The sequence below is a fragment of the Bacillus rossius genome, chromosome 3, assembly GCF_032445375.1.
Source record: "Bacillus rossius redtenbacheri isolate Brsri chromosome 3, Brsri_v3, whole genome shotgun sequence".
Taxonomy (NCBI): domain Eukaryota; kingdom Metazoa; phylum Arthropoda; class Insecta; order Phasmatodea; family Bacillidae; genus Bacillus; species Bacillus rossius.
The window spans coordinates 420,097-492,185 of NC_086332.1; the positions used below are offsets into that span (position 1 = coordinate 420,097).

Genomic DNA, 72,089 nt, shown 5'->3' on the forward strand with positions numbered 1-72,089 from the left:
AATGAATTCCCGTTTATTGTGAATTTCCGTCTCGGTCCCGGCAAAATGATGTGAGGTTATGTATTAATTTATTGGATATAGCGCACAACTTTTGTCAATGTTGATACGTTTTCCCCTGTACCACGAACAAATTTTGCTGACATAATGCACATTTATCTCAAATATTTTCATTTAATTACAAGTTTTTTTCACAAAACGTCTATTCTGGATCACATTGAAGTTTTTCTCCGCAATACGCTACTCGATTGTCCACTGTTCATAAAGTTTTCCCTTCATAGTTAAGGAATGGGCGAACGCGTGTACATTTAATATGTTATCAAAAGTAAACATAAATTACCGCCACACAAATACGTATGTACATTATAGCAGCAAATTCAATATTTTTACGTTTCATTTTTTTCGTTCACGTTTCAGACATTTTGATCGAGTAAGGTTCGTAAGACTACCACTTGATAGAACTCTGTGGACTAAATTTTTCCATAGAAAGTGAGAAAATTTTGTTCCAGCTTTAGCAACTGCAATACAAAATGATACGTAGTGATCTTTGATGCGCCCAACTCGTTACTTTTCGTTTATTTACTTTTGACGGTAAAAAGAATTCGTGTTATTAAGCTGCAAATGTGCTTCAATAAGAAATATGTACATAAAAAGGAATGAAAAACGCGGTAAAAAACATAAGGCATTATCTGTGCGAGATAAACTGGACATTATTGAAAAGATAGACTCCAACCCCACTGTCCCGCACGTGTTAATAGCAAAGGAACTGGGAATTGCAGCATCTACATTAAGTACAATATTAAACAAGCTGAACAATCTTCTTTCTCAAGCTGTGAATACGTCACAGAGTATTAAACGCCTGAAAAATGGAAAATACGCCGATGTCGAAGAACCATTAATATAAAGTTTGTACATGTGTAGTGCATTAAAAATATCTGCATTTGCTAATAAAACTGTTGCTTCGAGTATTTTCATTCGTTCTTTTCTTGGCTGAGGCCAATGTGTAGTTAAGATGTTGCTTTTGAGTATGTATTGTCAATATAAAAGTTTTCCCAGATATAAAGTTTCCCCTCTATAGTGAACATATAAACTACTCCCTTCAGATTCGTTATAACAGGGTTCTACTGTACTTTGAGCTTGCGGCTCAAGTACTGATCCTCAAACATTTCAACAATATAGGCACTGCTACTGTTGCCAAACTCACATTCTGAAAAGCTCACAAGTTGTTGTATATACTGAGCCAAGTATTCTACTGAAGTAAACCATGAATTCCACCTTGTTAGTACAGGTGCTGGAAACAAAATTGCAGGTAATGCAGGATTGTGGTGATCTAACTATGCAATATCTGCATGCTTTATTTTTCTTGAATGAAGAAAAGCCATTTTCATTTTTACAACCAGTGTATTAAGTTCCTGAAACTCTTTGAGGTAACAGTCACCAACCAGACTAATTTTATGTGCCCAGCACTGAAAGTGAATTAAGATTTTCACCAAGAATTGTCCTTAAAGCAGCAAAACAAGTTCCCATGTATCTGGCTGAATCAGATACAAGACTCACTACATTGTCTTAAGAAATGTACTTATTTAGTGTCTCCAGTATAGCCTGACTGTATGTTGTGCCGTTTGCTTTATTAAAAAATGAGCAACTGGCCAAATACACTTCTTGCACTGCTGTTGCAGACACTGTGCGAAAAAGCACTGCAAATACACATCTACCTAAACTGTCTGTAGTTTCATCCTCCACCACAACAACAACAACTTGTTTGTTTTGCAATGCTTGCTTTATTTCCTTTTGTATTGCTTCACCAACCACGGGGACATAATTTTTTCTCAGTGTTGATGCTTTGGGTATGTCCCCAGAACCAGGAATGTACTTGATGTATTCCCTTACAGCTGGATCATTGATTTTTCTAAGAGGGATATTAGCCTTGAGAAACATTTTCACAGTCTCTTCAATATATTCCTTTTTCTCAATTTTTGCTTTTTTTTGGTTATGCAGTGTGTTTGGTAACGTTGCTTGTCGTTTCCTGTCATCTTGCTCAGAAAATTGCTTGAGTCTGTCAATGTGACCCTATGTTTTAATATGTTTTTACAACGTATCCTTTTTCTCCCAGTTGATGCGAAGGTTGCACGGCTTGCACATAAAAATGATGGCCCTTATATTCCGATACGCACAAATGTACGGAAACGGACTTGGTCCGCCCCATATTATCATAAACATGTAAAAACAATTACTGTATGGTAAAATGTGAACACTTTATCAAAAATCCGCACAAACTACACTTTGTTGACAAACAGCGTAAAAACCAATGGTAAAAACAAAGCAAAGGTTTACTGCACCGTACGTGTACTGTAGCAAATGGCGCTATGGAAATACATTGAGAATCCTCAATCAAAATATCGAACCACGTAGTACCGTTACCCACGAGATTCAACGACACTACTCGTACGCAGTAACTTCGATAATTTCATAAAGAGAATATACAGTGGCCATATTTTATTTCTCTCTTATTGTTTGTAAAGTTGTTGACGATGCCGAAAAAAGTGTTGGCAGCAATACTTTGGCAACATGGTGGCGTGGTGTTTCTAGAGTAAATATTAGGGTTTGATTACATGTACGTGAAAAATTAACATTTAAAATGTCAAATTTTCCATGAAAAATTATTGTAAATTTTTTTTTAATGTTAGTTTTGTCCGGCAAAGTGTTTATCAGACGTTTTTAGTGTCAATTCGCAGAAATATGGGATTTTCGCATTTAATTGCAAGTCATTAGCGAATCACATTAATTCGCGGCTATATCATTTTTACGATTTTTCACCCACTCTAATGATGATACATCAAGGGTGATTTAAGTGAGACTCAAAGCTTCCAACATCTACAAGTTAGGTTATAATTTGGGCAAGTGTTAACAATATTAGCATTTGAAGTGTCTTGTTCCTGTGAAGTAATGTAATTTTGAAAACATTTCTTATTTTACCTTTGCATGTATCATCACTCATAAATGAGGGTGGCTGCAGGTATATAAAATCGTAAAACTGGGATAAGTTAGGGAACGTGAGAATGTTTTGGGAATATTCAGAGAAGGAAGGTAAATTACAAAAACAATTCTTGAGTTTTTTCTTGATAGCATAGGTAAAATTGAATTTACCTTTTTATCTGACAACTAGGTCCATTAGAGTCTTATATACATGTATAATATTCATTTGATTTTCCTTCTTTTCACAAATTTGCAGGTGTTTTACTGAAAGCAACATGAACAAACATATTCCCACAATTTGTCACTGCCCTTGTGTGATTAAAGAAAACTTTATATAAATTTTGTTATATTAGCCCTGGAAGCTGCTTTAAGTATACAACAGTATTCTCAGAGGTAATAAGGGAGGAGAAGGGCAAAAAAACTTCTCACAATAGGAAGTAGAAAGTGGATTGTATTTGAAATAAAAAAATTAATAGTTTTTATTAGGGATGGGACGAATCCACATTTTGGTCAAATGCTAATCCTTAGTGTTTGTCATCAAATCTCGAATTCCAGTCCCACACTAAACTTCACCACATGTTATTAAAAAAAAATCACACATTTTAAAAAATTACATAGGCCTATGTATTAAAAAAAATTACAGTGTATTTATAAAATTATAAAATAAGTGCATAGTGTATACACCTGATACAAAATAAAGACACATACCTAACCTCAAAAACCACACACGTAAGTTTGCATCTGTCTAATTCTCTGTTAAATTAATCCTTCCTGTGTTTTCAATAAAACCCGTTTGTATAACAGACACCATTTTAAAAAAGTTACGTTTTTTTCTGCGATGTTAAATTATTGAAGGTTGGAAATGATCGAGTAGTTATGCCAATTGACAAAATGCAGCGTAGTTTATATTATGTTTGTGCTATTTCCGTTACCTTTATAATATAGTTGGTATACAAGTTTCTGGAGCTGGATGAACCTCAGTTCTCTGGTTTCGAACCAAACCTAACTGAATCGAACCATAGCGAAAAAAAATTCATACCGAACCTCATACAGAAATAATTGTTTTGAATTAAAATGAACCAATGACCAGCATTTTGGTCTTTAACTGAGTGGTGAGAAAGAAAGGTTCTCCAGCCATATGTAAAATTAAAACATTATATAGCTTAGCTTATATATATATACCTCCCAACTTTTAATTCATGAAGAAGTTTCATCTAAATTTCAAAAAAAACTATCTTCCTTTTTCAGTGTACACTAACCTTCATTTTAAAAAAATATAACATTATAGAACATTCAGCATAAGGTCACATAACATATTTTTGTGATAGACATAACCTAACATTTTTAACAATTAAAACTTTTTAATAGGACATTAAAAAAAAGTCGAATGTGAATTAAGTTACCTATCTACATTACAAAACCTGCTGACTGCAGTTGCTGTTTACTTGGAAGAATGCTGCTCGTCAGAAGAAACTTTAGACATTTTTTGGGGTGGTTCTGGGACATCTGGGTCGTCATTATCTTTTCTCCATTTGGAAAACGACGTAAGCCTGCTCATCGCAAAATTACCTCAAGAACAATAATATTGTAAACGTAACGTAAGAAGTGTGGTTATAGAAATTTGTAGAGATGGGTCGAGTCTTGGTTTATCGAGTCGAGCCGAGCCGAGTTGGGTCAGATTGACTCGACTCGAAAACCGAATCACATATTTAATCAAGTTCGAGACTCGAAACACGTTTCGAGTTAAGTACCAGCATCGTGACATTATAGCACTTTATTATAGGTTGTCTTAACGTTTTCGCCAAGTCATTAATACAGGAAGAAATGATAATGACCTTTAAACAAAACAAATCCCGTGCTAACCCAACCTTGCCCGCTACCGTGCTACGGCGCTATAATAGGTACAAGTGCAACCAAACCTAGGCCTACCTTCATTTATGAACGTGACGTCGTAACGTGATTTTGTCGATAGTGGCGACAGTTTATAGGACAAAATTATGTCACATGACCATTTTATATAAAAAAAAAATGCTTGGAAAACAGCGTGCACTGTTTTCATTTTGTTTTTCATCCTGTGTTTACTTCAAATACGGTACCGCATTTGTTTACAAAATACGTCAAAGGATTTTCACTGAAGAAAAATTTGTTGCAAAACGCACATATATTAATAATCATCACGTTTATCGTGCCCCGTTTATAATAACTCGTATAAACAAGTAACCTAAAAATATAAACACAAAATAATTATATTATAATATTTAGTAAATAACACCAAGCGGTGAAACGTGAAAATGGCTGCGTGTTAGGCCAGCCAGCCTTGCATTTTGGAACTAAATTTAGCTGTGCTCCGCTACGCAGCGCTGAGTGTCAATAACGTTTAGGATAAAATTACTTTCTTTTTGTTTGAATAAAATATAATAATAACAACGCTCATGCATTTTATTAGGCAATCAGTTACTGATCGCCAAATCAAATGCATGAAATATTTATTTATAAACATATTGATATTCTTGTAGTTGTAACAAGTTCCGGGCGAATAATCTTGCCGCGGAAAGTGTATTTACATTGAGAATGTGACAATGTGACAAGGCCTATATCCCTTGAGCTGTTTGTTCATGTGGGGATCTGCCGGTGGATCGGAAAAAAAAAGTTACATAACTCGGGAAGCCTTCTTTTCACAGACGAAAGAGCCAAACTCCCGATCGTACATCTTCGTTTTTTTTTTTTGGTTCATTGTAAATAAATATGGCGGTGTTGATAAAAGCAAATACCATAAACAAGGCAACGGTATTTATTTGTACGCCGCCATATTTTTCATTTGCAGTGTGTCCGTGAATGTTTATTTTGGACAACTCATGATAACTATGGTCAATTAGGTTAGGTTAGCTACATTATAAATACTTTAAAACATTGTGGACGGTTGATATGGTTAGGATAGCTACATTAAAGATACTGTGAAATCATGTTGAAATAAATCTTAGTTTTTTATATTTAAATAACATAATGATTTGAATTAATCATTTAAAATATTTAAATAATGCAGATGCATCTTGGATACACAATTTTTATATCAATGGGCGTAGTAATATTTATTTATCATATTCGACGCAAACAATTATAAAATTATGAAACTCGAACTGACTAGACCTCTTCAAAAAATTTGTGACTCGAACTCGACTCGACTCGAAATATGAATTGCAAAACTCGGCTCGGCACGACTCGAAGCCAAAAAACCTCAACTCGTCCATCTCTAGAAATTTGTGTCGGAAAAAAGAAAACACGAGAAATAATGATGGCTGCTGCAACTACGCTAGTCAACTTAGTACCGTACTGTAAAATTTACTGGACCAGTACTTTTAATACACAAATTAAATTAATATTTTCAGTACCTGACTGTTATAACTAAAAAGGCCAAAGAAAATAAATACATCCCAGTAATTTAAAATACGTAATTTACATAATTATTTCCTACCGCATTTGTCTTGTGTTAACTTGATCACGTTAGTTTTGCCGAAATACGAGAGTTCTCGTACATGGGCTTTAGTTTAACGTATAGGGTACGCAATCTTTGGTGATTTTACAATACTTCTCGTACATGCACTATAGTTAAGGTATGATATACAATACCTTTGGCATTTGTACAATAGTTTATATTACTTAGTACGAGAAATGCATACAAAATTCTCTAAAGTAAACAAAAAACAAAGCGCGCCTGTATGAAAAAATGCTTTGCGAGTTATGCGACGATTAATAATTTTTTTTATTTTGTCTGCGCTTGAAACTGTTGAGGCGACGATTATGCAATAAAAGTCGGAATATTACAAGTAATGGAATTTTGTTGTGCTGTTTTGTGAATGGTCTCAAATGAGGGTTAGAAAATTAGAAAAACGTAATTTTTTTTAAACGAACGTTCAGTTTTTTGAATATATTTTAAGAGGTTTCGAACAGAACCGAACGTATGGTTCGGTTCAGTTCGAAATTTTCGAACTTCGCCCAGCACTGCAATTTTCAATTACTACCTAAAACTCTTAAAAACCCACCTCGAATCCCACCTCGGATCCTACGAATCCTCGAATCCATAGGATTCGGTATATTCGACGAATCCAAGATTCGAAAATTCCATCCCTAGTTTTTATAGTTAATTATGATTTCCATTATTTTCTTTTGTTTGATAATCTTAAGAAATTACGAAATTACAACGATCAGAATTAATGGGAGGGCCCCAGCCGTTAGGAATAATCAATTACAAATAGATTATAAATTTAACAATCATGTTTTCACGAAGAAAAAAATGAATTAATTTAATTCAGAACTTGAAACATTTGTTAGCCCCAAACAGTGTTCACTGGCGGTGACTAGAAGCGGGATGCATACTAGCAGCATTCATTCCAGGACAGGCATAAATTTATTAGACTTCAGGGAAAGGTGCAAGAGCACAGGGTTTTCTCTGGCTCAAGCCCATCTTGAATTAATTCTTGCACTAAATCTTGGGCCAAATCTTACATTAAATCTTGGACCCCCACTGGAACAAAAAAAAAGGGATCCAGTGGTCAAGAACAGAAAATAAATATCAAAGTATCAAAGCAACAAGAATCAAGGAGTGGCAACTATAGCCAAAACAGCATTGAATTTTCTACTTGCCAGCCTGGGGGATGAGTGAAGAGGCTGTAGCCCGGCGTGAGACATGGTACGAAACTGCTACCCGACTGAACTAATGGCAACTATCCAACTAGAAATTAAAAAAAAAAAAAAAAAAACTTGGGGAGCACATCCCTTAATTTAGTTGCGAATAAAGTCACAGGCAATGAGCTCCGGAGAGATGCGACCACGGTGACGACAGGACGAATCTCACCATCTGTAGGGCTGCATGTAATTAACTTGGACCAGAGGCCCGGAGGCTTAGGGATTAGAAGAAAAGGCCTCTGATTGGCTGGAAATAGCATGCAATGAAAAGAATAACGAAGGTGTCTGGTGGCATAACTTAAGGTGCATTGGAGGTTAATCGTGCTCTGAAAACACTGCAAATACATAAAAACTTGGTGAATATGTAACTAAACTTAGACACAACCAGACCAAAATAAGCAAAAAGAAAAAACCTTTAAATGGCTTTTTTAAAAATTATATACCCTCTTTTATCACGTAATCATCGCACCCATATTTAAGGGCGTCAAAATTTGGATTTAAAAAAAAAACCTCTCGCGTAAATGTCGCATGATGTTTTTGGTCCCACTATTAGGTTCCAAACGCTTTGTGTGGGTTTTTTTTTCTGTATAAAATGATGTATTTTAAAATATAAATCTAATATTTATTTGGACATTACCTCTTACTTATTTAATTAAAGGAAATACTAAGTTGTCTGACGTGTAAATTTTCTTTTAAAGACTTTTTAAACGTTATAACCTTCACCTGTTTGTCTCTGCATCACCACAGTGTACCACTTACAAAAATTTAGCCAGCGCTCATTGCAATCATTAATGTTTGGTTATGTTGCTTATCGTATAGAGCGCGCACATGTAGCAGAATATCGCTGTCTCGCCAAGTGCATGCAATGCACGCTCTCTGTTGAGTGCCTAGTTAACTACATCTGATGGCCTGCACTCTTTCGTGGTGAGTACTACGGCGGTAGTTACGCGTTCGTTCTGCTTGCACTTGGATCAGAGATTTTGTTTTTCTATTTAAAGTTAAAAGGTTTTTGTTGCATGACTTATTAATTTAAATTGTTTGGCGTGTTCTTTTATACTTCACTTTTTAAATAAACGTACTTTCCATGAATGGGTTTTGTTTTTATGAATAATTTTATCTAACAAACAAATTTTTTTCCACATAATCGTCGCACCCCTACTTTTCAAACTTGATTTTAGAATAAAATGTGCAACGATTTTGCGAGAAAATACGGTAAAAAACCCATCATTAATCATTAATACTTTATTATATTACCTAATGCAAAAATATTATTATTAATATGCATTACCATGAATATGAAGTGTTTCCAACTAAATAATCCTCTGGAACTTATGAAATCTCAAGAATACCTAAATAGTGGAAACAGTTCTTTCACATTATATAAAGGTGGTAGAGGTAATGCAATGTTTCAAGTGTTATGAGCAAAGATATTTTCCAAACAAACTGTGTATTAATTTATATCCACAGTCATGCATTTCACAATATGACTCACTCTCTCTCTCTTTGGTCAAAGAAAAAGCTTAACACACAAAATGTGCGACAAATAATGTGTAGAAAGTCAGGAGAGGCACAACTGTCAGGTTGAGAACTTCCGAATTCTAAGCTTGCTACTGATAGTCATAGAACAACGTCACAAAGTACACCTCAAACACACTCAATTCTTACCACTTATTGCTGTCACAGTCAGTCTACACATGAACAGTCAGACACTGAGGTGTCGCACGCACGTCAGCTGCTAGCCATGGCAAAGCTATGTCCGTAGCCGGAGCCAATGCACACGACATCCTTGAGACGGTCTGGAGACACAAGCCGCGGCCGCCACACGTCCACCGTGCCGGTGCCACAGTTGCCGTGCTCGTTCCAGCCCCAGCTCATGATCCTGCCTGACTCTGCGCAAACACAGCCCTCCAAGACAACTACGATACTTAACACACGGCTATCACACTCACAGCAAGAAGGACGATGCAACTATGTATGTTATTTATTCAGGGGAAGACATCACCTGAAATTTGAATTAAGTTCTTTTTTTTGTGTGATTCTACATTTTTAGTGCTTCATACATATATAGGTGTCAGAAATGTGTTTAAAAAATGTTTTAGGGAATATACATATTTTTATATTTTGTACTTCCCATTTATTTGAGAGGTAATCCATACTGCCCAAAACCTTAGAAGCATCCGTCCCTCCCAACACTCAACGCTGGGTCCACCATGTATTTACTACCTTATGAACGAACAATGTTTAACAACCAACAAAATTACAAAAATATATTTTTCTTCTATCAACTACACATTCAAACATATTGACACATGTTTAATGCTTTGAATAACTGGTTATAATATTTTTAGAGTTATTTTTTGAAGTCATCCACAATGGTCCAACTAATTCATGACCCCCACTGTTAGTTTTCATGATGAAACAACTGGAATATGAGGTTTACATGAGTAACAATAAAATTGAATAAATGACAAAATAAATAAATTTGACAAAAAAATTATTTTTAATTTTGTGCAGAGAAGTAATGGGATAAGGAAAATGAGTTTTAGATGTTAATACATTTATTATAAATTAAGTTTTGTAAGTTGAAATTGGTAAAAACATCTTAACTAATAATATAAATGTGAAAAGTATACAGTCAAACCTCTATCTATCGAACTCGCATGTATCGATTGTCCGTGTTTATCGTATACTTTCTACGGTCCCGCCAAAATTGCCATACAACTAAGGTTAAAAAAGTTTGCTTGTACCGATGTTCGAATTATCGTTTTGTCCGCATTGATCGTACAAAATATGTGGTCCCGTCACTATAAATTATAATAGATGATCGTTTAACCATAAAGATTTTGCAGAAATAACCATTTCTTAAAAAGAAACCGTCATAAAAACAGTAACGATAATATACAGTAGTAAAAATCAACTTAAATATGCAGCCAAGTAATGGAGCACGTAAATATGAAGAAAAGACAAATGAACAACTTACGAAGAAATTGGATGGTGTACCATAACTACAGTACAAACCCAATTGTTATCCTAAGATAATTACCATAAAAAGAACTAAAGATTCTTTGTCGATACCATAATTACTACAGAAGCACGATAGCTACCACATTTGCACTACAGTTACCGTAACAACCGAGATGTATATTTACCGTGACGGTAATGTATTTATTTATGACATATTAAAAATAAAGAACATTATTGAAAAATAGGATGTTAAATTTTTATATGTACGTTTGGCACATGTTGCGAAGAAATAATGCGATCTGAAAAAATGCAGTACTACTACGAAAAGCGAAAAGGGTAATCGTGGATTTTTAGGTTATGGCAGTCTCTCTTGTTTTTCAGTAATATCGGCCGAAAATTAACAAGCGTATCGGAAGTCGGCAGAAATGCCGATTCAACTAAATATTGGCAAAATCGGCTTCTTCAGTACAGCTCTACATTTGATGACATGAGTAAACATATTTCAGACTTCAGGATATTAAAAAAGACTTTAATTTCCATGTAGATTTATTGTGCGTATGTTTTTTTTTTGCAAGTGTAAATTGAATTAAGTAAAATACTTCCATATTTATTTATTTTTCAACTGATTTAACTTTAATGACAAGTAACTGATATATTTCTGACACTAATTTTGAGGTTGAAATATTTTTTAAAAATTCTTAGAGTGAAGTCCACATCTATTGAATGTCCGCATCTACTGAATTTTTTTGTTGGTCCCCTGAAAAACGATAGATAGAGGTTTGACTGTTTATGGATTTTTGTTACTCAATCACATAAAAACGACTGAACGGATTTGAATTAAATTTGGCACATAGTTTATAACCTGGATTAATCCAGAGGCCACATATTAGTGTGAAATTCCATCCCTAATGGAGTGAAAAAGTTATAAATTCATTTTTATAACAGAAAAAATCATAGGTTATAGACATAAAAATAGTGAGTGTGTGTCATTTCTCTATGTCTGCCACATGATCATATGCATAGAAAGGTCTGGTAACTTCATATTCTTCTCCTTGGTGCGAACCCGTCTGCTTAGTGGAGCTCACAGCGGTTAGCAAAATAAAGGCGATAACAGTTCATTTTTGAACTTTTTCAATAGATGATATTGCCTCGAATATTAAAACATGTTTTAGTTTGGGTTGTCTGTCACGTCTTGAATGTTCTTTTGTTTTGTCCATATGCGTAACAATACCATTCATCCGTTTGCGATGAAATTTTTGGGAGTTGTTACATTATGTGTATGCCCGCAAAATTTTCTGAGATAGTAAAACTATTTTACAATAGGTAGCACAGAAATTGTTTCAACAAATGTGCGTATTTCATATAGTTTAGCCGCAGTTAGTGTATTTTTTGTGTATTTATATTTAATATTAGCATTAACAATTTAGTACAAAAAGAGCATAAGGTAGACTCGGCCATCACAAAGAGAATGTTGGACAAGTGAAATTTTTTATATTAATAAGATTTATAATTGTACTGCTTTCGAGTTTGATACAATCAGATAACAAAATGTTATTCCAAAAATATAACCATACTCTAATTTAGATCTGATTAGTGTGAAGTAAAGATAAAGAATGGAATCTTAACTAGTTGCATAGAAAGTATTTTATGGGATGTTCATTCGTAGATACTGTCACTTAACAGCTGCCCAGACGGTGTCAGTTTGTAAGTTAACGTTTTTCAGCATCCAGCCCCTCTTCTGTACAGGAGCTGACTCACAGTGATACCTCTGTGCTCTACCTACACAGTTTTGACTTTTACTTTAGAGAGCTACGCTGAAAAACAACAACTCCCCACCCTCAAGAATGGGATAATATATATGTAATAAGATAATAAAACATACAGGCAAGGAACCTAACCAAATAAAGACTAGTTAACTATAATAACACTCCTAGAAAGTAAAGTATTTAATGTTGAGATATAATTACACATTTAGAAATAATAAAAGTTAAAAAAAAAAAAAATTCAAAAATTTACTGGACTTGCGAGTGAATAAATGGCGTAATTAACTTCTAGATTTCACTACAGTGAAACCTCTTTAATACAAACCTGAAGGGACCTAAAATTTTGCAGTTTGTATTAACAGGTGCATATGCTCACATTAATAATAATCGACAAAATCAAGTATTGATTTTCTACTCGAAAATTAGTCAAATAGAGAATTAAAGAGGCTTGAAAAATTCATTTATTTTTTTCTGCACTTTTTTAGTTGCATAAATGTCCTTTACTGCACTGCAAAGTTTGTCGAAGGAAGACAAGACATCAGTGTCTACATCACTAGCAGCCAGAACATTTTCCAAGACAATTAATGCTGAAGTGGACTTCACTCTAAGAATTTTTAAAAAATATTTCAACCTCAAAATTAGTGTCAGAAATATATCAGTTACTTGTCATTAAAGTTAAATCAGTTGAAAAATAAATAAAAATGGAAGTATTTTACTTAATTCAATTTACACTTGCAAAAAAAACATACGCACAATAAATCTACATGGAAATTAAAGTCTTTTTCAATATCCTGAAGTCTGAAATATGTTGACTCATGTCATCAAATGTAGAGCTGTACTGAAGAAGCCGATTTTGCCAATATTTAGTTGAATCGGCATTTCTGCCGACTTCCGATACGCTTGTTAATTTTCGGCCGATATTACTGAAAAACGAGAGAGACTGCCATAACCTAAAAATCCACGATTACCCTTTTCGCTTTTCGTAGTAGTACAGTCAAACCTCTATCTATCGTTTTTCAGGGGACCAACAAAAAAATTCAGTAGATGCGGACATTCAATAGATGTGGACTTCACTCTAAGAATTTTTAAAAAATAATATTTCAACCCAAAATTAGTGTCAGAAATATATCAGTTACTTGTCATTAAAGTTAAATCAGTTGAAAAATAAATAAAAATGGAAGTATTTTACTTAATTCAATTTACACTTGCAAAAAAAAACATACGCACAATAAATCTACATGGAAATTAAAGACTTTTTCAATATCCTGAAGTCTGAGATATGTTTACTCATGTCATCAAATGTAGAGCTGTACTGAAGAAGCCGATTTTACCAATATTTAGTTGAATCGGCATTTCTGCCGACTTCCGATACGTTTGTTAATTTTCGGCCGAAATTACTGAAAAACGAGAGATACTGCCATAACCTAAAAATCCACGAGTACCCTTTTCACTTTTCGTAGTAGTACTGCATTCTTTCAGATCGCATTATTTCTTCACAACATGTGCCAAACGTACATATAAAAATTTAACATCCTATTTTTCAATAATGTTCTTTAATTTTAATATGTCATAAATAAATACATTACCGTCACGGTAAATATACATCTCGGTTGTTACGGTAACTGTAGTGCAAATGTGGTAGCTATCGTGCTTCTGTAGTAATTATGGTATCGACAAAGAATCTTTAGTTCTTTTTATGGTAATTATCTTAGGATAACAATTGGGTTTGTACTGTAGTTATGGTACATCATCCATATTTCTTCGTAAGTTGTTGTTCATTTGTCTTTTCATATTTACGTGCTCCATTACTTGGCTGCAGATTTAAGGTGATTTTTACTACTGTATACTATCGTTACTGTTTTTATGACGGTTTCTTTCTAAGAAATGGTTATTTCTGCAAAATCTTTATGGTTAAACGATCATCTATTATAATTTATAGTGACGGGACCACATATTTTGTACGATCAATGCGGACAAAACGATAATTCGAACATCGGTACAAGCGGACTTTTTTAACCTTAGTTGTATGGCAATTTTGGCGGGACCGTAGAAAGTATACGATAAACACGGACAATCGATACATGCGAGTTCGATAGATAGAGGTTTGACTGTACTGCATTTTTTCAGATCGCATTATTTCTTCGCAACATGTGCCAAACGTACATATAAAAATTTAACATCCTATTTTTCAATAATGTTCTTTATTTTTAATATGTCATGAATAAATACATTACCGTCACGGTAAATATACATCTCGGTTGTTACGATAACTGTAGTGCAAATGTGGTAGCTATCGTGCTTCTGTAGTAATTATGGTATCGACAAAGAATCTTTAGTTCTTTTTATGGTAATTATCTTAGGATAACAATTGGGTTTGTACTGTAGTTATGGTACACCATCCAATTTCTTCGTAAGTTGTTGTTCATTTGTCTTTTCTTCATATTTACGTCCTCCATTACTTGGCTGCAGATTTAAGTTGATTTTTACTACTGTATACTATCGTTACTGTTTTTATGACGGTTTCTTTCTAAGAAATGGTTATTTCTGCAAAATCTTTATGGTTAAACAATCATCTATTATAATTTATAGTGACGGGACCACATATTTTGTACGATCAATGCGGACAAAACGATAATTCGAACATCGGTACAAGCGGACTTTTTTAACCTTAGTTGTATGCCAATTTTGCCGGGACCGTAGAAAGTATACGATAAACACGGACAATCGATACATGCGAGTTTGATAGATAGAGGTTTGACTGTAGAACATTTACCGTACAAATTATTTGCCGTTAACAGAATTATAGTGAAGCTGCGTGCACGTGATTAAAGTGTGCGATTCTTGTTCTAAAATTTCATTCGGTTTATCCGATAATAAAACAATAGTACACTACGTGAGCGGACGTGAGGTTACTTCGTAATACATAATAACGAATATTTCGTTTTAACCGTATTGATTGACATTAAATATGCTATCCCAATCTGAAGGGGAATTAAAAGTGTTCGAATAAACGCGAACTTTGAAATACCCGGTATTTTATTAACTTTATTAGTTTACTATGGTTCGAGATGAGTCTATAGGTGAGGTCATTATCGTTGTGGAGAGTACAAATAGAAGTTAGTGAGTATTAAATTGAAGAATATTTAGCCCAGTATTACCTAGAAAATATGTACACTTAATTTTGAAATTAATTCAGAGCAAAGAGTGAAAAGTTAATAAGGGGAATCAGATTAGGTGGAGGAGAGTTCTTAAAATTCATTAGTTGGATTAATCTATTTTGAATATTATCTCATTTATTTATTTCAGCCATCTAGATGCCATTCCAGATTATTGAACAGTATTCCAATTTGGATGTAATTGATGTGAAATAGAGGAAAGAACTGAATTTGGATTAGTAGCATAAAAAGTAATCAATTTACCTAATAAGAACAAGAGTCCTACGAGAAGAAGAATATAAATAATCAATATGGTTATGGAAAAATAATTTGGTGTAGAATAACACAATATCTTTAATAAAGAGAGATTTGGCAATTTAAGTGTTTTCGAATAGGTAGTTACTTTTAACTGGCTGGTATTTTCTTATAAAGGTTATTTTTTTAGTTTTATCTTTATTTAGTGTAACCCAAAATATTTTTGCACCATTTATTTATTGACTTCTATAATGCCATTTTGTAATAAGAAGCAATCATTAGATGTTGTGATTGTGCTGGATAGTTTTATGTCACCAGCGAACAGTACTCCAATAAAGTGGTCTAGAACCTACGTGATATCATTTATAAATATATTAAAAAGAAGAGGTAATGAAGTACCTCCCTGAGGAACACCAGAACAAGCACTAAACAAGGAAAAGTTATGAGTGTTAATAGAGATGAAAAAACTTTTTTTTGTCAAGTTTAGTTACATTTTAAAACTAATTTATGGAAATAAGAAAAGCATGAATAAAAGAACAAATTTTTAATGCTTAGTGAAAAAGCTTCTTAAATTTAAAAAAAATTAAATTTGTTCTATTGAAAACCTAAGAGAATTATTGGAGGGTTTTTATTTTACAGATAGAGGATATAAAGTGAGAATTTTATCCGATAAGCAGTCTGTTAGTTTGATCAACACTTCATATCCAAAGTGTTTTGCATTTTTAAAATAACCAACAATTTTGGAAACACTAAATTATGCATGGAAGAAAAGAAACTTAATTGTATTCAAGAATTTGATAAAAAAAATAAAACTCCGTGTGAAAAGTCTCCCACCCAAACTCATTAGAAACACATGCGAACAATAACGTGCTAACCAAGAAGTGCAACGTTGTGCTCGGAACCCACTGCCAGCTGACTCACTCGGCCCAGGTCATGCAACACCTGAGGCTTCCAGGGCTCCGGTCTGTCCTGCTGAAGGAACCCCAACTGTCCGTAGCAGTTCCTGCCCCAGTTCACTACGCTACCATCGTCTGGAACAACACACACAACATGCTGTAGCACTGATCCCTGGTCATATAACAACCACAGCATCCAGGGCTCCGGTCTGTCCTGCTGAAGGAACCCCAACTGTCCGTAGCAGTTCCTGCCCCAGTTCACTACGCTACCATCGTCTGGAACAACACACACAACATGCTGTAGCACTGATCCCTGGTCATATAACAACTCCAGGGCTCCGGTCTGTCCTGCTGAAGGAACCCCAACTGTCCGTAGCAGTTCCTACCCCAGTTCACTACGCTACCATCGTCTGGAACAACACACACAACATGCTGTAGCACTGATCCCTGGTCATATAACAACCACAGCATCCAGGGCTCCGGTCTGTCCTGCTGAAGGAACCCCAACTGTCCGTAGCAGTTCCTACCCCAGTTCACTACGCTACCATCGTCTGGAACAACACACACAACATGCTGTAGCACTGATCCCTGGTCATATAACAACCACAGCATCCAGGGCTCCGGTCTGTCCTGCTGAAGGAACCCCAACTGTCCGTAGCAGTTCCTGCCCCAGTTCACTACGCTACCATCGTCTGGAACAACACACACAACATGCTGTAGCACTGATCCCTGGTCATATAACAACCACAGCATCCAGGGCTCCGGTCTGTCCTGCTGAAGGAACCCCAACTGTCCGTAGCAGTTTCTGCCCCAGTTCACTACGCTACCATCGTCTGGAACAACACACACAACATGCTGTAGCACTGATCCCTGGTCATATAACAACCACAGCATCCAGGGCTCCGGTCTGTCCTGCTGAAGGAACCCCAACTGTCCGTAGCAGTTCCTGCCCCAGTTCACTACGCTACCATCGTCTGGAACAACACACACAACATGCTGCAGCACTGATCCCTGGTCATATAACAACCACAGCACCCAGGGCTCCGGTCTGTCCTGCCAAACTAGTTTATGGCGGGAGAAAATTTGACTGCATTTTGCAGCTGGTGTATCCTAGTGCATAAGGAGTACATTAAGATTGCAAAATTCTCTCTTGTACCTGAATTTGCATTTAGAAACTAAGGGGATTACGTTCCTAGGTTTCTGACTGTAAGAGAATGGGAAAAGTGAGGCTGCCGAGGAAAATGAAAAATGATACAGAGTTGATGTGTACAGGAAGCCGGCTCCAAGGAAGCCTAAGGAGAAAGTGGGAAAAGCAGATTGTTAAAGAAGTTCAAGAGAGAGAAAAAGAATGGTACACTGTGAAGAGAGAAGAATGGTGAAGTTAAAGACGAAGATATAGGCATTTTACTTTGCCGACTCGGCCAAAGGCTGGATGCAGATGAGAACATTACAATTGATTAATTACATCAATAATGTAATAAAATTATTAATAATATGGATTTCTAGTGTTATATGATGTAAATAAGTACTTTCAAAGTTCAGATTCATAGTTTTAAAAGTATTATTTTTAAATGCTTAACTAAATAGTAGACAGTATTAAATAAATGACAAAAACCATTTCCAGTACATCACATACATCAGCGTGCCCAACCTGTGACCACAGCAGAGTGCGTGGACCCCGAGAGCAGCAGGCTGCGTGCACTGATACGAGGGTGCGCAGACAGGTCGAGCTGCAGTGGAACAGCCACAGAGCGGTGAAGAGACGGGTCCAACCCCAGCTGACCGTGGCGGTTGTCTCCCCACACGTACACTCTGCCGTCGCTGGTCAGGGCAGCCGTGTGGTGCTGGCCGCACGCCACCCTCACCGCTCCTTCCAGGCCAGGCACTGCACCACACACACTCCAGCTCAGCACTGCACCACTCTGACACGGTGGCTGAGGTGGCTGTGACTTGTGATGGTACCTTCAGTGGGGGAGGCGAGGCGCCGCGCGGGCAGTCCGTGAGCGTCTACGATGCCCAGGGCCTCGTGCCGACTGCTGCCCCACACCAACACTCGGCCGTCCTCCGTCACCGCTGCCATGTGCCGCAAGCCGCACGCCACGTGCCTCAGCGAGGGCGTGCCAGGCACGAGCTGCGGCCGGTTCACGCGTGTGCTCTGCACATCGTACCTCACAGCTGTCCTTCAAACCACAACACGTTGCTTTCTTAATAGCCACACTTTGCAGCTTGTTATTTTCCCGTGCTTTGCAATAGGGGACTTCTATCTTGTATGTTACAAATAGTACAAAGTTGACCTTTATTTTATATATGAAATAAGAAAGAGAATTGCTAGTATTATTATTTTCCTTTCATAAAATATTTATTATTCTTTGTACTAGTAATGGTCTGTATTGAGTTCATGTACATTTTATTGTCAGTTGTCTAAGTGCGAGTTTTATATTATGTATATATGTTTATTTATAATATTTTAGTACTGTTTAGTTAATTGAAACCAATTTTGAGTATAATTTTTACTAAAAAATCAGGATCAGACTAGTGACCCTGAAGTGTGATATTAAGTTATGCAAGGTACAGAGATATATTAGGGTGTTTCACACTTCTATAAGTATTTTTTTCATGTCAATTGTTAAAAATTGATTCCCCTTCCCTTGCAGAGAAGGCACAGCAAGCTTACCACCCCACTGGTAAAATGTATGTGTTTTCATTATGAATTTTCTGTTATTATTTCTCTTTCAGTATGTGTGAATCTTACAAAAAATAAAATTGACATGGTTAAAAGACATAAATACTGCAGCGAGCCTGCTAAGGACGAGACCTGCTAGCCAGGCCAGAATGCAGACATCCCCCTAGATAGCCTGAACAGGTACTATGAAGGCAGCATCTGTCACCCCCACCTCCCCCTTACCACTTCATGGACTTTGTATTACTGACTACCACACCCCCTTCCCCTTCATCAGTGGATTGCCATTGAGTCCGAGTCTCTCTGCCTCTCTCGAGACAGTGGCGTAAATATGAAGGTTGTCTGAAAAGTTTTCAATCTCAACATGAAGATGGCAGCACTCGCCAACACAAATTGTGGAATGTGTTTGCACATGCTTTGGAATATACCCTCGGAAATTTCACCATTTCGATGCGCAGCTGTTTACATGAATCGATGCACATGCTTTTATGAAAATGAAAATTGAGAATCAGGCTGTCATTGAATATTTGGTTTTGAAAGGCAACACGCCTAGGCAAATTTAAAGACAAGTTGGACGCTGTGGCTGGGACTCTGCACCATCATTTACCACAGTGATATTTTTGGCAGCTAAATTCAAACATGGTTGTACCAGTTTGTGTGACAGTGAACATTGGCGACACCAAAACCTGCGAAGGGGAAATCAGCCCCAAAAAAGGCAAACATTGTTCCGTTGGATGGGAAAGTGATGATGACTGCTTTCTACGAAATTCATTGAATCGTCTTAATCAATTTAAAAAAAAAGACAGTAGCATCCTACACATCATTACTTGACAAACTGAAGACCGAAACTGCAGAAAATGGGTTACATTTGCCGAAAAACAAAATTTTTTATTTCGCCAAGAAAATGCACCAGCTTATACCTCAGCGGCTGCCATAATAAAAATCTACGAAAAGTAGTTTGAACTACCTCCTTTCTCACCATTTCTAAATCCAAATTACCCTTTTTTTGTTCCCTAGGGTAAAAATTTCACTCCCTGTATTTTTGAAGAATGAAGAGGCCATCTCTTTCGTAAACAAGTATTTTGTAGCGACTCATGCAAATGATTGTTTGAAGAAAAAAAAAACAAGGCATCCAAATTGGCTAAAATTTCAGTGAGTACATCCAAAACATCCGCAAACACAACCCCAACTTTTGTTTACGAGTGCTGCCAACTCCATGTTAAGGTCAGAAACTTTTCAGACAACCCACGTATAACACCATTGTTCTATAAGTCCACTTTGAAGACACGACAATTCAAAGCGTGGGACTGAGAGTGTAATAACAGGGCGGCCCGACCAGCAAGCAGCGTGGGTGAGAGACTGCTTGGTAAACAAGTGAGCGGCGAGCTACGGGCTTCGTGTGTGAAGATCGCAGTCACGACAGGAAGTCACAGTGAAGCAGACGAATGATTAGTGCCAAGACTGAGGTGCGTAGTAAGAAGAGAACAAGAGTGACAGCCCCCCCCCCCCCCTTATCAAACCGAGCTCCAGCAAGAAGAGTAAATAGAGGACTTATGAGATCATGATTAATTAGTGTACAGACATTTTACTTATTTTAATTTAGGAATATTGTACATAGTAGTAAATATATTAAAAACAGTAAATATATTTTTTTCTAACCTGTTAAAGTTATTCCCACACTAGTAACATTATACGTAGTGATATCAGGCACAAGAATTTGTGTAAAACCAAGTTACACAAATTCGGAACCATGCCTAACTTTATAAGATAAAAGTTTTAAATTTAGCGTGTTTTTTCCTCAAATATGTATTGAATTATGGGTACTTACGTGTTGAAAAAATACTTGACTGTAACAATAAATTCTAATTTCCTACAAATATGGTATAGGCGTCAAAGACTCTTCTACACTTAAGATCACAGAAAGTTTCCGATAGCAATAACAGAGGTGTTACCTCGGACTGCACGCCAAGCTGGCAGTAAGCGTTGGAGCCCCACGTGAGCAGATGTCCTCTCGCAGTGACAGCTGCGCTCCAGTCCCAGCCACACGCCACCATCCTGGGTGCATGCACATCCATCACTGCCACTGGCGAACACACATTCAGGTCTTGGCAGTGCCCGCATCCCAGCTGCCCGGCGGCATTCCAGCCGCAGCTTAACACATGGCCGCGCCTGGTGAGGACCAGGGTGTGCCCACCACCCCCCACTACCTGGTCCACCTGCTCCGCTTCCAGGCCATGAACCTCACGAGGCAGGACGCACTGCTCAGAGTCTACTGCCAAGCCCAGCTGGCCGTGGCTGTTTGCCCCCTGCAACACGAGCATAGCCACTGTAACACAGCACAGAGAGTACCAGGGTGTGTGCTCTACCCCCCACCACCTTGTCCACCTGCTCCGCTTTCAGGCCATGAACCTCACAAGGCAGGACGCACTGCTCAGAGTCTACTGACAAGCCCAGCTGGCCGTGGCTGTTTGCCCCCTGCAACACGAGCATAGCCACTGTAACACAGCACAGAGAGTACCAGGGTGTGTGCTCTACCCCCCACCACCTGGTCCACCTGCTATGCTTTCAGGCCATGAACCTCACGAGGCAGGACGCACTGCTCAGAGTCTACTGCCAAGCCCAGCTGGCCGTGGCTGTTTGCCCCCTGCAACACGAGCATAGCCACTGTAACACAGCACAGAGAGTACCAGGGTGTGTGCTCTACCCCCCACCACCTGGTCCACCTGCTCCACTTCCAGGCCATGAACCTCACGAGGCAGGACGCACTGCTCAGAGTCTACTGCCAAGCCCAGCTGGCCGTGGCTGTTTGCCCGCTGCAACACGAGCATAGCCACTGTAACACAGCACAGAGAGTACCAGGGTGTGTGCTCTACCCCCCACCACCTGGTCCACCTGCTCCACTTCCAGGCCATGAACCTCACGAGGCAGGATGCACTGCTCAGAGTCTACTGCCAAGCCCAGCTGGCCGTGGCTGTTTGCCCCCTGCAACACGAGCATAGCCACTGTAACACAGCACAGAGAGTACCAGGGTGTGTGCTCTACCCCCCACCACCTGGTCCACCTGCTCCACTTCCAGGCCATGAACCTCACGAGGCAGGACGCACTGCTCAGAGTCTACTGCCAAGCCCAGCTGGCCGTGGCTGTTTGCCCCCTGCAACACGAGCATAGCCACTGTAACACAGCACAGAGAGTACCAGGGTGTGTGCTCTACCCCCTACCACCTGGTCCACCTGCTCCAATTCCAGGCCATGAACCTCACGAGGCAGGACGCACTGCTCAGAGTCTACTGCCAAGCCCAGCTGGCCGTGGCTGTTTGCCCCCTGCAACACGAGCATAGCCACTGTAACACAGCACAGAGAGTACCAGGGTGTGTGCTCTACCCCCTACCACCTGGTCCACCTGCTCCAATTCCAGGCCATGAACCTCACGAGGCAGGATGCACTGCTCAGAGTCTACTGCCAAGCCCAGCTGGCTGTGGCTGTTTGCCCCCTGCAACACGAGCATAGCCACTGTAACACAGCACAGAGAGTACCAGGGTGTGTGCTCTACCCCCTACCACCTGGTCCACCTGCTCCAATTCCAGGCCATGAACCTCACGAGGCAGGACGCACTGCTCAGAGTCTACTGCCAAGCCCAGCTGGCCGTGGCTGTTTGCCCCCTGCAACACGAGCATAGCCACTGTAACACAGCACAGAGTGTACCAGGGTGTGTGCTCTACCCCCCACCACCTGGTCCACCTGCTCCGCTTCCAGGCCATGAACCTCACGAGGCAGGACGCACTGCTCAGAGTCTACTGCCAAGCCCAGCTGGCCGTGGCTGTTTGCCCCCTGCAACACGAGCATAGCCACTGTAACACAGCACAGAGAGTACCAGGGTGTGTGCTCTACCCCCCACCACCTGGTCCACCTGCTCCGCTTCCAGGCCATGAACCTCACGAGGCAGGACGCACTGCTCAGAGTCTACTGCCAAGCCCAGCTGGCCGTGGCTGTTTGCCCCCTGCAACACGAGCATAGCCACTGTAACACAGCACAGAGAGTACCAGGGTGTGTGCTCTACCCCCCACCACCTGGTCCACCTGCTCCGCTTTCAGGCCATGAACCTCACAAGGCAGGACGCACTGCTCAGAGTCTACTGCCAAGCCCAGCTGGCCGTGGCTGTTTGCCCCCTGCAACACGAGCATAGCCACTGTAACACAGCACAGAGAGTACCAGGGTGTGCCCACCAAGCCCCACATATGCAAGTTCCTATGGTTGACTTAGTATGTGAGAACATAAAACAACAATATTTTTACTTCAGAGTAGATAAAATTAATTTGCACTGGATTCCTAGTCATAAATATGATTCCGGGCGCCCTTCTTTCCCCCCTGCCTCTGTGGACACCTGTTCTTTTTCAGATTTTGTTAATTCCTATGATGTGTCTTAGCACATGCGCTTCTCACATATTCGCAGGATTTAAATAGCCTTGTGTCCATGCTGTGGCCTTCACTTAGGTTAATGTTTTAAACTGTTAATTTCTTCTAGTCCTCATTGGCGACCAAGTTTGACGTAACAGAACTTAAGTGAGTGTGCTTGTTTGTCTGGTACTTGGATGTACCCTGCAATTGAGGAAGGCTGCTCGACAATGGGACTCGAGCGTTACGGAACAAGAGGCCACGCCCGTTTGCATGAGTGTCATGGTGCGCATTTACAACTTCGCAAGCTACAAGTTTCACTTAATAGTTTTGGCAAATAGATGAAGGTTGGCCAAAATTTCTACAAGCATCTACATTGCAAGTAGTGTCAAGCCCTCCGATGCAACCCCCCGGCAGAACGACGAAGTTAAAAAAGAGTTTTTGCTCCATACAACTGGGACTTCACGCCGAGTCACGTTTTCAAAGAACGTCTGAGATAGACTGTTATGCTACTTTCATTTAAAGTACTAGGTAAAACAGAAACTATATTCCCCGCTGTTTAAAATGAAACTCCCCCTAATGATACATCTCATGGGCTTAACAAGGACATGTTCATGAAAAGCTTAAGAAATGGCCCAGGTCTAGTCGAGTATAAGACAAATTTTGAGTTTGTTTCATAGTTTGTAGAAAACCTGGATGTAAGGTATTTATATATTTTTACAGTGAGATATATAAATTCATGTATTTTAATTTAATATTTAGGTGAAAAACCTGAATTTTATAATAGCAGGTGTGTATAGTATGGATGGATTTTATTGCCTTTTGTTTTAATTTTCATTTTGTAAAAAACCATTAAATAGGGAAATTATCATTATGTATAGTATTTTGGCTTGGTGTTTTTGTATTTTTAATTTTCAGGTAGCTTTGCCATGCTTAAGCTTAAAGATTACACAAAATTATAAAAATTTGAAGGTGAATAAATATAACTTTGAAAAAATTCATAATATTATTTAAACTCACCTCCTACATTTTTTTCTATGCTGAATCTAAGTTTGGGAACATCCAGTGTGGTAGGGAACAGCGGGTTAGTATTGCGTGGAGTTGGCAAAATTGAAGCAAATTTGTGGGCATACTTATTAGTGCAGCTTCAGGCTGGGTGTTCACATTGTGGTCCAGCCCTATAAAGTTTGGCTTGGGCTACACAATGTAGTGCTAACTTCTATGTAATATTTTATATTCTAAATTCATTTTTGGCCTTTCACTTTTTAAATTATGTTTAGTAACCCTGTGTTCTGATGCACTGTAATGCTTGCTTGAAGTTCTTACAATTCCTTGTTTATGACAAGTTATGTCCTAGCATGTGTGTATGCATAAGCTTTAATTATTTTGGGAATTTTGCTTTAATGCCCGAACTGCATTGGTTGGTTGTCTTGCCTTGATAGTGTAGGTACCCTTAATATTTGTGTAATGCATTAGCTTGATTCTAGTTCACGTGAGATCAAATTGCAGACACATTTTCTATTTGACTTGCCTATTGGGTGTCATGATTTGTTCATTCTCTCTGGCTTACCCTGGGTCGTCTCACGTACCATCATATAATCCCTGTACTGTATGATGTGGCAGGGGGTTTGTTAGTGGGTGCCACCGTGTTGGGGGGCACGGACCCAGCGGAGACACTACTCTCGAGGCGTGATGTCGCCCGTGCACCTATACAAGACCACTGGAACCTGGCCCACTCTGGGCTCTTTCGACGACCCACATGCCGACACGTATACACGAACACACGTGGTCAGATGAATGTGAAAACATGAGGTAAGCGAAACTGATATTTATTACAGGGCACTCTGTAACACATCTCTCATACAATTGTTATGATTACATAAGAAAGGCTGAAAAACGCCTTGCGGCACAACTGGTTCACTGAAGGTCCAGGCTACCTCGTGGCTGGACGATAAGTTCGCATTGATGACAAAACTCAGACGGGCGGATTTCTGCGCAATTGAAATAAATCTGTATGATAATGCAGTTTGTAAATTGTTTTTGCAAATTAAAATATATTTATAATATGCATAAGTATGTGAAATGAAGATGAATATCCTCCACAAACAGTGAAGTTGTTTAAAGGTAATGTGTAATAATATTATTTCAACATTTTATTTTTGTAACGAACAGAAATTCAAACTAAATATATCTAGCCAATTAAGCACAATCAAAACTTTCTATTTGCTGCTTCAGTTTATCATTTTCAAAAGAATTAAAATTAAAAAATTTAAGAAATTGGTCATTTGTATAACAAAGAATAGTATTATTACATGAACTTTTCACGTGATTTCACATACAACAGTAAAAAAGGACCTTCAGTGAGACAACTAAGTGACTTACTGTCATTGCAGTCACTGTTAAAAAAAATACTAAAATACACACAAAATTTGCCAATGTCATTTTGAGTATTATCTAAAAAAATAACAGTCCAACGCTATACAACTTTAACATAACCCCTAAACCCCTACATTTATACTTTTTCAAAATATTAACTTAATTAAAATAAGTAGGTAATTACTGTGAGTAGGTTTATCATTAAATGATGCTTAAAATGAATCACAAATTCAAAGCCTTTAATAGCCCTGGAGCAACCCATATATAATATAATATAATAATTTACACCTGCAATTGGGCTTCCGCCCGGTGGCAAGGAGTTCCCACCCCCTAACTACCCTCACTCCTCCCCCCTCTGGAGCCTCCTTCGTAAGTCCTTCCCTCCTCCCAGATCCAGTGTCCTCCCCTCAAGTTCGTTCCACTCTTGCCCCGTCCTCAAAAGGAATACCTGTCTTCCTCTCTCTGTCCGTCTCCATTCTCTCTGAATCTTCCACTCATGATCCCTCCTTCCTCGATACAGCCCTCTGTGCAACCTAGCTCCCAGCTTTCCCCAGCCCCCCTCCCCCCCACGAATTACCTTATTCAATCTCACCAGCCTTTCCACCTTTCTCCTTTCTTGCAGCGTGGCCCACCCCAGCTCCTTCATCATCACCGATGGTCTGTGTGTTTCCCCCATCCTGCCTTCGCCTTCCCTTCTCCTCCACATATTCATCACCCATCTCGCTGCCTTGCGCTGCACCCTCTCCAACTCCTCAATTTCCTTCTCCACATAGGGGTCCCACACCGCCGCGGCATACTCCAACACTGGCCGTACCAATGTCGCGTACGCCTTTTCCTTTACATTCCTACCTGTCCCTTTCAGTGTCCTGCTAAGCAGCCCTAAACCCATTCTGCCCTTCTTCACCACCTTCTTGACCTGCTTTCCCCACCCCAAGTCGTTCTGCAGGATCACTCCCAGGTACTTATACTCCTCAGCTTCCTGGATCACCTGTCCCTTCCAGCAGTACACTTTTCCCTCCACCCTAGCTAAATAAATTTTTTTGTTAGTAAACACATGTAGGAATGTACCTATGTATCGGCTCGGGTTCTATTGTATAAAAAATAAAGTCTGTGACAGATAGCCTGAAAGCCACACATTCAAGGCCCTCAAAGGCTCTGGTGCAACCCCTATAATCGTTGCCTCCCAAATTTATTTTAATTTAGTGTAGAAAATTAAGGAAGGGCCCTATGCATCAGATTTATACTCATCACAGCCTATATCGTTTTAATAAAATAAAAACCGGGACGGACTTTGCCTTACCTGCGTGTGATTACATAGGAAATTGTTATCCCAAACGTGCCGAGCGATTACACATCCGGGCGGCCGGATACAGCTAATTTCCTTCCCTAGGCTTAACTCTATGGGCTTAACAGAAGATGGAATTGGATGCGAGGGGTGGAAACACTTTGCAACTGAGCGAAATCCCAATTGCAAGCGTAAATTTTTGATTTGATAATAGAACTATTATATTATAATTTGTATAATAGATAATCTTTATTTTATTTCTAAAAGATCCTTACCCAAGAAAACAGCTTCATTATTTACAATAGGTCAATAGCATAATGCATTCCGGTTCAAACTGAGAATAAATACGTACTGAAGATTACCTAACGTAACTTCGCCGCTGCTTCAAGTGATCAGAAATATTTGCAGTCGCAACCCAGACTTAATTTTACAAGGATGCGAGCCACACGCCCAAATCCGCGTTTGTGCTTCTTCGGTTTTGTTTTCAGCTTTTCTTTTGTTGTCTCGGCATGCGGATTTTAAAGGGAAACCAATGATGTACATTCTATATTGCACAGACCCGAATACTCACGTTGGCAAGCCTATTTTCACAGACGAGAGTGCCAAACCCGAAATTCCCCGAGGACAGCCTAGGTTTCACCCGCTTAGATCGACATGCCCTTCGGGCTGGTTCGTACATGTCCGGGTTTGTTTTTATTTTTTATCTGTACGTTCAGAACAAACATTGCATTATTTGACGACAGTCGTCGTGCCCTCATAGACTTAGAGGCCGTTTCTGCCCACCGCCGGGTACCTGAGGGGGGCTATTTCCCCCTAACCCCTCTGTGCAGTGCAGTGAGTGCTCCGTGCTAGGGACGCACCCGCGTGCGCCCTAACTTCGCTGCTGGACCGCTCAAGGACGGACATCTTTGTATAATTATTTGTAAAAACTTAACGTGTAATTGTGTATTCAAATAGGGTAGTTATGTGTTTTGTTTGAATCGTGTAGCTTTGTACAGGGGCCGCGCCTGGCCCGCAGTGGACACGCGACCCTCCGTGCCGCTTTCCCCCCTTCTCCCCCTCCTCTTCTCGCGCGGCGCTGCGGCCGCGCGGGGCGGAGAGTAGTCAGTCGCCGCTTGGCTACCGTCGAGGGAGGTCCTGTATCGCTGCGCTCCGCGAGTCCGTAGGCCCTCTGCCACGCGCGTTGCTAGCGTCGCTACCGTCGTTTCGGTTAGCTCCCACGTTCGACATCTTCAGTCGCGGAGTAGTGCACCTTCGTGGTTGACCTGCAATTTGCGTTCGCTCCCGGCGCGGCGGGGAACGTGTCCCGTAACATCGTTGTGGGTCAGGCGCGCTCAGGGAAAAGGACTAAATAAAACATCTTGTAGACTAACAGCGGACGTTTCCTGGTTCGATCTCCACTCCCATACTCCTGCCCTGTTCATCACCTCCCCCTCTCCCCAGCTCCCGGTCCCGGCCACAGTAGGCACGAACCCCCACCTCTCACTGAGTTAGTCGGCAACAATAATTCCAACCTAAATTCATAGTCGCACGTCGGGGATCGGGAAGGAGACGCGACCTGAGGACGACATATGGCGCCCAACTAGAGTGGCCAAGGTGTAACTAAAATTCGCCAAATTCGTTGAGTAGCTCGGTGGAGGCTGGAGTAGTGAGTAGGTACGGCAGGACTCGCGCCCGGCTTCGCTAGGGAAAGCGATAGGGGCGGCCTAACGGAAGGGGGCGGCGGAACCCGCACCCTTTGTTTGCGAGGTGAAAGTGCAGCATTCCAGTGACTTGGCCGCACGCTCTTCCCCCCCCCTTTTTTTTCGGGTAGTGCTCTCCAAACAAGGGGCAGTTTTTTCACCCTCCCTCACGACTTGTCCCGCCCGCCGCAGACGCTACGGCCCGCCGCCCGGGTCGGAACCACGAATCGCGTAATGCAAGATGGCGCGCACATAACTATTAACATGGAGGACCTATGCCGGGACTGCCGGAAACCGCGCGCGGCCATCTGCCCGGCCGAGGTATATTGTTACCTATACTGCATGTGCCAGCAACGCTTCAAAGCCGAACACCAGGCGGACAGTGTAGAGGACAGAGCTAGTGCGCGATGCGCAGCAGTACAGTGTCACGGGCGCCCCGACGAGACCGCACGCTGTCACTAATGCGGCGTCATGAAACATCGTGCATGCACTGACGCACGAGAGTTTTTGAACTTTCGCGACGGCCTGTTTATGTGCGGAGGATGCGAGGAACGCACAAGCAAGGCGGTTCACGGACAAGTGTTGCCGATCTCCCGCATCGCAAGAGGACCAATCACTCTTCCAGAGTTCGCTGGGCAGACACACGAGGACCCGTGTTTATTCACACGTGTGTGTCAGGACAAACTGACGCGCTACAGCGTCGCGGCTGACGAGTGGACGGAGCGCGTCAGCGGCCAATTGCGAGGCGAAGCCCACGCCTGGTGGCAGCAGACGGGCGAATACGACATCGACTGGAGCGACTTCACTCACTGCCTCGAGTCGCGGTTCAACGACTCTCGCGCGCGCGCGCGATGCCAACGCGAACTGTTTTGTCGTGCTCAGACCCGCGGCGAGAGTGTGGAAGCCTTCGTGCACGAAAAGCTCCGCCTCCACAGACGCCTCGCGACGGGCAGCCGGTTTGGGGACATGCTGTCCAGTATTGTCGAGCTGCTAACACCGGAGTTACGCCCGTTTCTGCGGGGGGCAGCCGGGGGAAGCCTGGACAGTTTCCTCGCACTAGCACGGGACATAGAAGAGGACCTCAAGGCCGCGCAGTACACGCGCGGCCCGGTACACTCCCGGCATGTAGCACCGCCTCCCGCACCCTTGCCACTAGAGGACGCACATGCTGTCGTGCCTTACGTCCGCCCACCCCCGCAGCAGAGAGACGCAGCAGGACCATTACGAGGAGGGGGCTCATCACAGTCGGCCCCCTCAGACCTGTCGTGGCGCCATACGGGTCGGGAGGAGAGCGATGAGCGGCCACCACGCTGCCGTTACTGCCCGACAGAGGAGCGACACTGGCACCGCTTGTGCCCCACAAAGGCCGCGCTGGAGGGAGCGCGCGAGGGAGGCGCGCCGTCGGCGGGAAACGCAGAGCCGGGGGTGGACAGATCGCTGGGCGCCGCACCCCGGGGCGTCAACCACCAGCGGAACCAGCGACAGAACTAATCCACCGATTATGGCATCCGTCGGAGACTCGGACGCTGCCTGCGGAGCAGGACCGAGCGCCGTCGGACGACGGCGGGGATCGGGCGCGGCCTGAGCCAAACGCCCCCGTGCCGGGGTCGCCATCGGGACAGAGGAGTGCCACCCCGACTCCCGCGGCCTCGTCACCAGCCGTCCAGGAGCCGGACGTGTCTCTCCGGCGGCCTGCCGCCGGCGGAGGAGCTCACCGAGGAGACGACGCGCTAGCGCCGGAGCTGCCAGCGGAGCCCCTCCTAGGTTCCCCACGTCCGGATGACATTAGACTCGCGAGCGAGGTGGACCAGGTGCCGGTCCACTTGGGGCGAGTTGGACCCGAGGAACCAGAGCTGCTGCGGATACCAGTTCGTGCCGACGACCGGGAGATGCTGGCCTTGGTGGACACCGCAGCCAGCCGATCCTTCGTCGCGGCTCACCTGGTCGCCGAGGAGGCGGTGGTACCGCGCCCGGAGCAGGTGCAGCTGGCCATCAGGGACACCAGCACGATGACGAGGGGCACAACCCAGGTAACACTGAACATCGTTGGTCATGTCAGTCGCATCGAGGCCTGGGTGGTCCCCGACCTGCGCGAGGGGCTGATCTTGGGAGCACCATGGCTGCACGAGGTCGACGCCGCTGTGGAGGTGCGGGCCGGACGGATGCACTTCAGCACCCGCGGGCGCTGGACGGTGTACGGCATCCACCAGAGCCCCCCTCCCCCTCCTCAGTCAGTCACCCGCCTGGAGGACCTCCGGCACAACGTCCCGGCAGAGTATGCTGACGCCATCAGTCGGGCCCTTGAGTCCCGACCTCAGGTATTTGCGGCGGCGGACCGGTTAAGGCGCACGACGATGACAGAGCACAGTATCCCTATGGTGCCGCACCGCCCGCCGTTTGAGAGGGTGCATGGGTTCGGGCCCCGGGAGCGCGAGGCGATCCAGTCCCAGGTGGACGAGATGCTGCGCGATGGGGTCATCGAGCCCAGCACCTCCCCATACAACTCGAGGGTGGTTCCTGCCACTAAGAAGGACAGGAGTTTACGCTTCTGCGTAAACTTTAAGGCTGTCAACAGACTGACGATCCCCGCTGCCCCCCCCCCCCCCCGCAGATCAACATCACTGACGCCTTGGCCGGGCTGGGGGACGCAAAAATTTTCACGACACTGGACCTGAAGTCGGGCTACTGGCAGGTGCCGGTATGCCCCGCCGACCGTCCGAAGACGGCGTTCACTGTGCCAGACGGTCGGCGGTACCAGTTCTGTGCCATGCCGTTCGGGCTCATGGACGCCCCGGCCACGTTCCAGTCTATGATGGTGCGCGTCCTGGACGGGTACATCGGCGTCTTCGCCAGTGCATATCTGGACGACGTCATCGTCTATTCTGGGACGTGGGAGGACCATGCGCACCACCTGGCGCTGGTCCTGGAAAGGCTGGCCAGACACGGACTGACTTGTGCCCCGAACAAGTGTCACATCGGGGCTGAGGAGATCGTGTTCCTGGGGCACCTGGTGACAGCGGAGGGGTGCCGTCCGCGTCCTGCCCAGCTGGAACTCATCGAGGAGAAGCAGGTGCCGAAGACCAGGAAGCAGCTCCAAAAGCTTATGGGACTGCTGAACTGGCTGCGGTCTTTTGTGCCTGACTTCGCGACGATCACGGCCCCGATGACTGACCTGTTGTCACCGAAGGCCAAGTTCCGGTGGACGCCCGCCGCGGACAAGGCCCTGCGCCAGGTCAAAGACCGTTTCCGGAACTGTCACACGCTGTCGCGACTGAAACCTGACCAACCCATCTTCGTCCAGACGGACGCCAGTCAGGAGGGGATGGGTGCGGTGCTGTACCAGGTGGATGGCGACGGTGTCCGGCGTGTGAGTGAGTACGCCAGTGCGAAGTTTGGGCCGGCTGAGAGGAGGTACCACGTGAACGAGCAGGAGTGCCTGGCAGTCGTCTGGGCTCTTCAGCGCTATCGGCACCACCTCGAAGGCCGCTCGTTCACGCTTAGGACCGACAGCCAGTGCCTTCGCTGGTTGGACTCCGCTCAGGGCCGGAAGTCCAAGTTCACTCGCTGGGCCATGCTGATTCAGGAGTTCTCGTTCTCAGTGGAACACGTCCCGGGACGGGAAAATCAGCTGGCCGACGAGCTGTCCAGGAATCCGGATCCCATGAGTGTGTTCCGCGACGACCAGGGCTGGGAGGAGGTGCTTCCCCCGATTCACGAGCCCGTCGTCGAGAACCCGGGGCTGCGGCCGTGCGAGTTGTATGCGCTGCCCGGCCCCGCTGTCCCCGAACCAGACACGCCACCGGAGACGCTAGCCGACTTGCTTTCGCGGGTGCGGGCGGAGCAACTCCGGGAACCAGACACCCAGTCCCGGCTGGCTGAGTGCGGGGAGAAAGAGGTACCGGGCCACCGGAGTCTTGACGGCGTGCTCCAGACCAGGGGGCCGCACAAGTCGGGCAGGTGGCGGACCCACGTGCCGCCAGAGGCCAGGCGGTGGGCCCTGTGGTACCTGCACGACCACCCTCTGGCTGGTCATCCCGGCGCAGAGCAGACACTGCGGGAGATCCGACGGACGTTCCGCTGGCCGGGGGACGCGGCGGAGGTACGTCGTTATGTCAGGGCCTGCCAGCGTTGCCAGGAGCGGAAGTCCCGGAGACCCGACGGCGAGGAGCAGCAGGTCCCACGACGGCCCCGGGATCCCTTCCACACTGTGGCGGTGGATATCATTGGCCCTACCCTCGCACGTCCCGCGGCCGGCGCTTTATCGTGGTGGTCACGGACGTCTTCACCCGCTGGGGGAGGCGTTCGCAGTGCCAAACGTGAAGGCCGGCACCGTGATTGCCCTGCTCGAGCGCGAGTTCTTCCCACGATACGGGTACCCCGCTGTCCTGCTGACGGACAACGGGGCGCAGTTCGTGGGGAGACACTGGCGAATGTCCTGTGAGCGGTGGGGGGTGGAGCATCGCACGACGCCCACCTACCACCCGCGCGCGAATCCGACCGAGAGGCGGAACCAGGACATAAATACTCAGCTTCGCATACGGTTGGACGAGGACCACACCAAGTGGGACCTGCACCTGCCGACGTTGCTGTACTGCCTGCGCCGACGGACGAATGTGGTCCCGGGCCATTCCCCCGCCGAACTGGTGCAGGGGCGCAACCTCGCCCTGCCCGGGGAGGCGCAAGCACTCGCCGACACCGACGTGACACCTGTTGACGAGCTACGTGACGATGCCCGACGACACCAGGAGCTCTTCCTGGCACGACGAACACCCCAGACGACCCGGCCCCCTGGTCGGCTCGAGACAGGACAGTGGGTTTACGTCCGGTGCCACCATCTGTCGTCGGGCGACAGGGGGTTCTGCGCTGGACTCACACCCAAGTGGACGGGGCCGCAGGAGGTGGACGCTTGTTTGGGGAGCACGACGTACCTCGTCCGTCGCGCTGATGGGCGCACGACGAAGGTTCACAGGGACAACCTCCGACTGGCGGACTCGACCGACGATGACGACCTACCGAACCCCGTACCCGCCGACGACCCAGCGGAAGAGCCTGACCGGGCCTTGCAGTACCAGGCGATCCCTGAGGGTGACCAGGTGGGGGACGTCGGCCTAATTCAGGAGCCAAAGGGGGGAGCGATGACATCTGACGCGTCAGACGGAGGGAGACCACGGGGTGCGAGCCTGGACGAGCTGGAGCGCCTCGTGGACACGATATTCCGGGACGACGACGATGACGAAACGCGCAGGTCAGACGTCACCATCGAGGTTGTGTCCGCCGACGACACCGTCCCCGGGGACCCGGTCGACCTGAACGACCCGACGGTGACCCCCCCTGACCATGGTACGAGACGCCGACGGGGGTGCACCCGCCCGTGGGAGCGACGGCTGGGGGGCGGGCCGGTAACTACGAGCGACACGACGGCCGACGAAGTGAAAGTGCGACTCCTCAGCAAGGAGAGTGACGTGGACCGGGCGCAGCCTGTGGTGCTTGACATGCCCCCTGAGGAGACGACGATGGTGGTGCACGCGGGAGACGGGCCCGAGGTACGCCGGTCCACGCGCTGCGTGACGGCCCCACGCTATCTCCAGGACTATGATTGGGAGGGGCAGTACAAGTACCGCGACCTGCGACGGACGGACAGGGGTGGACTGCGCTGCAGCGTCATGCAGCTGCTGCCGCGGTTCGCTCGACCTCAGACGAGCGATGAGCACACACCTGACCGAACTAGCAACCAGACTCGACAGCGCCTGCCGGCCTGAGCCGACAACGGTGGGCAGAGCGGCCTCGGGGAGAGAGGGGGCATATGACGACAGTCGTCGTGCCCTCATAGACTTAGAGGCCGTTTCTGCCCACCGCCGGGTACCTGAGGGGGGCTATTTCCCCCTAACCCCTCTGTGCAGTGCAGTGAGTGCTCCGTGCTAGGGACGCACCCGCGTGCGCCCTAACTTCGCTGCTGGACCGCTCAAGGACGGACATCTTTGTATAATTATTTGTAAAAACTTAACGTGTAATTGTGTATTCAAATAGGGTAGTTATGTGTTTTGTTTGAATCGTGTAGCTTAGTACAGGGGCCACGCCTGGCCCGCAGTGGACACGCGACCCTCCGTGCCGCTTTCCCCCCTTCTCCCCCTCCTCTTCTCGCGCGGCGCTGCGGCCGCGCGGGGCGGAGAGTAGTCAGTCGCCGCTTGGCTGCCGTCGAGGGAGGTCCTGTATCGCTGCGCTCCGCGAGTCCGTAGGCCCTCTGCCACGCGCGTTGCTAGCGTCGCTACCGTCGTTTCGGTTAGCTCCCACGTTCGACATCTTCAGTCGCGGAGTAGTGCACCTTCGTGGTTGACCTGCAATTTGCGTTCGCTCCCGGCGCGGCGGGGGACGTGTCCCGTAACATCGTTGTGGGTCAGGCGCGCTCAGGGAAAAGGACTAAATAAAACATCTTGTAGACTAACAGCGGACGTTTCCTGGTTCGATCTCCACTCCCATACTCCTGCCCTGTTCATCACCTCCCCCTCTCCCCAGCTCCCGGTCCCGGCCACAGTAGGCACGAACCCCCACCTCTCACTGAGTTAGTCGGCAACAATAATTCCAACCTAAATTCATAGTCGCACGTCGGGGATCGGGAAGGAGACGCGGCCTGGGGACGACATATTGATCAAATAATTGTAGACTAATGTTATTTTATATTTTTTTAAGAGTCAAACACATGTACACAAATATTTAAATATTTGTTACTAATTATGAGGTTTGCAGGTAAGTTATTGAGCTATTTCTGTTTGATTTGTTAGGAGATTAGTTTTGTTCGTTTACAAGTTAACACTGCTTGTGTTATTCTTGGCAAGTAATAATTTCTTATATAAATTTTTGTACACTTGACGCCACTCCCGCTGCCTAAGTTTTTAAATTGATTATTAATGTTGAAAGTGATCTCAGGGGTTTTAACGGGGGTTCGGCCTCGTGGCTGCAGGCAGGAGCGCGTCTCTGTTCGAAACATACCCGGGATGTTCAGGCCACCCAGGACGCCTTATAAATAACTGGTAAACGATTTGACACTACACTGCATTTATTCAGAACCGATACACTTGTTGGTCCAGGTACTGGCCGCTTCTGTTGTCTGACCGCTGCGACACACGTATTTCTCTACGGTGAACGGTACGCGCGACCAGGATAGGTTGCCAAGTGGTGTACACGGACTTCTACAGTGGTCGATTATAAATGTGAATGGCGCAGCAGATAGCCACAGATCTCCTGTGCTGTAAGAACTTCTACAGGCAGTTACGTTAACATGAAAATAGCACATACAAACGGACGTTCCAAAGTTATTTGCAATCTAACCTGTGGCGAAATATGAAGGTCCCGAAAAGTACGTAACCCGGTATGCTGGAATCATACACGTTACAGTCACTTTCTAATTGGAAATTACTCGGTTAGATTGCACATTACAAGTTACACATTACAGACGATGAAAGTTAGAAGGCGAAAGTTAGCGAGTAAGAACTCGACACACGTTGCTAAGAGTCTTCGACGATAACAATTAATTGGCTTTGAAGCCGAAAAGCTGTGTACCTCAATTACGCTGTCCTTAAACTGGACATGGAATTATGTAAAAAATGTAAAACTCCCTGTTGGGATAAAATTAATTAGTTACGAGTCGCACGAAATATCGTGCGACTGGGTGGGGTCGGCGCCAAGCTGGAAGAGGAATTTAAAACTTACACTATTGCTGATATGTGGTTGTAGCGCGAAAGTTGATGGCTCGACGTTCGCGGAACGTCCGACTCCCGCGAGCTCCCGACGGTAACTGAGTTCGAGACCGCCCTGCGGCCTCGCGCCTAAACGCGTGGAGCGCGGGAAAACACATCCGGCCAGTTTTGGGCTTAAAAGACATGTTACACAATATATGATTATAAAATAATTAGACATGATTTTCCTTGAATTAATTATGTTTTAAATTGTTATTAGATTGGTTGTTTTTGATTTGAACAGAATAATTACATATTTAATTCGGCGCATTGCCACACCCGGCTGGGCGCTGTCGTCGCTTTGATGTTCGTCGCGCCGCACTTTTATACACTCGGCGGACATCACGCTCGGGCGTGTTTGATGCACTTAAGAGTAAGTGTTGTTGTGACATAACGGCCTGTGCGAACCAGAGGGAGCACCGGCGGTCGGCGTCACACTATTGGCTTAATTTTTAAATTTTAGGTAGCGTGTGGAGATTTCATCTTATGTTCATGAGCGCACAACGTATACAATCTTAAGAAATGTTTTCTGGTGGTGTGTAGCAGTTGACCGCATCTAAGTAAAGATATTTTTAAATAATTGTTACCAGAGCTGAATTACATTCAGGTGAGTGCACTTAACATAATTTTGGGTATTGCAGGAAAAATTATAAATTCCTAAAGTGTTTTTTACTTCCTGACATGTTAAACATTATTATTCTCTATGAGGGTTGTTTGATACTGCAAGTAGTTTATCATGTTATATATATATATATATATATATATATATATATATATATATATATATATATATATATACATATATAGAGCTGCAAATGGGTATAAAAGTTCCCGGTGGCAAGCATTCTCCCTACTTTCCCCTCACTCTCGTACTGAACAGGTCCACACTCCCAGCCAACACACACTCCTCTTCCAGCCTATTCCATTCCCCTACCGTCCTCACGACTATCGCATTTTTTCCCCTTTCTGTTCTCCTCCTCTCTTTGAAGACCTTCCTAGTATTTTCCGTCCTACTTCTAGGCATTCCCATTTTGACTCGTCCCCCCAGCCCTCCCCATCCACCCACTCCACTCAGCACCTGGTACATGTTTAACATTGACGTCGTACCGACCATGGCCGTTTAGCCCGTGCTCCGCACCGCCAGTACCGTATCCCGTTTTCGGAGCGCGCCCCTTGCCCAGCCGGATTGAGTCAGGCGAGCGCCTCGGGCGTGACCCCAATAGACATAATTAAATTTAAAGGTACGGAACCCCTGAAGCTCGAACCCAAAATCAACTAAGCGAAAAGCCAGTAGTACGAAATTACTAATTACCCGACATGTAATAAGTGCGTCGTAGCCACTCCGGGCGAGTACACCACGCACGGAGCAGAAAACAAACCTCATTAACAGTCATCGCGTCCACTGGCCTTAATTAAAATGCCCGTGACTATGATCAAGTCAGAATAGGAGAAATCCCACTAAAACAAATCGCAGAGGGACAATATGTTGACGTCGTACCGACCATGGCCGTTAAGCCCGTGCTCCGCACCGCCAGTACCTTATCCCGTTTTCGGAGCGTGCCCCTTGCCCAGCCAGATTGAGTCAGGTGAGCGCCTCGGGCGTGAACCCAATAGACATAATGAAATTTAAAGGTACGGAACCCCAGGGGCTCGAACCCATAATTCAATTAAGGGAAAAGCCATTAGTACAAATTACTAATTACCCGACATGTAATAAGTGCGTCGTAGCCCAGTGGGGGATCCAGGATTTTGGTTTGGGAGGGGCTTGACCCAGCTGAGGCTAGGCTTTATCAAGACAAACACTAAAACAATAGTGGACCCAGATGCTTTTGGGGGGGGCTTGAGCCCCTTAGCCCCCCCTCTGGATCCGCTACAGTCGTAGCCACTCCGGGCGAGTACACCACTCACAGAGCAGACAACAAACCTCATTAACAGTCACCGCGGCCACTGGCCTTAATTAAAATGCCAGTGACTATGATCAAGTCAGAATAGGAGAAATCCCTCTAAAACAATTCACAGTGGGACAATATGTTAGTAAATTTACAGTCGCCAACTTGATGTCACAATTTAAATAATTAAATACATTAAAACCATTGTTAAGCCTTAAGCACCCAATTACCAGGTGCTACATTTTAATTGGGCACCTGGAACATGATTTAACTGGTAATAGAGTAAATTCAATTAATATAAGTTTTTTGACGCCGACTCACAAAGAAGAGAAAGTTTCTCTTCCTTGCGAGGCGGCCATGTTCGGCAGTATCCAACCACTCCACACCGGGAACAGACGTGTGTCCGTGGGCAGCATCCAAGTTTTCTTTCTTTGATTATTTTATTCTGTACTAAATCTTTAAATTTAAAACCTCTTATTAATTCATCGCTGCCCACGTCGACTCGGTGCGTATTTTACGAAATCGGGCCTATCCCGACCGTCTTCATCGTGATACCGCGCTGCGGATCGTATCACTCACGTAAGTGTTTCACCGAACTTAGGAGCCAGCTCATCGACCCGGCGCTGGCCGTCTCCAGCGAGCATCGACCCACGTCCCGCGAGACTGCCGCGGTAACCATTGTCACGTAGTGTTGTGTTTAGTGTTGGTGAGAATTTTTGTAGCGGGACTGAACCGCGGAGCAGACTTGTAGAGTGTACCGTGTACCCACATGGACCCCCGGTGAAACTCCCATATTAAATGTATTCTCGCCAACTCATATATCATTTTCCGTAATTCCCCGTCCTCCACACGGCCGAACGGCCTTCACAGTCAAGGTAGAACCATTCAGGTTACATTCAAGCTGTGTACCTGGCAGGGCACGCGGGGGCAGAGTACCCACGACCCACACCAACGGGGCTAGCAGCCCGCTAGCCTGGCGCCCCTCCGGACAACAAGAGCATCGCGACGCCCGTAGCGCCCGTCAGGTACCCCCCGGGCCTTTCACAGAGGTCGGGTGACGGCAAATAGCGCCCTTGCGTTGGGCATAACTACAGCCAAACATCACAAAAAACGCAGCAAGATCAGACAAAGGGGACAGAAGACTGCCATTTTGGACGCGCGCAGTGGAATTTGGTGCGCAGAGGAGCTGCGACAAAGGGCCACCCGGAAGCACGCGTCACCACCCGCGCCGACCCTCGCAAACTTTCAATTTCACCCCCACCCCACCCCTTTGGCCTTTCAGCGAACATCCTCGCTCGCGCTACCCCCCACCCCTCTACATCAACCTTCACATCCTCACAATCTCCACTTTCTGCGGCTGTCTGGGCATCTCGGCCGCGGCTACACACGATTATCCGCATTCCCCCTTTCGCAGTGGCCAGTCTCGGCTCTCCCTTTAGTGTGGCTGTCCGGGCGCCTCTCGGCCAGCGGCCCGAATCAGCGGGCTCGCCAACCCCCCTCTCCCCTCATCTCCCACCGGGAGAATGTTTGTCAACAGAGCCACGTGCGCGCGCGGTTTAGATATCCACATCAAAGCCCGGCGCAACACGATGGTAGACAAAATCAAGACCGAAGAGCTTCTGAAACTGTGGCACAACAAAACGGAGACGCAGTCACAGGCGAGAACACCACCAGTGAACAACACCCCCTTGCTGGTTCACCAAACACCGGCGACCCCCGCACCACCGACCACCCGCGCCAGCGACTGGAGCTCGCACACCGACCACGCGAAGCACGTGCTGGAGACGACCGAGGCTAAATACGCCTGGCTCGCCCTGGAAGACCTGGCACGAGCCCTGCTACCCAGCAGAGTGACACTGCCGGAGTTCACCGGAGCCCCGCATGAGGATCCGAGGGATTTCCTGAGGCTGTGCGAAGCGCCCCTAATCGGGTGCCGTATGCACCAGTCCGAATGGACAGAGCGGGCTAGCGATCAGCTACGAGGGACCGCCCGGAGCTGGTGGAGCATGTGGGGCAGATTCGCAATGCCGTGGAGCGTATTCGCGAACAAGTTCAGCCACCGATTCGACACCGGATCGCCCCGTGTCGAGTGTTCCGCCCACTTCTATGGGACACGGCAGAGGGACGTCGAAGCAGTCGAGGCGTTCATAGCCACGAAAATACGACTGTTCCGCCGCATCTTGACGTCGTACCGACCATGGCCTTTAAGAACGTGCTCCGCACCGCCAGTACCGTATCCCGTTTTCGGAGCGCGCCCTTTGCCCAGCCGGATTGAGTCAGGCGAGCGCCTCGGGCGTGACCCCAATAGACAACAAACCTCATTAACAGTCACCGCGGCCACTGGCCTTAATTAAAATGCCCTTGACTATGATCCAGTCGGAATAGGAGAAGTCCCTCTAAAACAATTCACAGTGGGACAACATGTTAGTAAATTTACAGTCGCCAACTTGATGTCACAATTTAAATAATTAAATACATTAAAACCATTGTTAAGCCTTAAGCACCCAATTACCAGGTGCTACATTTTAATTGGGCACCTGGAACATGTTTTAACTGGTAATAGAGTAAATTCAATTAATATAAGTTTTTTGACGCCGACTCACAAAGAAGAGAAAGTTTCTCTTCCTTGCGAGGCGGCCATGTTCGGCAGTCTCGAACCACTCCGCGCCGAGAACAGACGTGTGTCCGTGGGCAGCATCCAAGTTTTCTTTCTTTGATTATTTTATTCTGTACTAAATCTTTAAATTTAAACCTCTTATTAATTCATAGCTGCCCACGTTGACTCGGCGCGTATATTACAGAACCGGGCCTATCCCGACCGTCTTCATCGTGATACCGTGCTGCAGATCGTATCACTCACGTAAGTGTTTCACCGAACTTAGGAGCCCGCTCATCGACCCCCCCCCCCCCCTGCACCCGTTAACTTTCGGCGCTGGCCGTCTCCAGCGAGCATCGACCCGCGTCCGGCGAGACTGCTGCGGAAACATTAGTGTCGGGTAGTGTTATGTTTTTTCTGTGTTAATTGTGTAACGGCTAGACGTCGCCAAGTGTTGGTGAGAGTGTTTTGTAGCGGGACTAGATGAAAGGTAATTCTCACCAACTCGTGTACACTAATTTTCCGGAGTCTCCCGTCCTCCACACGGCCGAGCGGCCTTCACAGTCAAGGGAGAGCCATTCAGGGTAGATTCAAGCCGTGTACCTGGCGGGGCATGCGGGGGCAGAGTACCCACGACCCAACACCAACGGCCTAGCAGCCCGCTAGCCTGGCGCCCCTCCGGACAAAAGAGCACCGCGACGCCCGTAGCGCCCGTCAGGTACCCCTCGGGCCTTTCACAGAGGTCGGGTGACGGCAAATGGCGCCCTTGCGTTGGGCATAACTACAGCCGAACATCACAAAAACCCAGCAAGATCAGACAAAGGGGACAGAAGACGGCCATTTTGGACGCGCGCAGTGGAATTTGGCGCACAGAGGAGCAGTGACAAAGGGACCACCCAGAAGAGCGCGTCACCGCCCGCGCCGACCCTCGCCAACTTTCACTTTCACCCCCACCCCTCCCCTTTGGGCCTTCAGCGAACATCCTCGCCCGCGCCCCCCCCCCCCCCAACTGCCTTCACATCCTCGCGCTCTCCGCTTTGTGCGGCTGTCCGGGCGCTCTCGGCCGCCACTACACACTGCTATCCGCATCCCCCCTTCGCAGTGGCGAGTCTCGGCTCTCCCTTTTGTAGCTGTCTGGGCGCCTCACGGCCAGCGGCCCGAATCAGCACGCGCGACAACCCCTCTCATCATTCTTCATTCGCCGGGAGTCTGTTTGTAAACAGAGCCACGTGCGCGCACGAAGCGACTGTCAACACCAACGTGCCGCGCGACGCAATGGCAGACAGACTCAAGATGAACACCTGTCGAGTCTGCTACTGGCCACAGGGCAGGGACCTGGTAACAGGAAAAGCGAACCCTGTACTGACATGTAAATGCGCACCGGATTATAACTTGCCGGCAATCAAGGTCGAAGCGCTCATAGAACCGTGTCACGACAGCACGGAGACGGAATTAAAGGCGCGAACACCACCGGTGGACCACACACCCCTACCGAGCCGTACCACCCCGGCCATCACCGCCCCCCTAACCACCCACGCCAGCGACTGGAGCTCGCACCCTGGCCACGCGACGCACGCGCTGGACATTACCGAAGCCAAGTGCGTGTGGCCCGGCCTGGAATACCTGGCACGAGCCCTGCCGCCCCGCAGAGCGACTCTGCCAGAGTTCGCCGGAGCCCCGCACGCGGACCCAGGGGAATTCCTGATGCACTGCGAGGCGCGCCTGACCGGGTGCCGTACGCACCAATCGGAGTGGGCCGAGCGGGTCAGCGAGCAGCTGCGAGGGACCGCTCGGAGCTGGTGGAGCATGTGGGACCGGTTTGCCATGCCATGGGGCGAGTTTACGGACACGTTCCGACACTGTTCGACACAGGATCGCCCCTCGTCGAGTGTTCCGCCTCATTCTATGGGGCTCGGCAGAAGGACAGCGAGGCAGTGGAGGCGTTCATCGCCACTAAACTCCAATTGTTTCGCCGCATCTCGGCCGGCAACCCCCTGTCTGGGGCACTGCCCATCATCACGGGCTTAGTGAGAGACGAGCTGCAGCCCTTTCTGCGTCGCTGCCACACCGGCGGTGTAGCGGAGTACGTACAGGAAGCACACGAGACGGAATGCAACTTCCAGAGAGCCTGCAAGCGCGGCCCGAATACGAGCACCCGAGGGGTGACAGCCCACCAGAAGCCCGACGGAACACCGCACTACGGGACTCACCCTCACACCAACACCGAGGACTACGAGCCATCGAGGCACCGCCAACTTGGCGAGCGGAGCGACCGCGGGACGCCGGAGCATGGGAGCAAGTCCCCCTGTGTCGCTTGGGATGCCCGTGTGGCGAACATCACTGGCACAGCGAGTGCCCGCGGGGATTCTGGGCGGCGCGACCCGCCACACCGCCGCACCAGGAGACGCACGTGGTACCACCTCCGCCACAGCGCACCAGCCCGGCCCAGTCGGGAAACGACCCCCGGGGGGACCGGGATTAGAGCCCCCTCCCCCCGCACAGACCATCAACCCCGTGCTTGGTGGGGTGCGCGCCCTCCCGACCTTGGGACAGCTGGGCCGCCCGCGGGACAACCTGTTCCGCATCCCCGTGGAGGTCAACGGCCAGCCAGCTGCTGCGCTCGTCGACACCGGAGCAAGGGACGTGTTCGTACGCCCCACGTTCATGCCCGCAGGCGCGTTGCATCTGGGCAGCGGCGAGCTGCGCCTGGCTACCACCACACACACCGGGCGGATGCTGGGTCATGCTGAGATCGTGATGAGTACGCAGGAATTAAACAGTAGTGTGTCCGCAGTAGTCGTGCAAGACTTGTGTGAGGAGGTGGTGCTAGGACTCCCCTGGTTGGTCAAGCAACATGCGGTCTTAGAGCTAGGACCCCCCCGCCGAAACCTGGGAAGAGCCGAGAGGTACGTGGTGTACGCACTAGGACAGACGCCCCCCCGACAGTACGCGGTGCTGACCCTGGCGGACGTGCGCCACGACGTCCCCCCTCCTACCAGGCTGAGGTAAACAAGCTCGCCGCCCGACCCGAAGTGTTTGCCGTGGACGGAACCTTGAGGCGGACCACCGTCACCGAACACTGCATCCCCACCCTGACTGATGACCCAGTGTTCGACCCGCCTCGCGGCTACGGGTTTCGCGAGCAGCGAATCATCCGGGAGCAGGTGGACGAGATGCTGCACGACGGAGTCATCGAGCCGTCCCACAGCCGGTACAATGTGTGCATTGTGCTGGCCAACAAGAAAGACGGGACAAGCCGATTCTGTGTGGACTTCCGGCCGTTAAATGCCGTGACCGTCAGCGCCCCTCCCCCCCAGATTAGCGTCGAGGCCGCCGTAGCCGGCTTGGGAAGGGCCCAGGTCTTCAGCACCTTGGACCTGAAGTCCGGGTACTGGCAAGTGCCCATACGACGCGGGGACCAGGAGAAGACGGCGTTCACGGTGCCAGATGGACGTAGGTTCCAGTTCAGAGCCATGCCGTTCGGCCTAAAGTGCGCACCGTCCACCTTCCATTGCATGATGACCTGTGTGCTGGAGGGCTACATTGGACAGTTCGCCCTAGCATACCTGGACGACGTCATAGTGTACTCAGAAACCTGGGAGGACCACTGCCGCCATCTGGCCTTGGTGATAGAGCAGTTGGCCACAAACCACCTGTCAGCCAACCCAGCCAAATGCCATCTCGGATCCGCCGAGGTCGACTTCCTGGGCCACGTGGTCAACGCGGAGGGGAACCGCCCCCAACTAGGTCACCTCCAGCAGATCGCGATGGCAGAAGTCCCACGCACCCGGAAGCAACTGCAGCGCTTCATCGGGCTGCTGAACTGCCTCCGAAATATATTCCGAATTTTTCACAAGTCATTGCGCCTCTGACGGACCTGTTGTCGCCCCAAGTCCGCTACCACTGGGGCTCGCCCGCCCAGACGGCATTCGAGGCCGTCAAGAGCGCGTTCACCCGGTGCCATACACTGGCCCGCATCGACCTCGAGCTCCCACTCGTCCTCCAGACGGACGCAAGCGCCCTGGGAACCGGAGCCGTGCTGTACCAGGTGAACGACCACGGAGAACGGCAGGTGGTGGACTACGCCAGCGCGAAGTTCGGCGCGGCGGAGAGGCGGTACCACAGCAACGAACAGGAGTGCTTGGCGGTGGTGTGGGCCGTGAAGAAATACCGTCCACACCCGGAGGGCTGGCATTTCACCCTCCGCACCGACAACCGCTGCCTCACCTGGCTCCAAACCATGCAGGCGAGGAAGGGGAAGCTGATCCGCTGGGCGCTGCTCCTACAGTCGTTCGACTTTATGGTCGAGCACGTGCCAGGCGCGGAAAATCAGCTCCCCGACCTGCTCTCGCGCGAGCCAGATGGCAGACGGGAGGTGCTGGACGAGGAGGAGTGGGACAAAATCCTGCCTCCATCCCACACCAGCACGACTGCCGACGGACACCCTACCTGCACCCGCCTCACGCTCGGCGTAGAAGGGACCGAAGATCCCCCCAGTACTGAGGCCGACCTAGAGCGGCACATCCTCACGGCCCAGCGCCGCGAGACAGCGCGCGGAGGGGACCAACCCGCCTGGCAGCTCCGGGACGACCGGGTCATGAACAGACCGCCGGGGGAAGAGGACGAGTGGAAGACCTACGTCCCACCCGAAGCGCGCGAGGCAACACTGCGATTCTACCACGATCATGACCTCGCCGGACACCCAGGCTCGGACCAGACCCGGAGAGCCATCTGCCGGTACTACCACTGGCCGGGGTTGAACCGGGATATTCGGGTCTACGTCCGGGAGTGCGAGATCTGCCAGCGCCGCAAGGCACGCAGAGGCGACGGCACGCAGCAACAGCAGCCTCGCCAGCCGTCAACACCGTTCCAGACGCTCGCACTGGATGTGAGGGGGCCATACCCCCGCTCGCAGCGGGGTAAACACTTCCTAGTGGTCGTGACCGACATGTTCACCCGCTGGACAGAAGCCTACCCCTGCGGCAACGCATTGGCGGCCACCATCATCGAAGTCCTGACGCGCGAGTTCCTCACTCGGTTCGGCTACCCGGAGTCTGTCTTGACGGACAAATGCAGCCAGTTCCTGGGGGCCCGGTGGAGAGGGTGGTGCCAAGAGGCACACATTATCCACCACACCACACTCTCATACCACCCCAGGGCCAATCCGACCAAGCGCAGGAATCAGGATCTGAAAACTCAACTGCGGCTGCGCCTAGGGGAGGACCACACCCAGTGGGAACGCCACGTCGCCGACGTACTGTTCTGCGTTCGGCGGCGCGTGAACGCGGCCACTGGGATGACCCCCGCCGAGATGATTAAGGGGCGTAACCTGCCGCTGCCCGGCGAGCTGGCAACACACGGCGTACCACACCCAGAAGAGCAACCGGAGGAGCGCGACGAGCGACGAACCCAGGAGCACGACACAGCACGCGCAAGACAAGCCCGCTACAGTCAGGGAATCACGCCCCAGACAGCGCGACCCCCGGCAGAACTGCGGGCCGGCGATCGGGTATACGCCCGAGCGTACCCCCTGTCGGCAGCGCAGCGCAATTACTGCGCCGGACTCGCTCCCCGCTGGGAGGGGCCCTACACCGTGACGCAGCGCCTGGGGGCAACGTCCTACATGGTGGACTTGGGCGGCCGCCGCGTGCAGAAGATCCACCGGGACCACCGGCGAGTGGCGGCGACCCCCGGGAAACCACTCCCGGCCGAACCCGAACATGGGGACACGGCAGACGGACCAGACATCCCCCTTGATGCACTCCCTCCTGGAGGACTGGAGCAACAGCGAGAGGAAGCCGAGGACACCGCTCCAGACAAGCCCGAGTACCTCACCGACGGGGAACTAGACGCGGACGCACCCCACGACCCCGGCGAGGCACCCTGTCCCGCAGAAACTGCACCACGAAGGGAGGCCCCCAAAAGCGAGCTGCCCCCGCGGCATTAGGCACCTACGGAGACTCACACCACGCCGCGCCGGCGGAGAAGGGGCCGGCCCCGCCACGCGAGGTGCCAGGTGACAGAAGTCGCAGGGGACGTCTCCGACGACCCCGCCAGAGCAGCCCCTGACCCCGAACCCATCATATCCGACCCAGATGAGGACGAAGAGGAATCGCCCCCGAGCCCGACCAGAGGTGGTTGGGGGCACGCGGCCTCCCTTGCCGACGCAACTTTCCGCGTCACCATCACACAACCGCGCGAGGAGGTGGCTGGATGTCCCCGTCGGACACGACGCAGACCAGCAAGGCTGCAGGAGTTCGTGCTGAACACCACCCCGGGGCGGAGCTCACCAAGCCCGGCGCTGATATCAAAGCGGGAACGCCAGCCCTACGGACGGCAAGGCCAGAACGAGCCCCGCGGGGAGTAGCCCGCAAGAGCGCCCCCGACGGGAGCGCCGACCCCCGGCCCACCTAGCCGAAAACGTCCTGGGCAGTCTCGTCACGCCGCCCCACACATCACGCACCGCGGCGCCGCCTCCCGGCTCAGCTGCCCACGCAGCGACCGAGGCGGGATCCGCCTGCTCCAGCACCTCACGCACCGCAGCGCCGCCTTCCGGCCCAGCTGCCCACGCAGCGACCTAGGCGGCGTCCGCCTGCGCCGACACTCCACGCGCCGCGGCACCACCTCCCTGCCCAGCTGCCCAGGCAGCGACCGAGGCGGCGTCCGCCTGCGCCAGCACCTCATTTACCGCGGCGCCGCCTCCCGGCCCAGCTGCCCACGCAGCAACCTAAGCGGCGTCTGCCTGCGCCAGCACCTCACGCGCCGCAGTGCCGCCACCTGGCCCAGCTGCCCACGCAGCGACCGAGGCGGCATCCGCCTGCGCCGACACTCTAAGTGCCACGGCGCCGCCTCCCGGCCCAGCTGCCCACGCAGCGACCGAGGCGGCGTCCGCCTGCGCCAGCACCTCACTCTCCGCGGCGCCGCCTCTCGGCCCAGCTGCCCACGCAGCGACCGAGGCATTGTTCGCCTGTGCCAGCACTTCATGCGCCGCGGCGTCGCCTCCCGGCCCAGCTGCTCACGCAGCGACCGAGGCGGCGTCCGCCTGGCCGACACTCCATGCGCCGCGGCGCCGCCTCCCGGCCCAGCTGCCTACGCAACGACCGAGGCGGCGTCCGCCTGCGCCAGCACCTCATGCGCTGCCGGCGCTAAGGTGCCACGCGCTATGGGATCGCGTGGCGAAGGGTGCCGGCTGAGCTAGTGGGTCGTCGTACCGCGGGAGCGGGAACACGGGGTGGAGACGGGCTTCCACTGGGGGGGGGGGGGGCATTTGACGTCGTACCGACCATGGCCTTTAATACCGTGCTCCACACTGCCAGTACCGTATCCCGTTTTCGGAGCGCGCCCCTTGCCCAGCCGGATAGAGTCAGGCGAGCGCCTAGGGCGTGACCCCAATTGACAACAAACCTCATTAACAGTCACAGCGGCCACTGGCCTTAATTAAAATGCCAGTGACTATGATCAAGTCAGAATAGGAGAAATCCCTCTAAAACAATTCACAGTGGGACAATATGTTAGTAAATTTACAGTCGCCAACTTGATGTCACAATTTAAATAATTAAATACATTAAAACCATTGTTATGCCTTAAGCACCCAATTACCAGGTGCTACATTTTAATTGGGCACCTGGAACATGTTTTAACTGGTAATAGAGTAAATTCAATTAATATAAGTTTTTTGACACCGACTCACAAAGAAGAGAAAGTTTCTCTTCCTTGCGAGGCAGCCATGTTCGGCAGTCTCGAACCACTCGGCGCCGGGAACAGACGTGTGTCCGTGGGCAGCATCCAAGTTTTCTTTCTTTGATTATTTTATTCTGTACTAAATCTTTAAATTTAAAACCTCTTATTAATTAATCGCTGCCCACGTCGACTCGGCGCGTATTGTACGGAACCAGGCCTATCCCGACCGTCTTCATCGTGATACCGTGCTGCAGATCGTATCACTCACGTAAGTGTTTCACCGAACTTAGGAGCCCGCTCATCGACCCCCCCCCCCCCCCCCGCCCTGCACCCGTTAACTTTCGGCGCTGGCCGTCTCCAGCGAGCATCGACCCGCGTCCCGAATGACTGCCGCGGTAACCATTAGTGTCGCGTAGGGTTATGTTTTTTCTGTGTTAATTGTGTAACGGCTAGAGGTCGCCAATTGTTGGTGAGAGTGTTTTTTAGCGGTACTAGATTAAAGGTAATTCTCACCAACTCGTGTACACTAATTTTCCGGTGTCTCCCGTCCTCCACACGGCCGAGCGGCCTTCACAGTCAAGGGAGAGCCATTCAGGGTAGATTCAAGCCGTGTACCTGGCGGGGCACGCGGGGGCAGAGTACCCACGACCCAACACCAACGGCCTAGCAGCCCGCTAGCCTGGCGCCCCTCCGGACAACAAGAGCACCGCGACGCCCGTAGCGCCCCTCAGGTACACCCCGGGCCTTTCACAGATGTCGGGTGACGGCAATCTCACCCGGCACCGACCTGTCTGGGGCCCTGCCCGTCATCACGAGCTTGGTGAGAGACGAGCTGCAACCCTTCCTGCGCCGCTACCACGCAGGTGGCGTAGCAGATTACGTGCAGGAAGCACGCGAGACTGAGCGCAACTTTCAGCGGGCCTGCAAGCACGGCCCCGCCGCGAACGCCTCAGGGAATGACAGCCCACCGGAAGCCCGGCAGAACACGGCACCACGGGACACGCCCCCATACCAGCCCAGAGGACCACGAGGCTTTATGGCGGAGCGACCGCCGAGGACGCCACGGCACGGGAACACGTCCATCTGTGTCGCTTGGGGTGCCGGCGCGGCGAACGCCACTGGCACAGTGAGTGCCCGCGGGGATTCCGGGCGGCGCGACCCGCCACGCCGCCTATCAGGAGGCGCATGTGAGACCACCCCCGCTGCAACGCGCCAGCCCGCCGTCCCCAGGTATAGGGCGTTCTCCCCCCGCACCTGCCCACAGCCAGGCGCTCGGAGAGGGACACGCCCTTCCGACCTTGGGACAGCTGGGTGACCCGCTGGACAACCTGTTCCGCATCCCTGTGGAGGTCAACGGACGGCCGGCCGCCGCGCTCGTCGACACCGGAGCGAGAAACATCTTCGTGCGGCTCTCGTTCGTACCCGCAGGCGCGTTACGACCGGGCGGCAGCGAGCTACGCCTGGCCACCACGACGCACACCGGGCAGATGCTGGGACACGCCGAGATCGTGGTGAGTACCAGAGAATCGGACAGTTGTGTATCTGCGGTGGTGGTGCATGATTTGCGCGAGGAGGTGGTGCTGGGACTCTCCTGGCTAGCCCAGCAAGAGGCGGTCTTAAAGGTGGAACCTCCCCGCCTCATCATGGAGCGGGCGGAAGGATGTGTAGTGTACGTCCTAGGACAGACGCCCCTCCACCAGGACAAGGTACTGGCCCTAGTAGACGTGCGCCACGTTGTCCCCCCCGCTCACCAGGCTGAGGTAAACCAGATCCTGCCCCCCACACATGCCAGCACAGCTGCCGACAGGCTTGAGACTCCTCCCGATGCACACCCGCCCGGAGGACCGGAAATGGACACCAAACATGACCCCCGCGAGGTCCCGTGCTCCACATAAGCCTCGACACGGGGGGAAGCCCCCGAGAGCAAGCCCTCCTTGAGGCAAGAGGAGCCCGCGGGGACAAACACCACGCCACGCCGGCATAGAAGGGGCCGACCCCGCCGTGCCCGGCACCGGGTAATGAAGGTCGCGGGGGAAAGCCCCAAAGGGAGTAGCCCGCGAGAGCGCCCCCGACGGGAGAGCCGACCCCCGGCCCACCAGGCCGAGTACGTCCTGGGTAGTCTTGTCACGCCGCCCCAAATATCACGCGCCGCGCCGCCGCCTCCCGGCCCAGCTGCCCACACAGCGACCGAGGCGGCTTCCGCCTGCGTCAGCACCTCATGCGCCGCGGCGCCGCCTCCCGGCCCAGCTGCCCACACAGCTACCGAGGCGGCGTCCGCCGGCGCCGACACTCCATGCGTAGCGGCGCCGCCTCCCGACCCAGCTGCCCACGCAGCAACCGAGGCGGCGTCCGCCTGCGTCAGCACCTCATGCGCCGCGGCGCCGCCTCGCGGCCCAGCTGCCCACGCAGCGACCGAGGTGGCGTCCGCCTGCGTCATCACCTCATGCGCCGCGGCGCCGCCTCTCGGCCCAGCTGCCCACACAGCTACCGAGGCGGCGTCCGCATGCGCCGACACTCCATGCGCCACGGCGCCGTCTCCCGGCCCAGCTGCCCACGCAGCGACCGAGGCGGCATCCGCCTGCGCCATCACCTCATGCGCCGCCGGCGTTAAGACGTCATGCGCCATGGGACCGCGTGTCGAAGGGTGCCGGATGTGCTAGGGGGTCGTCGTACCGCGGGAGCGAGAATACGGGGCGGAGATGGGTATTCCACAGGAGGGGGGCATTTGACGTTGTACCGTCCATGGCCGTTAAGCCCGTGCTCCGCACCGCCAGCACCGTATCCTGTTTTCGGAGCGCGCCCCTTTCCCAGCCGGATGAGTCAGGCGAGTACCTCGGGCGTGACCCCAATAGACATAATGAAATTTAAAGGTACGGAACCCCTGAGGCTCGAACCCAAAATCAATTAAGCGAGAAGCCAGTAGTACGAAATTACTAATTACCCGACATGTAATAAGTGCGTCGTAGCCACTCCGGGCGCGTACACCACGCACGTAGCAGACAACAAACCTCATTAACAGTCATCGCGTCCACTGGCCTTAATTAAAATGCCCGTGACTATGATCAAGTCAGAATAGGAGAAATCCCTCTAAAACAATTCACAGTGGGACAATATGTTAGTAAATTTACAGTCGCCAACTTGATGTCACAATTTAAATAATTAAATACATTAAAACCATTTTTAAGCCTTAAGCACCCAATTACCAGGTGCTACATTTTAATTGGGCACCTGGAACATGTTTTAACTGGTAATAGAGTAAATTCAATTAATATAAGTTTTTTTGACGCCGACTCACAAAGAAGAGAAAGTTTCTCTTCCTTGCGAGGCGGCCATGTTCGGCAGTATCCAACCACTCCACGCCGGGAACAGACGTGTGTCCGTGGGCAGCATCCAAGTTTTCTTTCTTTGATTTTTTATTCTTTACTAAATCTTTAAATTTAAAACCTCTTATTAATTCATCGCTGCCCACGTCGACTCGGCGCGTATTGTACGGAATCGGGCCTATCCCGACCGTCTTCGTCGTGATACCGTGCTGCAGATCGTATCACTCACGTAAGTGTTTCGCTGAACTTAGGAGCCCGCTCATCGACCCCCCCCCCCCCTTGCACCTGTTAACTTTTGGCGCTGGCCTTCTCCAGCGAGCATCGACCCACGTCCCGCGAGACTGCCGCGGTAACCATTGTCACGTAGTGTTGTGTTTAGTGTTGGTGAGAATTTTTGTAGCGGGACTGAACCGCGGAGCGGACTTGTATAGTGAACCGTGTACCCACATGGACCCCCGGTGAAACTCCCAAATTAAATGTATTCTCGCCAACTCGTATATCACAATCTGTAATTCCCCGTCCTCTACACGGCCAAGCGGCCTTCACAGTCAAGGGAGAGCCATTCAGGTTACATTCAAGCCGTGTACCTGGCGGGACACGCGGGGGCAGAGTACCCACGACCCCACACCAACGGCCTAGCAACCCGCTAGCCTGGCGCCCCTCCAGACAACAAGAGCATCGCGACGCCCGTAGCGCTCGTCAGGTACCCCCCGGACCTTTCACAGAGGTCGGGTGACGGCAACGCCATTGAAGTTTTGCATTGTTTGCCATGTAAAACTATGGAAATAAATAAAAATATAAAGAGACCACTGAATCAGCTGTAGTTGAACATACAGAATTAGCGAGGAGAATAAAAGTATAATAAAATATAATATGTTCACTAAAGGTATGCAATGGATGGAGGATGCCCTACATTAAAAATAATTAATAACAGAGAACAAAGCAAATTTGTAGAGAAGAGATTTTTAACAGTAGTAGAATAATAAAATTCCGATAAGGGCTGTTTCAAAAATTGCAAACATTCCTACACATAAGAAGCCCTTAATCTCAAAGACTTAATTCAGTATACTGGTCATTACCTTTTGCTCACGATCTGTAAAGGTAAGGTAATTTAATTAATGGTGTAAAAGGTAAAAAGCATTAGGTTTGTGGTCTTATAAATGTGGTCATTAGAGGCAAACATTTTGTCTGCTCACTTTTCTGTCACCAAAGTGATCTGGGTTTGATTCTCAGCAGGGTCATTAATGGATCTTTTGATAGTGGGGAACATAGCAAACATTGCAGTGGTTAGTTGGTTTTCTCAGAATTCTTACGTTACTTCACCCATCCATTCTGTCATTATATCATTAGCATTTTATAGCCCTTCATTTTTTTGTAATGATCTAGAGGTCGCCAAGCTGAAAGCTCAATTAATTTCCTTCATTGACAGATATAAGGGTTGAGGATTTGAACCAAGCAAGATAAACATTTTAATGTTGCCTGCTTCGTCTTCTATAGAAAATTAAATCTAATATTTTGAATTGCTCCTGTGCTGCACTACTTCTAACTGAGAACGAGTAACCTGCACTTTTTAAGACACCAAAGAAATTGTTATAACCGATTTCACTGTCTACATATCCCGGAATAGTGTTATCTTTATCACTTTTGGTACAATTTTGCAATTTATCTCTTGCTAGATCAAAAAACGATATCATTGTTCACGTTCAAAAGCTGTAGCCCGCGCTTTTCTACTACCGAAGTTACCCGATCGAGCGACGTACTTCGGAACTGTTCGGGCATGTAGATCTAAGCGGGTGAAACTTAGGCTGGGTTCACAATTGAAAAAATAACAGTATAAGGCTGGGTTCACAATTGAAAAAATAACAGTAACAGTATGTCGTGTGCATAGGATATGAACGCCATGTTTCCTAACCTAACGATTCACAATAGCAGAAAGTTGGTCGTGTGCATGGGAGCGAGGTCGTGTGCATAGGAGTGAAATGAATATATTTTATTTCGGTCGCGTACGCATGGCACAACAGCCAATGGGAGAAGAGCAGGGTGCTTTTTTGGCGGGACTAAAAATATTTTTATATTTATTAACCATATTGTGGTAAGAAAAGTCGAGATAATAATAGTATTATCGTTATTTTGAAAGTTAATATGTTTATTTACTAACACTGCTAACAGATGTCGCATAGTTCGCGAAATTTCATTGGCTGAAATTAACAGTAAGAATTCAATTGTGAACCGATTTCGCAGTTCGCACAGGTCGTGTGCACAGGTCGTGTGCATGGCTTGCTATGCACTCGCTTATTTTTTTAATTGTGAACCCAGCCTTATACTGTTATTTTTTCAATTGTGAACCCAGCCTAAGTTTCACCCGCTTAGATCTGCACTAACCTGATTCCCCAACTGAAAGCCATTTGATTAATTTCATTCGATACAAAGTTTTTGGCATTATTAGTAGCCATGTACAATGGCAAACCATAAAAGGGGAAAACTCTGTCATTCAAAATCTTGCATATAGTACTTGTTTTCTGATCGTGCATGCCAAAAGCAATAACATATATGGAGAAGCCATCTACTAACACCAGTAAATTATTATTTTCTCCTTTGGATTCTGACAATGGCCCAAAACAATCCAAATAAATCCGTTCCCATACAAAAGTCGCTGACAAATTAACCAATTCACCCATTCCCTTGGTGTTAACCGCTTTACTTTTCTGGGAGATCTTACATTCTTTGAACTTTTTGAATTTCATTCTTCATCCCTGCCCAAAAAAATACCTTATTATTGGCGGCTAACATCCTAGTTTGCCCGAAATGTCCTCCAAAATATGAAGCATGGTAGTACTCAAATACCATGTCGCACAGTCTTTCAGGAACGTATACATAAAATTTACCTGTTATTCTGTGCTTTCCCTTTGCATACACAGTTTGTTTTTATTTCCTCCTGAAATGTCATTTTTCATTTTGGTGTACATGGTGTCATGTTCTTGCCCATGTCTCAGTTTCACATAAGCCTCTGGTATATTTCTCAACAGATTTAATCCTACCCCCTCGCTTTCAGAATCCTCTTCCACCCTATTATCTACCACAAATTCTCCAGGATCGTACATTCAAGACATTGTTGTTTTTCCCCGCTACATGTTTGATGATAATTTAAAACGACTGAGTCTTTCAACCCATCGCCCTAACTTATCCTAACTGCTTCTTCGATTCCCAGAGCCAGGTCAGCACCTGATTATCGGTGCACAATTCTACAGCCTCTAGGTATTCCGCAAATTTATTGCATGCCCGTACACAAGCCAAGGTTTCTTTTTCGTATACCGAATACCATTTTTCAGCTCCCCATAACAAAGACTCGCGTAAGCTACAGGTAAGAGGGACCTGTCAACTTCTTGATTTAGTACACTCCCTAGTGCTAGTTCACTAGCATCAATTTTAAGGAAAAATTAACTAATTGTAACACTCGTGCACTTGCATGGGCTTTTTTTTTTTTTACTTTTTTACTAGTTCAAATGCACATTGCTGTTCTTCTTTCTCCCCCCCCCCCTTCCCAAGGTTCGGTACTTTTGGATACTTTAGGTATAAACCGGGCGTAATATCCTTCAAAACCATTTGAGTGCTCGAGTTTTACATTATAAAATATTTTATATATATATATATATTATATATATATATATATATATATATATCTTTCAGAATCAACAAAGTGAAATTGAAGCACATTTACTGTATGGTTATTGTAATTATTGGACCACAGTTCTATCGTGCTGCACACTAGGTCAACTTGAGAGAGTAATAATCGAAGTGAAAAGGTGTTGATCCAAGCATGTGCAACCCAGTCCATAGCCTAAGAGACTCATGTTGGCCAATGAGAAAATGTACGTGCCTGGATTATATTTACGACAGTAAATTCTAACCTGGAGTTTATCTTTGCAGTATGTAGTAAACCAATATTAGAAACCAAAAACATAATTTGCTGTGTTTTTAAAGTTTTGAAAACCCTCTGAACTGTTTTATACAATTATGTGTCACAATGCATTGTGATACATCAGGCACTAATAGTTGACAGCTGTACAATGAAGTAATGCCATTGACTATGGATGAATGAAGTGCTGACATCTACATATTTAATACTTAAAATGTTACCAACATGACTAAAATATAGGACTTTAGGACACACACAATATCATTTTATAATTTAGATTACTATTACTATCCCTGAAGACTTAAATTACATCAACTATTCACACTTTATTTTGCAAAAAGAAAAACTGCCCATCAATCATACGGGAAGTGCGACGAACACAATATCCAGGTTAGTTGACACACTTTGCTTGCGCTGAAGCCCAGCTTGGCTGAAGCTAATCATAAGGCAATGCATCGCTCTAGGCCCCTTAGAAAAGTATTCCTGGTATTGTGTTGTTACTTCTTGTAAGATCAAATAGTTTTTCAGCAGTAATTGGTACATGAGTCTAATTATACTGACGTAACCGGGGGTTGTTGTTCGGATGTTAGACGGTAATTTAATGGGCGCCACCACGTGTAGGGGCACGTGGACCCGGCAAGACTCCGATCCCAGGGCGTGACGTCGCCCGTGTGGAGACGTGACCCGTTTCCCCCGAATACTGCCTATGCGATAACCAGACCTACAGCCCGCTCTCAGCGTCGGGCACGCTTTAATCCCTACCGTAGGCTCTTAAGGCGTCCCACACGCCCCTAGGTACTCGGGTAACACACACGTGGTCAATCACAACACAAGTTACGCGTCTGGGTTTTATTGGCCTTGCATACACATAGGCACGATAACTCCTTACATACTCCTAGTCTCGTCGTTTAACAGTCAAAAGCCTTACGGCGCAATAGGCTTAGGTGAGGCCGGCCACCACGTGGCCGTGCTAGAATGTTCGCGAAGGTTTCAAGTCCCGTTACCGGAGTTAACAGCTATTAATCAAACAGTCGGCTCCCGAGGTAGGCCCCGGGGATATACGAAAACGTTTTAGATTACTTACGAGTCGACAGAATTACCGGATCAGATGAATATCAAAGTTGAAGTCCCCGGAGTGCGGCGTGCTTCCTACCTCGGTGAGCGCTAGAGATCGACTGGGGCGAGCAATGGCCGTCGGGGTGGCTAGACAATGACGCAGCGCGCCAAACGGAGGGTACCGTTATTCGGGCCGTATTGCGCCGAGGCTTACTCAAGAAAACCCTAAAAGCTATTCTTTAATTTCTTACATATAATTATAAAATATAAGAATTACATTAGAAATTTATTATATAGTTCTAAATAAAAGATGAAGATCGGTTTTGCATTACGGCCTCGGCAAGTCTACGTCTCTGGCGGCCTGCAGGATATTTCATCAATACACTTAAAATTTACGTTAATTATTGAAATGACAAATATTATAAAAATAACAGGGGTGAAAAAGAAAAGCGAATTACAAACATCCAATTACTAATAATTTAGGGGCACGAAGCACTGATTCTACTGCGCCCTCTTCCTGTGGTTCGCGGCGCTCTCACACGCACACACACACATGTCGGCGGGAGATTCAAACGCCAGGGAAGGAGTGGAGTGGTGGGGTGTGATGGCATATCGAGCTGGGCGTAGCCCCGGACGATGTCAATTGCCCCCCCCGAAAGTAGCTCGATATGGCCGCGCGCCGTTGACAGTTGGGTGGGCGTGGCTCCCGGTGTTTACATCTGCGCCGGCCGGGCCGTGGTGCGTCATCTCCACGACGGGGTGGCGCCGTCGCTTGGCGTGGGCGGAGATTGTACCCATGCCCCGAGTCCTGCCTGTCCGTTTCTCCCTCCCCCGTTCCACCCTCCTCGCGTGTCTCATCCGCGGGTTCCTCCACCACTACCCGGAAGGATGAGTCGGCCAGTGAGTAGTGGAAGGGCCACTTCGGCTCCTCCAATGGGGAACTGTCCGTCCGCTCCCCCTCATCGTCTGGGTGCCAGATAAGTGGGTTTGGGAGGCGACCTGTCTCCGTGCCACCTACGTCTTCCCCTTCCTCGAACCCGTAGAAGTCCTCGTCCACGCTTTCCGTGAACAGCCGTCTCGTCTGGGTGGTACATCCTGCCTGTCGGACGGGTGATATTATCGGTGTTTCCGGAAAACCGGCGAATCCCGGCGTTTCGCCGCTAGTGGGTGTGGAGTTTGCTCTTTGGTCCGCGGCCGGTCCTGTTGACGTGGCGGTCGGCGGCGTCCCTGGTTCGGGACCCGGCCCGTCCTCTTCTGGGAGCACGGCGAATTCCGGTGAACTGTCGCTAGCTGGGTTGGGGAATTCTATGTGCGGTGACTCCACTTCGTGGCTCGGTACGTCCGCGTCTGCCCCCTCCTCTGCCGGTGCCAACCTCACCGTGTCCCTATGGTATTTAACCACTCGGCCGGTGGGTAGGCGTAGCAATACGGCTGTGGTGCCGGCTGTTCGTACCACTGGTACGGGGCCCACCCACTTCGCCACCAGCCCCGCGCAATACTTCCGCCCACTGGCGGAGAGGGGGTGTAGTCTGGCGTATACTAGTTGCCCCGGACTCAGTGTCGGGGGTGGTGACGTGGAGGCCGGCGTGATGCGCGCCTGATACTCCGCCTGTCTGCGCCGCGCCGACTCCCGGGCCGTCTCCGTGCGCTCCGCGCGTGCGTCAGGCGTGACCTCTTCCTGCTCCCCCCGTACTTGCAGTACCCGGTACTGTCCTGGAAGTGGCAGATTGCGCCCCTGTACAAGGGTGGCTGGTGTCTCGCCGGTAGCCTCATTTTCCCTGCGCCTCAAGCAGTATAGAATGTCCGGAAGATGAACGTCCCAGGTGGTGTGGTCCTCTGTTAGTCGCAGACGCAACTGGGCCTTAATTTCCTGATTGCGCCTTTCCGTGGGATTCGCTCTGGGATGGTACAGAGGGGTCGTATGTATTATGACCCGCCACTTTTGGCACAAGGCTTTCCACTTGCGCCCCGCGAATTGCGTACCGTTGTCAGACAGGAGTACCCGGGGGTAACCCCACCGGGGAAAGAACTCCGTTTCCAATGCCCTGGCAATCGTGCTGGCCCGGCAGTTTGCCAGCGGAAAGGCCTCTACCCACCGGGTGAAGCAATCGGTGACCACAAGTATGAACCTCTTGCCCCGCGGGGTACGGGGGTATGGGCCCATGAGGTCGAGGGCCACGGTGTGGAAGGGCTCTGTGGGCCGCCGGGGTACCTGTTGTTCGCGCCCGTCCGGCCGGCGGGTCTTGTGCCGCTGGCAATGTTTACAGCTGCGCACATTGTCCCTGACGTATTTACTTACTCCCGGCCAGTGGAACCATTCCCGTATTGCTCGTAGTGTCTGATCGGTACCGGGGTGTCCTGCCAACTTATTATCGTGCAACATGGAGAAGATGTCCCGTCGTGCCTCTCGCGGTGCGTACGTCCGCCATCTTGCCTGTGGCTGCCCCGCCGGGTGGGCTTGTAAACATCCGTCTACGACACGGTACCCTTCCACGGTACCCTCGCCACACCTACGGACCAGCTCCTGGGTGTGCGCGTCGGCGGTTTGTACGGCGCGTACGAACGCTTCCAGGTCGTCGAGTTCGGCCCCCGGGGGAAGCGTGGGAGGTGTGGCCAGGTGTATCGCGCAGAGGCATGCGTCCGCCTCGGCCCCCTGAAGTTCGCGCCCCTCATGCCCCCGGGTTGGCGGTAGTAGCTCGTCCCATTCCGCGTCATCTCGCACCTGTACCGCGTGGTCCGGGTTCCGTGATAGCTCGTCGGCCAGTTCATTATTCTTTCCCGCTACGTGTTCTACTGTGAAGTCCAGGGCTTGGAGAAGCATTGCACACCTTGTCAGCTTAGAGCGGCGGCCCTGCATAGTGGCGAGCCACTTGAGGCACTGGCTGTCTGTCCTCAGAATAAATCGCTGCCCCTCCAGGTGCGGGCGGTAGCGTCTTATGGCCCACACGACCCCGAGACATTCGCGTTCATTGACGCTGTAGCGACGCTCCACCTCCCCGAACTTAGCGCTCGCGTATTCAACGATCCGTGGCTCGCCCGCCTCGCCTAACTGGAGTAAGATGGCGCCGACGCCCTCCTGGCTTGCGTCGGTCTGCACTATGATTGGTTTATGTGGATCGAGTCTAGCCAGGGTGTGACATTGACGGAATCGGCGTTTCAGTTCGTCGAACGCGTGCTGCATGGTGCCGGTCCACCTATAGGGTTTCTTAGGCGACAGTTGTTCCGTCAGCGGGGCCGTCACGATTGAGAAATCGGGTATGAAGGCCCTTAACCAGTTGGCTAGCCCTATGAACCGCTGGAGTTGTTTGCGTGTGTTCGGGGTGGATTGGTTCAATATGACCTCGAGCTGTTGTGAGGTAGGCCTGTTGCCGTCGGCGTTCACCACGAGCCCCAAAAAATCTAACTCCGTCGTCCCCAGGTGGCATTTTTTCCCTGTTGCAGGTCAAGCCGTGTGACGCAAGTCGTTCTAGCACTAACGCAAGGTGGTGGGCGTGCTCCTCTCACGTCTGTGACCACACGATGATGTCATCTAAGTAGGCGGCCGCAAATTTCCCGGAGTAGTTGTCCAGCACGCGCGTCATCATGTTCTGAAAGGTCGCGGGGGCGTCTTGTAACCCGAAAGGCATCGCTCGGAACTGGAACCTGCGCCCGTCTGGGATGGTGAAGGCAGTTTTTGGGCGGTCGGCGGGTCGTATGGGCACCTGCCAATATCCCGATTTCAGGTCCAGTGACGAGAATACTTTTGCGTTTTCTAGGCCGGCTATCGTGTCCGCTATATTCAACAGAGGTGGGGGCGCATTAACTGTGACTTTGTTAATGGGCTTAAAATTAACACAAAATCGGGCGGTGCCGTCCTTTTTCTCTGCAAGTACAATCTGGAAGTTATACGGGCTCTCACTTGGCTCAATGATACCGTCCCTAAGCATTTCATTGACCTGTCTTAGGATAGTTTGCCTGCCTGCGTACCCATAGCTGCCTGGTGGAATGAACATTGGGATGTGAGGGTGAGTGGGAATGGCGTGTTCGGCCACTGTGGTCCGTTTAAGGGGGTCTGCACTCGCGAACACCGTACTCTGTTGGTCGAGCACACCCTGAATCAGGTCCCGGAATGCGGGCGGAACTCCATGCTTAAATCCGTCGAAACTGACCTTGACCTCCGGCGTCGGTGCGGCCCTTCCGAGCCCGTAGATGGTGCGGCGGCCTTGGACGCCCACGTGCACCCGGCCGTTCCGTACCTCGATCTTCGCGTCCTGCTGCTGGAGCCAGGGTTGCCCCAGGATGACATCGTCGCGCAGCCCGGCGATCACCACGGCTGTCGTCGTCGACCGCTGGTCTCGGATGTCGACGTGTAGCGTCGCGACGCCCTGCGTCTGGCAGACGTCCCCGGCTGTGGCCAGCTGGAGTTGGCCCGGCTGGCGCTCGTACTGGGCGTCTTCTAGGAGGCGTGCGGCGACACAGTTGTGGCTGGCGGCCGTGTCAACCAGCGCGTTCACGGCCCGCCCATTGACGTGGATCGGGATGCGCAGAAGGTCACCTTCGTCGGCACTGACGTGACCCAGTAGGGGGCCTGCAGGTGCATGCTCGTGAGCCTCGGCTGTTGTCGTGGGGGGGGGAAGCGTCGGAGTCACTGCGCTGTCCCCCTGCGTCCGTTTCCCGACGGCCCTGGCGTCTCGTGGTCCGGACGGTAGCGGTTGCGCACTGGGCAGTGTTGGTGCCAGTAGTAGGTGCCCGCCGGGCAGGTCTGGCACTGTGGCGGGGGGCCCTCCCCGATGGCCCGTCGACGCCACGCCGGTGGCGACCTGTTGTCTGGGCGTGAGTTGTCGCGGCGCGCCTCTGCCCGCGGCGCGACGTACGGGACTACAGCTTGGGTGGTATCGGTCGTCGGCTCCGTGCGCGCCGGCGTCGCGGCGCTGGCTTTGGTGGGTTTGAGAGCCTTCAGGTCCTGTTCCACGGTCCGCGCGAGCTGGACGAATTCCTCTGCTGCGCTTAGGGCCGCGTGACGTAGGTGCGGGCGGATTTCCGGGCGCATGAGTTCAATGGTGGGTCCTAGGATTTCCTCCGGCGCTTGCGTCGGGAACAGTCGCTTGTACAGGCGTATTTTTTTGAGTATGAACGCCTCGGCCGACTCTGCGTGCCCTTGTTCCTGGCAGAACAGCTCCGTGCGCACCTTCAACTCCGTCCGCGCGTCCGCGAACCTGGCTTCGAACCGTCGGACGAACTCCGGCCAAGGCATGTCGAATTCGTGGATGATCGTCCACCACGTTCTAGCGTCCGCACGCAGCACTTCGCCCACTCTCTCGGCCCACTCCTCCTCCGGAACACCATAGCGACTCAACCTCCCGCGGCACGCGTTGAGAAACTGTCTCGGGTCGTCACTTGTCCGGCCTGCGAATTCCGGGAGTTCGACCGGCCCTACCGGGGTTGCGTGTCCTCGGGGCGGGTTGCTGTCCCTCGACCATTCCTCCCCCTGCGCGCCGCGCGCCGTGACACTCCGCACAGATGTACCAGGTGTTCTCGGTGCTGTCCATCTCCGCCCGCGTGAGACACGCCACGTGTTTGAACGCACGGCACTGTTTACACCACACGCCTTCACGTGTTCGTCCGTCGCAGGTTACGTCCGTACACTTGAAATAGTCCGGTACGGCCACTTTCCTTTCCCCTGGCGGACTGTCCCCCCGTGGCTCCAAACAGCTACACGTGTCCGCCCAGGACGCGCCTAACAGACCTCCCACTTGTTTCGGTCGCGCGCACTTAACGCAGTACATCTTGTTCAGGTTGTACAGAACTTCCGTCTTCACCTCACTTACGTTACAGTCCGTCCGCGTACAGTACGACATCGTGCTATGGCTGGTGTACTGCCTAGTCTACGCTCGCCCCGCACTCCACAAGTCTGTTCACGTCCTTGCTGAATTCCTGCAAGCGCGCGTGCCAAGGGACGGTCACGTGACCGTCGCGCCAGAGTACCGTTATCCGCTCCGCTCGCTCCGTGCAACAACAGCACATCTCCCTCGCGCCTCGGTCCTAGTTATTCCTGCAGTTCTGTCACGCCCCACGCTCTTGGGCGCCACATGACGTGGCCGGGGGTTGTTGTTCGGATGTTAGACGGTAATTTAATGGGCGCCACCACGTGTAGGGGCACGTGGACCCGGCAAGACTCCGATCCCAGAGCGTGACGTCACCCGTGTGGAGACGTGACCCGTTTCCCCCGAATACTGCCTATGCGATAACCAGACCTACAGCCCGCTCTCAGCGTCGGGCACGCTTTAATCCCTACCGTGGGCTCTTAAGGCGTCCCACACGCCCCTAGGTACTCGGGTAACACACACGTGGTCAATCACAACACAAGTTACGCGTCTGGGTTTTATTGGCCTTGCATACACATAGGCACGATAACTCCTTACATACTCCTAGTCTCGTCGTTTAACAGTCAAAAGCCTTACGGCGCAATAGGCTTAGGTGAGGCCGGCCACCACGTGGCCGTGCTAGAATGTTCGCGAAGGTTTCAAGTCCCGTTACCGGAGTTAACAGCTATTAATCAAACAGTCGGCTCCCGAGGTAGGCCCCGGGGATATACGAAAACGTTTCAGATTACTTACGAGTCGACAGAATTACCGGATCAGATGAATATCAAAGTTGAAGTCCCCGGAGTGCGGCGTGCTTCCTACCTCGGTGAGCGCTAGAGATCAACTAGGGCGAGCAATGGCCGTCGGGGTGGCTAGACAATGACACAGCGCGCCAAACGGAGGGTACCGTTATTCGGGACATATTGCGCCGAGGCTTACTCAAGAAAACCCTAAAAGCTATTCTTTAATTTCTTACATATAATTATAAAATATAAGAATTACATTAGAAATTTATTATATAGTTCTAAATAAAAGATGAAGATCGGTTTTGCATTATGGCCTCGGCAAGTCTACGTCTCTGGCGGCCTGCAGGATATTTCATCAATACACTTAAAATTTACGTTAATTATTGAAATGACAAATATTATAAAAATAACAGGGGTGAAAAAGAAAAGCGAATTACAAACATCCAATTACTAATAATTTAGGGGCACGAAGCACTGATTCTACTGCGCCCTCTTCCTGTGGTTCGCGGCGCTCTCACACGCACACACACACACACGTCGGCGGGAGATTCAAACGCCAGGGAAGGAGTGGAGTGGTGGGGTGTGATGGCATATCGAGCTGGGCGTAGCCCCGGACGATGTCAATACTATTCAGTTAATTTCATTAAAGCATCTTATAGAATTTTATGTTGCATATTATTTTTTTCATTAATATTTGTCAAAAGTTACTTCAAGAAAAAAAAATGGTAATAGGTGTGAAAGGACACAGAAAAATGATACTTCAAGGTAAAAGAAAATTAACCAGAAGTATTGAATGCTATTATAATTTGCCTAACATTTAACTAAAACAGCATTGAAATTAGTTTATCGACATTTTATTTGCATTACTTTTTTTCCATACATTTGTTATTAATCTCTTGTTCTATATAAATCATCTATCTATGTTAATATATTTTTTGTTTGTTTCAGGCATATGGATAGCTCTTCTTAATTTTCAAGCAAGTTCAGTATTAATTGAGGCTCAAGCATGGTGAATTTAAGACACATGAATTATTTTTAACATTAAATATTCCTTTTGTATTTCACACTAGAAAATAATGTTTTTCAATCTCCTTGCTTATATTATGTTATGTTGGCAGCCCCAGGCTGTCAGCGAGGTTGAATATTTCAAGAAAGAAGAACCATGTGTACAAGACATTTGAGTGCTGAGTTTTACATGTTTGCAACTGTTCAATATTTATTCGTTGTTAATAAAATGTGCAACTCTCACAACACAGTTTTTTGTGTTCACTCTAACACAATTCTTTGGGGGCGACACCTTAAAAAAATGCAACGTTGTTTATTTATCTGAATGAATCACGGCCGAGTACTCCTAGTCCCAGAATAACAAAATAACTCTGGACTTCATACAAGAAGGCTCTATGGTATTTCAATTCTCTCTCTCTCTCATATATATCACACACACACGCATATATGACCACACACAATGTCTGAGAAATCAGTTTGATACTTTGATGTGAATGCTCAAGTTAAACAGCTAACTGTGACAAAATTAATGGATCTTCCATTTGCAAGGGTAGTGCCGTCTTCAACACTGATATTACACATCAGTGTTGCAGAAGAGGGCAGGGAGCAAGCAGCAGCCTTTTATAATAACATTTGGAATGTTATCAGGACCTGTAGACAACTAGGCTCATTGACACGAGCATCGCTGCTCGTAGAAGTCCGTTCCAGTTGCTGTGAGTTTTAGGTACACTAAATAGTGGGAAAAGTCCATTTCCCTTCTTATCTTCAACAACATAGTACCAAAAAATTACTGCTGCAATTTGCGTAGAATTTCTAGTTACTGCATGGACTTTTGCGATTACCCAAAAATATAATAAAATGCCACGCGCAGCCGGGTCGACTCACCCAAAACGAAGTGTGCCTTGACATAACACACTACAAATGAAAATCTGGACTTTTCCACTCACTGTCATTAACTGTTCCTGCCTTAAAATGTCCTCATTGTTGACATATTCACAGAACGTATTTGGTTGCTGGTAACTGCCAAAAAAAACCGCACTTGTGTACTGCAACCCAGTTTATAAATCCTGCAACAATTTAAAATTGTACAGAACTAACTACTGTCACTCATTTGTAATAATGGGATAGTTATTTTCTAGGCTGATAATTTCTCATGACTTCAATACATGCAAGCACACTTTACACAAAGCAACTCCGTATTTCTCTATACTGCAGCTCTGTTCGTATGCGACTTCTCAGTTAAATCAGTCCGTCACAGTAGGGTCAATCATTTGAAATCAATCAGTGCTCTGATCCTTACCATTTCAGATTTTATTAATTTTTGGTATACTTGTACCCATGGAATAGCTGAAATATACAAAATATGAAATTTTTCTGTGCTAATTTTTTTTAGTAATAGCCATTCACAAATATTTAAAAAAAAAAAATCATAATTTTTGTAATATTTTGATACAGTAAAATTGTGATAACTTAGAAACTATTAGGTCTAGAGAGCTCCAGCTTGTTTTATTCTCATCAGTTTTTAGCGGACTTTAACCTGATATATAACATGACTGTCTTTCATGAAATTCAATTTTTTTCAAAAAAATTAAAAAAATATTTTTAAAATTTTAAAAACACTTTTCTTTTTAGAAAATTTTTTTTATTTTATACTAATAAATAGGTATCTATATACCAAGTTTCATAACAGACCAGCAAAGGAATTATCTAAAAAAAACTCTCTTGTTCTCTCCAGTAAGTTGTTAGGACTGAACTGTATGGTTGTCTACATATTTGTAATGTGTTAAAAATTATTTTAAAGGTTCATGTGCTTAAAAGATAATTACATTTTTTAACTTAATTGTTTTAGTGCATATATTGAAGAGTTGATACTTCCTTAAAAGTGTCAACACTGTCATTTATTGAGTTAACTATTATTAGCTTTTGTTATGAAACTGAATATATTTATTTTTAATTTCTAAAGTGGCAAACAAACTGCAAAAAAATAACTGGTGTATTTATAATTTTAAATGTTGAAATCCGTATAAGAAACAAAACCATTCGAAAAAGGAGAAAAAATATTTCAGAAATGTGACAGAAAGTATGTGTTCTTTAAATACGGACATTAAAATAGGTATGAAAATATGTAAAAGTAAAAAAAAAAAAAAAAAAAAGGTAGGAACTTAAAATACCATAACATGTAGGTGATAGTGTAGCTGATACAAGCCAAAAGGATGAGAATATTGATGAATCATTTACTGACCCCGGAGCATCGATATAGTACTTCAATAAATCACTGGAACTTATTAGTAAATCTCCCATAATAAAAAAAACTTGCTGTAAAATGTTATTTCAAAAAAATATTGAAAAAATAGTGACAAGTTTGGAAAACCAATTCATCTATTCTAAGAAAAAAATAAAAAAATGTGAGCCTGAAATTACTGAATTGAAAAAAAATTGCCCAAACAACTAAGCAAAGTGAAAAAAAAAAGACTTATTTTCTCGGTTTTACCCAAAAGTTGGACCTGTAAAAAAAATTGAAGAAGCATTTAGTGTCACTAATATGGCTCGAGTATGTGAAAAGGGAGTTCTTTTAACTCTGAATCCAAAGCCTGACAATACAAGTGCAGATTACTGCACAGGTTCTTAAAGTTTTTTTTATCAAAAAGATGACATAAGTAGGATTATGCCTGTTAGAAAAGATTGTGTTACAATCAGGAATAACGGATTTATAATTCAAAAGCAAAAGCTTTTAGTTTTAGCTAACCTGAATGAAATTTATCAAGCTTTTAAAGAAAAGCATCCAACTCAATTGCATACTCAAAATTTTTTGAGTTAAGGCCTAAAAAATTGTATATATTTTAGCTGGTAAAAGTGTAACTCACACAGTATGTGCATGTATTTTGCATCAAATGCCAAATTGATGACAGCTGGTTCAGTGATAACAAATTTTAATTTAGATGGACCACCTCTTAAAACATATCACACTTTCAATAGCTTATTAGTGTATAGCTTAGACTAGTATTAAAAGGTTTTCTGCATTATTCTTCAGATATGGAATTTATATTTTAAGAAGTTATTACAATATTCGTATTTAAAAAAATTTAATATTAAAAGCTCACTCTTGGGCAAAATTTGTCAGTAAATTTGAGTTAAGTACTATGACTTTTTTTTTTTAGATGAGTCCATTGTTGGTCTATTATGAAACTTGGTATATAGGTAGCTTATTCGTATGTAAATAACATATATTTTTCTAAAAAAAAAATATAAAAAAAATTAAAAAGAATGTTTTTGAGATTTGCAAAAATATATTTTTTTTTACTAGTTTGAAAAAATTTGAAGTTGCTGAAAGACAATAATGTTATACATCAGGTTAATGCCCACTAACAACTGAAAAGAATAAAACCAGTTTGAGCTCTCTAGACCTAATATTTTTTAAGTTATTGCTCTTTTACTGAAACAAAATATTCCAAAAAGGAAAAAAAAAAAAACATTTTATGGTTTTAAATAGCTATTACTCAAAAACTATTAGCCCAACAAATTTAAAATTTTGTATTTTTTATCTTTTCTATGTATATAACAACTATACCAAAAAATTTTAAAATCTAAAGAGGTAAGGTACAATTTTTTTTTTCACATGGAATGACCCACTAGTGACACATCATGTTTCTCCGGAATATGACTGTCTCTACACTCTACAAGACTCCAAGAAATCACCTCCCGCACTCACTCTGAACAGCGTGGCATCACCCACAACTCACACTAAACGTAAAAAATTATCTTCTCAGGCGGTTTTACAAATTTCTTTTACATGTCACCCTTGCCACAAAGGCTGCCAATTTATGCACTATTAACTTAGTCATTTAACTTACAGACTGAAAAATATTGTACCAAAAGGCTATCCATAAAACTTCTACAACACAGTGTATGGCATTTGCAGCGTCCCCCCGGCTCACACACTCCACTGTCAGAGCTACTCACTGCGAACAGCAACACACACATCATGTTCCATGAAGCAACAAAGAAAACAATTTTATTATAGTTGCCACAAAATAAATATAAAAATGCAGCAATGATCATGGTGAATTATAACAACAGTGTTCTTAGTGAGAACTTTCACATCTGTCATCCAACTGCTCTAATCAAAAAAATTATTTGATATAATTCTAAATCCTAATTAATACGATTATATTTAAAATAAACATTTGAAAGTTTGCTTGGCCAAACTATGCAATTTAAGTTAATTGTATACACATAACAACAGTCACTGCACAATAGATAACAAACCTATTAGAAAAAATTACATAACCCCAACAAAAAATGAGCACTTCAATGAAACCCCTACTTCTATGACAAGTGTAAGAGGTAAGAGACACGGAGAGGATTAGTTCCGCCTGGCGTCGCGCACGCGCTGCGCGTGAACCTCTGCCATGACGTGTGCCACGAGGCTCTTGCAGGACAGGGGCACCTCGCACAAACACAAGTTGCACACCAGCACGCTGCCGTCTCCCTCTCCAATCACCACGAAGAACTTCTTGTTGAACTTCCACTTGCTCGGGACCTCGCGCCACAGCCGCTGCTCCGGGGTCTCCTCCGCACGCCTCCGTGCCAGCTCCTGCTGGTGGTAGTTCTGCCACACGTGCTGCGTCACCTGCCGTGCGCTCTCCACGCCCACACCGCACGTCGTGCACAGGAACGAGCCGTCACTCTGGCGCGAGATGTTGTACCAGCGGCCCTTCTGCGCACGGTTCACCTCGCGCCACATGATCGTGGTGTTCATGGGCTCGTCACTCGCCGGCACGGCGCCGCACTCGTGACGGCTGGCGGCTGCCTTGCCCTGCAGGTCCTGCTCGCACACCGTGCAGAAGTACACGTCTCCGAACACGTGCTGCGTGCTGGGCTTGACTGGGCCGGCTGCTCCCTCCTCCTCGCTGTCTCCGTCGCTGGACTCGGAGCGCTCCGAGCTCACGCCTCGGCCGGGCGCGGCGTGGGCTGTGGCGTGAAGATCAGCAAGCTTGCTGTACAGCTTCTTCAACAACAGTTTTGTTGCATCGCTCGATCCTTCCAAGCTCATGTCATTCAGCATTCTCAACATTACTTCTACATTTCCCTTCATCACTTCCTCACTAAACTGTTTTTTCTGCCTCTCCTTGGATTCTGTCTCATTTTTTGAGAAGTTTAAGTCATTATCAGCATTATTTGTACTGTCAGATGGTGGATCTTTGACATGACGTGAAACAAAGTTTGAAACATCCATTGGCCGGATGTTCTGATTACCGGTAATGCGTAATGGCTTACGTCTGTTCCGATTATTCTGCCTGCGGTTATTGGAGGACACACCAGAGACTGCAGACTTGGCAGTGTTTTTGTACACTGACTTCTCGCAAGCCTTGTTCCATTCACGACCATTGCTTTGTGCTTGTGTAGAAACAAACACATCGCGTCCCATCTGCTCAGCACCGGACAAGACCGGATACAGCGAGCGCGTATTTTCTTGTCCACGACCAGTGGCCATCGTCACATTCTGGTTGGAGACACCGAGATCGCTGGCTTGTGGCTGTGACAGCAGCGTGCTTCTGGACAAGTCGTTGCCGCCGGCCGGCAGTCCGGCCTGCCTGCCCAGTTCAGTACGAGCGGCAGCCGTCTCGCTCGACACTGCCGGAGCTCTGATAGGTGCCAATTCAGAATCACTGCCGTCTGCCGAGTTACAAGAGGCACCATTCGTCACGGGAGTGGAGCTGGTGCTGGCATCCAGCCAAGCCCTCACTTGGGTCCGCTGTACGTACTCGTGATACGGTGGCGCCGTGGGTCTGGGGTACTGAGAGGAATGCTGTTGCCACGCTGGCACATGCGGTGTGGCTTGTTTCTGACCCATCGTGCATCACCGGTGCCCTGCAACACAGCACCCACGTGTCCTTCACTGACGACCATCAGCAAGATGATGAACTAGGCCTACAGTACATTCGTGCTAACCTGAAAACAAATGAATTCAACCAATGTGCGACTGAATGTGCATTCTGTATGATGTCCCGTTTTGCTATTTGGCTTAAAGGCTTCTCGCCATCTGCGAAGGGTGGTCTCGCCCCAGAGCCTGCGAGCCTCAGAGCATGTCCAGCTTGCACGAAGGCTGTGCAGATTAGTGTGCACTAGTTTACATTGTATGTAACACAATGTGTGTAATAAATAATAAAAAAAAGTTTTAAGTATGAGAGTGAAATGTTGAATGTAGATTCTAAATGTATGAGTAATAGCTGATAGGATGGGTAATTAAGCGGAATGAGGTTTTTTGGAGAAATAAAATGCTGCCTAGCTCACTCGTTTCTATAAAGAGTGTTTTGTATCAAAAATTGTTGATTAAGGAGTAGTCAGAGGAGAGCCAGAGTACATTTCAAAGCCAAAACAGAAAATATATGCAAAAGATCAAAGAAATCCTCATTTATTTTGTAGAGTTATAATTTTTATCCTCTTTAAGTAGTCAGAACTTTTACCTGTGCTTACATTTAAAGTAACTTAATAGGAGTTTTACTTTTATCCGCTATACTTTGATTTTATATTATCCATATATTTATGTTAGACAGCATCAAAATGGTATTAATGATACAAAGCTTACCTAGAATTCACTTGCATATCATTTTTTTTCCTTGTATGAAGAGCAAAATATTGCATAACACATGATATGCATATATTTATATCCTGTTCATTATGTAGGCACATATTGAAAAAAAAAGTTTTTATACTATTTTTTTTATTAATTTTGATTTTTTAAGAGTGTGCTTAATAACTTTCAGATTTCCCTATAATAATTTCTAATAGTCTTTATGGTTCGTAATAAACAAGATGTAAAACTACACTAATAAATGATTTTCATTTAACATATTTCAACATATAATAATGAAACCATAGTTTATTATTTTAATATTCGCTTACGCAGTAGTAGTGGTAATATTGTCACACGGTAAAATTTTACGTGTAGGGTTTATTGAACTTGGCTTTGCGCATGTAGGACTTTGTGAGCCCGCGTGAGTTCCTGACATTTGATTGCGACACTCGGGCATTGACTTTTGTTTTCCGGGCGCGGTAGATTGCTAACGCTCTCTGTTTTTCTGGGACGGTGGCGTGATTCGCCGCCCGAGGGCCTGGCCAGCTGCGCGGGCGGTTGCGACATCCTGGCCTGGAATCTCCGGGAGCGTTGGCCGGCCTGGTTGGTTTCGCTGCGTTGC

At 47.8% G+C, this 72,089-nt stretch overlaps 2 protein-coding genes across 5 annotated transcripts in view; both read right to left on the reverse strand.

Annotated features, from left to right (window-relative positions):
* Positions 1 to 3,573: 3,573 nt before the first annotated feature.
* Positions 3,574 to 27,987, reverse strand: LOC134530046 (secretion-regulating guanine nucleotide exchange factor). 2 transcript variants are annotated; one of them, XR_010074764.1, is made up of 7 exons: positions 27,697 to 27,987; positions 21,322 to 21,675; positions 18,652 to 18,844; positions 18,341 to 18,574; positions 16,669 to 16,824; positions 9,322 to 9,545; positions 3,574 to 7,495 (listed from the first exon to the last, which is right to left on the reverse strand). XR_010074764.1 is itself a non-coding variant. In XM_063364586.1 (6 exons), exons 1-6 carry the CDS (start codon positions 27,712 to 27,714, stop codon positions 9,385 to 9,387), a joined length of 1,116 nt encoding a protein of 371 aa, XP_063220656.1. In that variant the 5' UTR covers positions 27,715 to 27,987; the 3' UTR covers positions 3,574 to 9,384. The 2 variants fall into 2 exon arrangements, 1 of the variants encoding a protein (XP_063220656.1); XM_063364586.1 differs by having other exon boundaries at positions 3,574 to 9,545.
* A 36,741-nt stretch (positions 27,988 to 64,728) lies between these two features.
* Positions 64,729 to 72,089, reverse strand: part of LOC134530048 (uncharacterized) — a 13,773-nt gene continuing 6,412 nt past the window's right edge. For all 3 annotated transcript variants that reach the window (XM_063364587.1, XM_063364588.1, XM_063364589.1), the window contains exon 2: positions 64,729 to 70,761. In XM_063364587.1, the coding sequence (XP_063220657.1) occupies positions 69,254 to 70,744 (1,491 nt within the window). In that variant the 5' untranslated portion in view covers positions 70,745 to 70,761 and the 3' untranslated portion in view covers positions 64,729 to 69,253. The remainder of the gene's footprint in view (positions 70,762 to 72,089) is intronic.

Bases quoted from the DNA above. Each gene is read 5' to 3' on its own strand.
- LOC134530046 (XM_063364586.1), bottom strand. The intron at 16,825-18,340 runs GTTGGGCACGCT...GTGTTGTTCCAG, and splicing joins GCACTCTGCTGTGGTCACAG to ACGATGGTAGCGTAGTGAAC. The intron at 9,546-16,668 runs GTTAGCACGTTA...GTGTTTGCGCAG, and splicing joins GCACAACGTTGCACTTCTTG to AGTCAGGCAGGATCATGAGC.